General features: G+C 48.4%; 1 protein-coding gene across 1 annotated transcript; it reads left to right on the top strand.

Annotated features, from left to right (window-relative positions):
* The first annotated feature begins 55,004 nt into the window (after window positions 1-55,004).
* On the top strand, window positions 55,005-55,487 carry LOC147979135 (uncharacterized). Its single transcript, XM_087515056.1, has one exon. It carries the CDS (start codon window positions 55,005-55,007, stop codon window positions 55,485-55,487), a length of 483 nt encoding a protein of 160 aa, XP_087371182.1.
* The last annotated feature ends 16,602 nt before the right edge of the window (window positions 55,488-72,089 follow it).

Here is a 72,089-nt window from a genome sequence, read left to right as displayed (position 1 = left end):
AAACCCTAGATGTCTAGCCTATGTGATTTGTCTTAGCCTCTATGGACAAAACCCTCCGGTTTATATAGACACCGGACCGGTCTAGGGTTGTACAGAGAAAGGAAATAATGCATCTGAATGCTAAGCTTGCCATCCATGCAAAGGAGAGTCCCACCCGGACACGGGGAAAGGTCTTCTACCATGTATCTTCACGGCCCTCCAATCTGGCCCATACCAAATTGTGCGGACGCCCTGGACTCCCTCACGCGCTGCCTGGAATTTTCGACTCTTGCAACCTTGCTCCGGCAATGCCGCCTTCCCTTTCGGCCCTCAGGGAGCTTCTTACACGCCAAAGGGGACCTCTTGAGCATCATGCCTCAGGAGCTCTTACCATAGCTCGGGCCGCTCACCTCCTGGAATTGACCATGGAATCGCGACCTAGCATACCAGCGACGGCTGAAGCCCGCCTGGGGACTAGGACCTGCTGACGTAGAGCACGAAACTACCACGAGAACGAAAAGGAGGAGCAATGCCAGAGCAAGACATACAAGTGCAAGCTCATACCAGGAATAATAAACATCAAATCAAAGGCATTACAAGATATTTTGCATGCCCCCGCGAGGGTTTGTCTTGATTACTCGCATGGAATAAAAGAAGAAAAACTTCAAGGAGCCCTAGCTATGGGCAACACCGTCGACGCCATCATCAACAGTGGGCCACGTGAGGCCGACACCAACCCCATCGAGATCATCGTCGACGTCGAGATCTCGGAGGCACGTAGTTGTCTTCGCTTGACTCCGGAGACTCGTTAGGCTCCGGAGAGTCGCTGGACTCCCGGGAGTCATCACTACTGCTGGAGGAGCTGTCAGCAGGACCGGAAGTAGGCTCAGCGCCCGCTGCCGCGCCATGCTGGCGGCTTCCCCCGGGGCAGCACTCCAGGCGGCGGCCTTCCTCGTCGAAGACCTTGAAGAATTGCATCGAGGCGCCATGTGGGCCCCATCCATGCGGCAGGCGCGAGCAACCTCGCCCCATCCTCGGGTCATGAAAAGATGCCGCTCGGAGGGACGGCCTCGACCTCCGCGCCCATGGCTAGGCTGCAACACCCGGCGTGCTGCAGCCACAACTCTAGCGCCCCCCCTCGGTGGCATCTCCTTAGTGAAGAACCGCGGGAATCAGATCCAAGTGTGTGGCGGCATTTCCACCCATATCACGAACTCACGCGAGGAGCCTCAGCCTGGTTTCGCGAGCCAGCCGGCCGCGCAGCCTCAGCATGGCCACCATGGTCATAGCCTGCATGGCGCTGGGCACTGCCACCCCGTTTGGGGCCCTGCGCATGGGCGTACAGAGGGAGCGGGAAGCTAGGCATTGGCTGCTCATACCAGGGCTGCGTCACCTCCTGTCTCTCCCCGGCATCGCGAGGGCGGCTGAAACTTTTCTTCGGCAGGAGCAGTCCAGGCTCCTCCCGAGGGGCCTTTCCCTTTTCTGCCACAGAGAACCTCCTGATCGGCGCCGTGGGAGCTACAACAAGATAGAGAGACAAGAAATAAGAAGAAGAAGCGGACTGTGAGAACACAGAGATGAGCAAGGGGGCTCCGCGCCTCCCCTCATTTATAGCCGGAAGGAGGCCAACAGCCAGCCTCCACGATCGCACGTAATGATGGTTTTCTCTACATGCAGCAGGGTCTCGTCAAGTCGAACGGTTGCCGAGGCAGCATGGGGAATCAGAGACGCCCACGACCCATTAATCTCCACGCGTCAACCGAGGCCGCAGACGGTTAGGGCCGGCGGTGCTCCGTGCTTGCCCTTTGGCTTCGCAGTGAAGTCGAGCTCGAGCGCGCCTTGGGCGCGGGGGCTTCTGTTGGCGACCTGGGAACGTGGGTACCCAGACTTGCCTGCATGTAGCCCACAGCGTGGCCCCGTCGATGGCCCGGTATGGCCCAGCTTCAACATCAACTACCCCAGACCCTTGCGAGGGGCCAAGCCTCTCAAGGCATACGACACCAAAGACCTCCCTGCGGGGCGGCCTCACCAGGCTGGCTCCCGAGGAGCGGAGATATCTATGCAAGATGCACCTCGCGAGGTTCACATGTCGTGAGCCATGACTACCAATGCCAGGCGGGCGCTAGCGGGCGCAGTGTACCAATTTCCTCTTTGGTGCTAAGGAGGCAAGCACAGGTGTGGGGTCCCGAGGAATCAAGCAAAGGTTTCCATATCGGTGCAACAAGAACTAGACCGCCAAGACGGCAGGATGGAGGTCATCGCGGAGCCCACCGCGGTGTCACCACCAGAAGCTTTTACAGGCGAAGACTACTTTTGTCAGGATAACTTGTACTAGTTGGCCCCCTTCGAATTTGGCCGTTGTGGGATCCCTTCCCGCCTATATTTGGGAAGAGGACCAAGGCCCCTATAAATAGGACATAGCCACCACCATAGAGGGGAGGATCAATTCCACCCTGACCAGCTCACCAGCTCATCGAGCGCAGGAACACCTCACCTCCTGAGGCTGTAAGACCACTGTACTAGTTCATCCTCAGCCCCTCGAAGCAATCTACCACAAATCTAGAGTACGGTATTACACCGCAGTGTGGCCTGAACTAGGATAAATAGTTGTGTTTCTTGTCCCTTGGGTTCGTCGAGCTAGGCCTTGGAATCGTTGAGCTGGCAGACTGGGGAGGAGGAGTTCTTCACACGCACCCTAGAGTTCAAACCTCTCAAGGGTCTGCGGCACCCAGAATTCGACAGGATTTTTCAATTGCGAATAGTTATTTAGAAAACACCATGGGCAATGACCTCAGGCAATGCACACAGTTTCTAGGAATAAACCATGTTGGATCAATGAAGAATCACACACAACTTCCTCTTGAAAATTGTTTGCATTAGGCCACCTTGCGCAAACATTTACCACATAAAAAGTGTGTGTGATGGACAGGCTATGCCACACAGTTTCTTCTATGCACCGTGCGTGATGCATTCAATAACACAAATGGTAAAATTGTTAATATCTTCTGCAATGGCAACGCTATCACAAACGATTTAATGGGGAAAATTGTGTGTGATGTACATGCGAACGAAACGTTTTCCTCGGTGTGACTGTGTGGGCTGTATATACTAACGGAAATGTACTTCCTAGATTGACTGTGTGGGATGTACATACTAACGAAAACATATTCCTTGGATTGGCTGTGTGGGATGTACATACGAACGGAAACGTTTAGCCGGGACTGACTGTGTGGGATGTAATTATGACTATAAACAATTTGGCATGTATAATTGTATTTTTTTAGGATTTCTTTTCCTGTGCCCCTGGTTCCTTAGATTTACTCATTCATCCCCACACTCTTAACCTTTGCTCACTTTTCCCCACTCCCTTGTCCGAAACCCTCATAAATGGTCACAACGGAGGATGCCGCCGGGTCAAACCATTAACCGTTAACTCTGATGAGTGGGGCCGCGCTGGACTCTGTCACCCGTTGGAATTAACAAGTGGGGTCACATTGAGACATGTTAGATGAGCTTGTCTGAGGGATACCCTTGTCTGAACCTCGAGCCACTACAACACCACGTCGCTCTGCCCCCTCCACCTTCGTCATGCCCTCCAACTACTAACCCCTTTTCGCATCCGCTGCCGTCGTGCCCTCCGGCAGATCTACCCCCACACCCCCCTCAGGATTAAGCAGCAATGTCAGGGGAGCAGGTTCTCAAGCCCATCGACCGTGGACAGGATTGGGTGAAATCGGCAGCGGATAAATCATGGATTACACCTGGGTAAGTGTCGTTTCCCCTTTAACTGATTTGTTGATTCATAAATTCGGCCCTATTTGACAGCTAATCGTGTGAATTGATCAAATTTCGCTGAATTGTTCCCAGCCTAACTGTAACTTTTCCTTATTTGAATCGAATAGGATTGATCCTGTGCTTACTTCTCGACTGGTGGTTAGGATGGAAGTCAGTTTGCTGTGTGATAGAAACCCACATATGATTACTGGATTTTTCTATCCAAAGGTGGTAGAAACAAGTATGTTGTTCAAAGATTTGCTCGCGGCGCTCCAAAATTCTTCATATGGGTGGAGCCCTACCGATGCTATTGAACTAAAAATTTTCAGCAATACCGAGCAAAAATTTCTCCCACTAACTTGCGATGAGCATCTTGGGTTGCTCTTCACTTTGAATACTGAAAGACGCTTCGGTAAAATTCTTATTGAGGTGCTTCAGCCACCCAATGAACGTAACAAGGGGAAGGTTGTTCAGAAATCTTCTGTCTCTGCTAATAGTGAGCGCCCCGGCACTCCTTGTAGGTCAAAACCAAGCAAAGCTAGTTGTTCTGAAAATCAAAATATGTCAGCTGCCACTTCTTGTGCCGCTTCTCCTGTCGCTGCTGCAACCAATGTAGAGCAAGATGCAGAGCCAGACGAAGAGGTGCCTCGAAATTATGATGAGGATGAGAATATGTTCCCTGATCTTGTAGATACTGTTAGTAAACGAGCAATGGAAGATGAATATCAGCAGGAACCTATCAGCCTTGCTAGATTTGATGACACTGCCGATGAAGAGAGGCATGAGAGCATCGACAGCCTAGTTTTAGATGAATATGATGGTGAGGACATGCCAACAATTGAGTGGAACATGGAAGATCCCCAGCTAGCTGTCGGCACCATATTCCAGTCGATGGTAGACCATCGTAATTCAGTGACTACATATTGCATTCTCACTAAAAATACATATGTGATTGATAGGATTGAGCCAACAAGGTTCAATGTTCATTGCCCATATGATAGGTATAGATGGAGGTTGCATGCATCACATATGTTGAGGAGCAAGTTCATTCAGGTTTGTGTATTTCTGTTTATACCGATTCATTTTATTTTCAGATAATTGTGTAATGTTTTCTAACAATATTTTGTTTGGGTCCCATTTTGTTTTAGATAAAAAGAACCCACACCAGCACACTTGTACACCTAGAGGGAGAGGAGGGGAGGATAAACAAAGCTAGCAAAGACTAGGTGGGTGGCAGATGCAATTTTGGATTGGTTGAGAGAAACACCAACACTTGGTCCAACAGGACTCCATGGGAAGCTATTTGAGAAGTACCAGATTGATATACCTTACATGAGGATTTTCTATGCTAAGGAAATGGCTCTTTACATGATTAATGGTCCTTGGAATGAGAGCTTTCAATTGCTCTACACATTTAAATCCTAAGTGGAAGCTGCTAGTCTAGGGAGTGTTGTAGAGATTGACAAGCATACCGTTACATACAAAATAAAAGGGAAGTCATTTCAGAAGGAGTGCTTCAGGAGGGCTTTTGTTTGTTCCAATGCTTGTTGGCAGGGGTTTCTTGATGGTTGCAGGCCCTATTTCGCTATTGATGTAAGTGCTTTAAATGGAAGGTGGAGAGGACAACTAGTGGCAGGTTTTGTAGTTGATGGACACAACTAGCTATTCACAGTTGCACTTGGCATGGTGGAGGCAGAGTTGGAGGAAAGTTGGGTCTGGTTTCTGCAATAGTTCCGCAACCTTACAGGTACACCCCCAGGTTTAGCTATACACATAAATGCTTCCAGGGGTTTGGAGAGTCCAGTGGAAATTGTATTCCCTAGAGTGGAGCATAGGGAATGTATGCGACACCTAGCGCAGAATTTCACAAACAAATTCAAAGGTAAAGTTTATGATGAGAACTTACGGCCAGCATCATACACATGCAGTGAGAGGAACCATGAGCATCATTCGAGAGTGTTGTATGTTCACAATCCTCTGGTGAAGGAGTACCTAGAATCCTAGATGCACATCATGGAAAGTTGTGGTCAAGGTGCAAATTCAATGAAATCTGCGAAGTAGACTATGTGACTAGTAACTTGGTAGAGTGTTCCCATGCAAAGATCAAGTCATTGAAAGGGCTTCTAATATGGCAAATATTTGACAAGATTTGGCAGATGATCGTGATAAAGATGGCTCTCTGCAAAATAATTGTAGAAGCAGAATATGTTGGACACCTTATGCTCCCATCTCGTATTAAGTCATTGCATGCCAAGGCAAGAGGACTAAATATGAAATGCATTCGAGCGGCGACACACGAGGCTGAGGTAACATATACTGACAGTAAAAGCAGGCAATGGAGATATCCAGTTAACCTAGCAACTAGGGAATGCAGCTGTAGGCAATGGCAGCTCCATGGGAAGCCATGCATACATGACCTACATATGATGACTGTTATAGGTGGTGAAGATGGTGAAGTTGATCAATACATCTCTGAATATTTTTTGTTGCCAAATTCAGGGCTGCTTATGCTTCCAATGTGCCTGCACTCTTGGGAAAATGCCAATGGAGCATAGTAGATCCAGGGTTCAAACTAAATTTTCATGTGCTGACTAGACCACCAGGAAGAGCAAGGAAGAACAGGATCCGAAGAGGTGAAGAGGGTCGTGTAAAAAGACAGTGTAAGTGCAAAAAATGTGGAACCCTAGGGCACATTGCTAGGCTATCTACCAATACAATGGATGCTTCATTTGGAGAATAGGAGCAATGGGCTGCAACAAATGCAGAGGAGAATGCAGCATTAGAGCAGATTGAAGCTAATACAGAGGAGAAAGAAGCAGCAAAGAAAATTGCAACTAATTTAGAGGAGAATGAAGTCACTGAATTAGCATTGCAAGCAACATGGTATGTGTGCAACAACCTTCCCTTTTTGTGCATTTATTCTCTTTTTACGATGGGTTATAATCTTTTTTCTGTTTGACCTAGCTCTGGCAAAGGAGACAAAATGCCAAGAGAGAAAGAATTAGAATATGAAGCCATGGCTTATGAACGTTTTGAACCCCATCAACTGGTCAGTGAAAGTTCTCCGTCAGCACGTGGAAAGCCACCACTCGAAGTGAAGATCAGAAGGAAGAAGAAAAAGGTGGATATCCCACCTAGGGAAACTAGGAGGAAGGTTGTTAAGCCGTCTCGGAACACAAGGAGTAAGGCAAAGATGTGGACTTCGAACGTTGAATGCAAGTTGTAAACTTTGAACTTTAAGGATTTGTACTAAGGTTTCTGTCAACAACTGTGAAAACTTGTAAGGTTTAATAATCTTATTCGTACTTTGATGTGAAATTTGAGGCAAAATTTAAATTTGAACCAACGCTTAAACTTCGATCTGTGGTGTGATGTTGCTATGTTTGTTGAACTATTATAAACATTAGGTGGCCAATCCGATCTCTTTTGAGTGGTAAAACTTATAGTCATGGGAAATGTGCTCCAAATGTGCTCCGAAGCTAGGGTAAACTGCCCCATTTGTAATCAAGTATTTTTTGGACCTACTCCAAATGAGCCAAATATTTTTTATTAACACCTATTCAGTTTATATAGTGTAGATTCGAAGTCTCGCTATTTATTAAATTAATCTTCATATTTATACATTTTTTTGAAAATAACATGATTTAATAGAAAACCTTTAAAAGCACGTTTAAAATATGAACAATGAAAACTATGTTCAGATCCTTCGTGTTCACTTTGAAATGAAGCTTTTGTGATTTTTTGATTTTTATTATTTTTCAAAAAACCTACCTCCTTTCCTTGAACTCTCTGCAACGTTGTACGTGATAGCTCATATGTGTGAAGCTTTTTCGTGAAAATGTCCATAAAACAAGTTTATGATTTTTTGTTTGTAACAAGTCACATAAGACAACATTGTGCGCAGGTTATATATTTTTTTGACTTTTTTTAAATTAATGGTGCTCATTTAACCATGATCGTGCCAGCTAGTTTTTTTAAAATGACCGTCGACCAAGTTTAGTATTTTTCCTTGTTAGTGTGTCTTATAAAACGACGATTCACGAAGGTTTCATATTTTTTGGATTTTTTTAAATTAGTTATGCTTAGTTCAATATTGGTCAAACACTAGATAACCCCGTTGACCAACTCAAAACCCCTCTAAACCTCGTGTGGTTTCGACTAACCCTAGCTTCGAACATGAGCCGTCCGATCATACCCTAGCGCCAAGCGACAACCTTCAGATATGGTCTTCTAGAAAGAATTATGAGCCCATGCTGCATGCAGGCTCCGCGCCATTCGATCACAAGGACGGCTCCGCATTGTTGGATCCTTGGGCGATCCGCGAGAGGCAATCCGCGAGACGTTGGTTGTGCTTGCCCAGCATTACCTCCCCTGTCTTCTTCTTCTTATACGGCGACTAGAGGAGCCACTCGTCTGCTCCTTCTTCTCCGGCGACTAGATATGTCGAGCTCCACTTCAGCCTCCCGCCACTCGTGGCCCTAGTATGGTCCAGTGCCCATGGAGCGATGCCCCGACCGCCCATGCACCGCACCACTGAAAAGGTTGACTTTGAGGGAGGACAAGAATGGCAACTTTGGGCGCGAGTTCGTGAAGTGCGAGGGAAAGCCAGACGGGCAGGTTAGATCTCATGATTTTTCTTTAACCCTTTCTTTTTCTCTTTGCTTCTAATTCTTTTTCATTGGATCTGAGGTTTAGGGCTCATGATTTCGTTTCAGATCATGAAGAAATGCACACATTTTGAATGGATGGATGACTACGTTCGGAGGCTTCAACGGGAGGGCTTGCTTCAATTCAACGGGGTCGCAACCCAGGAGGTCAATCTGCTGTCCGCCAATCACAATTTGGTCTCTAAAAGTGCTGCTCCGATAGTTTGGGATGCAGATCTGAAGGGGGAATTAAAGAAGATGAACAAGAACTTGAGGTGGATGATTCACTTGAACAAGGAGGCAAATCTGATAGCTTCAGAATTTTATTTTTGTATAGTTGCTCTAGGATTTGCTTACTTGCTGGTCATCACTCATTAGAGATGTTATTTGTGTCGTGTCATGTGATCTACTATTTGCTTAAGGATTTGCGGATCATGTGCTCTCTGTGTTGCTTAATTTGTGGATTGTGTGCTCTCTGTGTTTCTTAAACTATGTCTCTATCTCCATCTCTAAATCTCTGTAGGTGTTAGTTTTTGACACCTTTAGTTCTGTTAGACAACACCAAGGGCAAGAGGAAAAAACATAGTTATTGGGACCAAAATGAAACATTGGGCCGACGCATTGCATTGACTGCCAAAGGCCCATAATGATTAAAGAGGCCTAGAAAAATAGTGCATGTGCTAGCTCTGTTTTTCCGCTGGTTTTTTGCTTGATTGTTTTGTTTGCACCTATAGAGATTGAGTGCACGTTGGTTACATTACAAGAATGTGTTACATCGTTTGAAATTACACAACAATTGATATTGCCACCAACAAGTCAACGATTACTGTTTTGTTTCATGCAATATTGCCACCAACAAGTAAACAATGGGCTACCCTTCAAAAAATATTTTCATCCTGCCAAATGGCCACAAACTATTCAAAAATTAGCTTATTTTTGTTCATACAATATAGGTATCCCACAATATATACGGGCACCAACAATTCAAAAAAATTATCCTCTTTTTCTTCTTATTTTCAACATCAACATGGCTCATTTTTCCAGCTTTAATTTCCTTTTGACACCTCAACTAGTCCATTAGCAGCCCGTGCCAAAACATGGAACCAATAAAACCTATAATATAAGGACCAAAATTATTTACATCATGCCAAATGGCCACAACCTATTCAAAAATTAGCTTGTTTTGTTCATACAATATATGGAATAGGGCCACCAACAATTAAAAAATAGCTTTTCTCCTTCTTTTCAACATCAACATGGCTCATTTTTCGAGCATTAGTTTCCTTTTTGACACTTCAACTAGTCCATTAGCCGCCTGTGCCAAAAATTGACCCTAAAATATAAGGGCCAAAATACAAATATTACACGACATGAATATAACAAGACAAATGGGCTACCCTCCAACCATTTTCACAAGCCTAACCCCAAAACTTGTTGGTTTTCATTGAGGGATACCCTTTCATTGATTGACTTAGCAGAAGGAGAGGTTACAAAAATGGATATGTTGGAAGAGAGTTTACATGTAGCCGTCTAGGGCTCGGCTACGGCACCATATCCATCTAGCGATATCTCACATCAAATAAGGGTAGAACCACTGACATATAAAACTAGCAAGCAAAACACAGATAACCAATGACATATCAAATAAGGGTAGCAAGCATAACATAGTTCTTAGGGGATAGGGTTCCCAACATGATATAACACGACAGAGATAAAAAGTTCATGGTACAACCAATGACATAATTAAGATAGAAATATATAAAAAGCCCTAACACCCTAGGGCAAGACAAATTTCATGGGACCGGGACTTCACCACCATCTTCACTACGTCTCCTCTTCACTGCTCCTCCTTCATGTCGTCCTCGCCGATGTAATAGGGGAGGTTGTGCATACCTTTGCGGGTGGGGCAGATGTTGTTGAAGTCCATGAAGATGTTGTAGGTGGTGAATCCAATGAACTCGCACCAAAACAACTTTCCGAGGAGGTAGTACGCATTAAATCTGTTGGTGAAGTTGACGATGAGCCCTATCGATGGAGTGGTGGAGTTTGGACGCACTTCCTCCAGTCGGAACATCACTGGCGAGCCCGCCAAGAGGTGGACGAAGCCCGCACCAAGGAACCACTTGGCAAACTTCTTTGCACCCCTCCAGCGTGAGAACGCCCAGACACGTTGCGTCATCTCCATGACGACGCCGATGGGATACCGCCTCTTCAGCAAGGTCGATGGGAGCTCGAAGGTGTGGCTGTTGTACTGCATCCTCGCCTCACTTTGAGAGTGCTCTTGGTTTGGGTGAAGAAGAGAAGGGGCAGCGCAAATGGATGTGTGGAGAATAGGTGGAGGGGTGGGTGGTTTAAATAAGGGGAAGGGAAGGGGAGTGGCACCGGCCGCGCTCTGGATTTGCTACGTTCAAACGAGTCGCATCGATCGATCTACCACTTTAATTGACAATAGGTTTTAATTGCCACGCTGAATATATGCGAGTGGATCAAAAAGTCTAAAACAATGTTCTACATCGAGGAGACAAGCGTGCGAGAAGAGAAGAACCAATGGCAGCAACCGTCCCTGCGTCTGTGGCGGCTCGCGTGCAGAAAGAGGCTCGGTCAGCGCATCGTGGCGGCGGGCATCGGCGCATGCAGGCAGGCTAGGTACGTGCACGCATAGCAGGCTAGCTGGACATGTCATGCATGCGCAACAGGCTTCTGTTGTGGCGGCACGCGTAGGGCCCAACAGTCTAGCCACAGCCCAACAGGCGAACATTGGCACTGTCCCATGCGGCCCCAATTGTGAGGTCCAATGGGCGACACAGTCCAACACGGGACCGGTCGTCAGAGTTAATGGTCAAAGCACTGACCCGACGCATCCACCATTTCTGACCATTTCTGAGGGTTTCAGACAAGAGAGCGGGGAAAAGTGAGCAAACGTTAAGAGCATGGGGATGAATGAGTATGGCTAAGAAACCAGGGGCACAGATGTAAAAATCCCTTTTTAATGCAATTGCACATATAATAGTATTTGATCGCTCACCCGTCGCACACGACCTCATTTTGCCGAGCGTGTGTGGCCGGAGGGCCTACCCCTGAAGGTTTCTGGGTTGTGTGGGAAGGACCCTCGTATCGCACACACTCACTTGGCGACGGTTACAAACACCATTGCGGAAAGGGGTTAAAAACCGTTTGTATAGCACCTCGTTGTACCAGTGAATAAAAATATAGCTCCAAGTAAAATTATCGATAGTTGGTAGAAGAAAGAGGGGATGTCTTCCGGGGCATCCCCGAGCTTAGTTGCTTGGGAGTCCTTGAATATTACCTTGGGGTGCCTCGGGCATCCCCAATCTTAGCCTCTTGCCACTCCTTATTCCTTCATCCATCATGATCTCACCTAAACCTTGAAAATTTCAATCACACAAAACTCAACAAAACATTCTTGAGATTCGTTAGTATAACAAAGCAAATCACTACTTTAAGTACTGTTGCAAACCCCTTCATATTTTGTGTTTGCATTATACCTACTGGATTATAACTTCTCCATGGCTTATACCCCCTGATACAATCCATACTTTCATCAAAACAAGCAAAACAATGCATCAAAAACAGAATCTGTCAAAAACAGAACACTCAGTAGCAATCCGAACATTGAGCATACTTTTGTAACTCCGACAATTCTGAATAATTAGGACAATGTGGGAAATTTGTATATAAATCATGTGTAAAAAATTAGAAATTTATCACGCTCCAGCAAATTTTTCACACTTCTGCTACTAGAGGAAAAAGTTCTGTGTCAACGCAAATGATTTACTTGGCATAAACACTAATTAAAGTATAAAAACACAATCATAACAGTAGTGTAATTGTGTGCACACAAGAAAACAGAAAAAGATTGGGTTGTCTCCCAACAAGCTCTTTCTTTATAGCCATTAAGATAGGCTTGGAAAATTATTGATGCTCACATAAAAGACAAGAATTGAAGCACAAAGAGAGCATCATAAAATATATGACAAACACACTTAAGTATAACATACTTCCTATGCATAGGCATTTTATAGGGGAAAAATTATCAAGACAATAAATATCTACCATATGCAAGGAAGAAGAAAGAAATGATAACCCATAAGTATATGGGATCGTTTGTATCCTTTTTCGATAATAAGAGTGTCGGACCCTATAAGGAGCTAAAGGTAGAACAAATATTCCCTCAAGATCTATCAACCATCGATACAACTCTATGCACACTTGACGATTGATTTACCTAAAACAAGTATGAAACTCTTTTGTAGGTGTGATGCTAGAACTACTTTGCAATAATAAAACTAGGAGTAATTTGCGAGATAATAAAATTTAGTTGTTTAGTAGAGAGTTTTTTGTTACACAAGAAAGTTATTTGTCCCTAGGCGACCGATAACTAGACTGGTAATCATTATTGCAATTTTATGTGAGGGAGAGGCATGAGCTAACATACTTTTCGTACTTGGATCTATGCACTTATGATTGTAACTCTAGCAAGCATCCTCAACTACCAAAGTTCATTAAGGTAGAACCCAACCATAGCATTAAGTATCAAGTCCTCTTTATCCCATACGAAACAACCCCCTTACACGAGCGTAAGTTTCTATCACTCTAGCCACCCACCATAAGAGAACCATGAACGTATTGCAACACCCTACAGCTAGGATCCCTCATGTTTTTGTGACACAAAGGGCACCATAGGACAACACCAGATAAAATATACAACTCAAACCAATCATGATCATCAATCAACCCATAGGACAAACAGATCTACTCAAACATCATAGGATAACCACATATCATTGGATAATAATATATAGTGTTGAGCACCATGTTTAAGTAGAGAATTACAGTGGGAATAGATAGGTTACACCACAGCATAGAGGGGGAGAAAGTTGGTGTTGACGGTAGCAAGATTGTTGATGTAGATCGTTGTCATGGTAGTAAGATGTGTTGCCAGGATCCTAGGCACAAATGTTGGTAAGACCTTGATGAGTATGGAAATTCTCAAGTTCTTGAGAGCACACTCAATCACTAGGTTATATCCTCGATATCAATTGGGATGTGCCTCCCGGTTGCCGAGTTGTTCTATAACCATAGGTTCCTTTCTGAACTGAGTATGCCATTTCCCCGAACCCCTTCAAACGATCATCGTGAATTGCTCGATCTCCAAGGAGATCGTTTCCTGTGGAATATCCTTTCGTCGTCATTGAGTTAAGTGAAGATCTCGAGAGCAAGGATATCAAGATCAACATGAAGCAAGGAATCAACGTCCCTATGAAGTGCAGATGGATCGTGAAGGTTGTAATAGTTCGAGTTCCCTCTTCCTTTTACACTACGCTCGAATCTCGGGACGAGATTCTTGTTTAGTGGGGGTGAGTTGTCACAGCCCTAGATTATTGCTTGTATTAGTTGCATCATAGAGCACTCATGCATCAAGTCCAAATTTCTGAAACTTGGAATTGAGGAAAGTGGACGCCCCAAAAACTTAAATAAAAGAAGGGCAAAGAACACTCGAAATCTCATTCTTTGTTTCCAAGATGTCATTTTGCAATGTTTGAGAATTTTGGCAAGAGCTATATATCAAACCAGAATTTAGGAACATTTTTAAGGATTTATTTTGGGGACTCTGAATTTAAATCATTAGCTATTTGAATTTGAGTTATATTCTTATAACTAGAATATAATTTCAAATATCTTTGAAACATTTTACGTGCATTTGGAGATGTCCATTCTGCAACATAAAATTATTGTCACTTTTTGAAATTGTTTTGAATTTTGAACATTGGCAGAATATTAAACAACAGAAAACATAACAGAAAAATAAAACAGAGCAACCTTACCTGGCACTCACCTCGGCAGCCCACCTGGCCAGTCCACTTGGCGGCCCAGCCCACCAGGGGCACCGCTGTCTTCAACCTTTGCCAATAGGCAGAGGCGAAGTAGCACGCGCGCATGCGGAGGCCTCCACCTCCTGCTTCGCGGTGGCAGCCTCCCCGACATCCTCGCGACGCCACGGAGACGCCCCGAGACCCCTCTCTCCTCTCCCTCACTCGCTGCTCTCCCTCCCCTCCCCTGGATCCCTCTCTCTCACCACCGAGCGAGCTCGCCGATGCCGATCGCCGTACCCGCAGCCACCGCCACCGCCTCGCCTCTCCGAGTTGCCCACGAGCTCCGCCTCATCTGCCTCTTCCTCCTTGATGATCTGCCCGGCCTCGGACGCGCTGCTTCATCGCCCCTGCAGACTCGCCGTGAGCCCGTGTCCTTTCCCCTCTACTCTTGTGCCCACGCTCGTCCCCTAGCTCCGTTCCCACCGCGGCCGAAAGCTTCTCGCCGCCGGCCATGGCGTAGCTGTGGCCACAGCCGTGCAAGCTCCCCACGGAGCGCGTCACCGTGCTCAGCACATCACCTGGTGGCCGTAGCACCCGACTGTTTGCTCCGTCGTGCACCACAGCCCCATTCCCAACTTTGCCCGAACTCCGGCCATGGCCGCGAGCTCGCTTCCGGCGAGCTCGAGCCACCCTATGGCCCCCTACTGCCTCTGTTGGATGCGCGGGAGGAAGGGCTTCAGCCTGGTGCCCTAAGCGACTCGAACCGTTGCTGAAGCAGCGTTTCCGGCGAGCGCCCGCCGCGGTTTTGGTCGCTGGCGGCTAATCTCCGGCCGTGCTGACGTGGCGAGGTTATTTAGGCGTTAACCACCTCCTAATCAAACCGCTAGAGTCAATGACAGCCGGCCCCACTGACTAACTAATCGACTAACAAGAATAGATTAAGGTTAATCTAATTGCAATGGGCCCACGCGTCAGCTTTGACTATGCTGACGTGTACATTGACCCGGAGCCACTGGTCAGCCTCTATCCCTTCCCTATTACACTGACGTGCGGGTCCCACTTGTCATGTTTGACCTGGACCACCTCTGTTGACTTTTCGATGTCACACCGACGTCATGCTTATGCAGTAAATGTTTTCTTGAAATAAATCAGAAATGATTTATAAATTTTAGAAAATACCCCAAACTTCTAAAATTCATAGAAATTCAATCGTAACTCCAAATGAAAAGATTTATATATGAAAAATGATCAGAAAAATCCAATCTATCCATCTGTACCATTTTCGTGCATGTTAGAACAACTTATAGCTACTGTTTAGGACAAATCAAATGTATGGCATTTAAATAACCATATGTGGAGTTTGAATTTGAACCTAGTGTTCAAACCAACTGCATTTAACTTGTTGCTAGTTGCATTAGCTCAATCAACAGCATATTGCCATGTCATGATCATGCATTATATTGTTGCATCGCATTGATTGTGTTCTTCCTTGCTTGCCGGTAATTGTCCCCTCTCAGTAGACGATGTTCCGACGATGTGATCGATGACACTGATGAAGAAATATACTATCTTCAGAAGTGCCAGGCAAGCAAAACCCCCTTGTTCATTCCGATACAATCCCACTCTCTCGCTCCTGCTCTCTTATACTGCATTAGGACAACAGCGATTCAACTGTTACATACTGCGGTAGTTGAACCCCTTTCCTCTGCATGACCTGCCATTGCCACAGTAAATAGATGTAACCCTCTAGCATGAGTAGGAGTTGTTTGAGCCCTGATGTGCCTACTCATTCATGCTTGTTTGTCATGCCTGCTATTGCTTAGAGTTGTGTCAGGTCTGATTCATCGAGGATGAATTGGAAAGTTGTGAACATGTCCTAATGTTGAGAGCTAAGTGTGTGAACTCGATTTGGTAAAGGTAGCGATGAGAGGCCATGTAGGAGTACATGGTGGGTTGTCTCATTGCAGCCGTCCTTAGGAACTGAGTTCTGTGTTTTTGATCCATGAACAGTTACTACCACATATTGGGCTCCGGGTGCTCCAAGCTCTCTTGACTTATTAATCAACCTGATCTCTGTCCAGGAGTTGCAACTAGTTTCTGGTGTTTGTAGGTAGTGTTAGTAGTCTACCAAGTAGCACCCGGTACAGGTGGGCTTGGGAAAGACTAGGCAAAGTGGCACGGTGTACCAAGTGGCACCCGGATGGTGGGCTTGGGAACCCTGCTCACATTGTTTGGGGCCGTGAGCGACACCCCGGCCGGATCTCCTTGCGGATGGAACCCGAATAGGCGACAAACCTGGACTAGAGACTTGTTGGTTAGTCAGGTCATGGCCGACTCTCTTGCCAGGCTTCCACTTGAAGGTTGCCGAGATACACGATGTGTACATGGTGGTAAGTGGCGAGAGCGTGTGTGAAGAAGTACACCCCTGCAGGATTATCATTATCTATTCGAATAGCCGGATTCCTCGGATATGGAAAGTTGGACCCCTTTCATAGTTCATAGACAAGTGAAAGTGGATACTCTAAAACTCGCAGGATAAGTGTGAGTGTTATGGATGGTGTTCTCGCAGGGAGACGGGAGCGGATCCATAGTGGTGTATTGGTATGGTGAATTTGTGGACTCGTGTGCGCCACCTCAAAAGAGTTACTTGCAATCGTTGTTCAGGTTAGCCACTGAGTCAAAGCTGGCTTGCTGTAGTTAAACTCCACCACCCCCTTTGTTGATACCGATGCATATGTAGTTAGTTCTGATGTAAGTCTTGCTGGGTACATTTGTACTCACGTTTGCTTATTTTATGTTTTGCAGAGAGACTTCAGTCTCCCTAGTAGTTCCACATGGACTTCAACGTTTAGCTTGTTACCTCAGCTACGATCTTGTACCCTTGGGAGGGTCTTGTAGATAGTCAGGCTTCTGAGCCTTCTTCAATTGTATTTGTCTGTACTCAGACAAGTTAAGCTTCCGCATGTGCTTGTTGCTTGTATGATCTGTATGTTGGGTCATGGGACCCATGTTTGTAATATCTCGCTCCTCAGAGCCTAATGAATAAATACTTGAGTCGTAGAGTTATGTTGTGATGCCATGTTGTATTTACACATATCGAGCATATTGTGTGTATGATTGAAATGCTTGGTATGTGTGGGATCCGACAATCTAGTTGTTTATCCTTGGCAGCCTCTCTTATGGGGAAATGTAGTCTAGTGCTTCCATGGGACATAGTAGTCCGCTACAGCCCGGTTCACCGGAGTCCTGCTAGCCCAGCACTACTGCTCGGGACACTTGACTGGCCGGCATGTGTTTCAGTTCGTTCATGTGTCTGTCCCTTCAGGGAAATGTCATGCAGTGACATCTGGAGTCCTGCCTAGCCTCCTACAGCACGGGTTCCCGGAGTCCTGCTAGCCCAGTGCTACAGCCCGGATTCACACGCTGCTAACCGACATGCTCGATGTGCTTCATGTATGCCTGTCCCCATAGGTTGGTGCCGCTTTGGGTTCACGACTAGCCATGTCAGCCCGGGTTCTCTGTCATATAGATGCTAGCGACACTATCATATACGTGAGCCAAAAGGCGCAAACGGTCCCGGGCCATGGTAAGGCGACACCCGTGGGAATACCGTGCGTGAGGCCGCAAAGTGATATGAGGTGTTACCGACTAGATCGATGTGACTTGGAATCGGGGTCCTGACAGCTTTGGTATCAGAGCCTGACTGCCTGTAGGATTACCAAGCCAAACTAGTCAAAGTCGAGTCTAGAAATGCTTTAGTTATATAAGGGAATTGATTGTGGATGGGAACGTAAGGCTCTTTTTACTCCTTTACCTTATGCCCTTCTGATATGAGTCATCCTCTTCTCTTCTACGGGGATTAAGAACTAGGCTTCTCGTCTATCTATCTGGATCACGTGTTACTAATTCGTAGACTTAGAGGATTGTTGGATTTAAGCCTCAGCTCAGTTTCTACTACTTCTATGTGTTGACAGTTGATCTCGGAACCTTGATATTGTGATTCTGAGTGGTTATGCCATCATTTCTGTAGAATGTCCCAAATCTTTTTGAGCATTTACAACCGTTATGCTGTCCGAGCCATCCCAGGTTTCTAAAATAGTCTGATGCGTTTGCAAATCCCTTCTTTTCGTTTCTGATGTCCCTTTGAGCTAGTTCAACCACACTAATCGGTGAGTTGAGGTATTTTATTGCCTCGACATATATGTTGGAGTTACTATTACGACCCTAGGTGTCTTAGGAGATTACCTAGTAAACTAGGCATGTTTTGTGTTCCCGGTGTGATGATTCTGGCCACCATTCTCAAAAGCATCCCATGATGCCATTTAGTAGTAGGTATTCTATTCCTGGGTTCTTGAACCTGAGATTCACCCTACTTACTTCATGTTGATATTGTTTGCTAGTTCCTTTAGGATATTAGTAACCTTGTGATAGTCCTCGAGGTCTGTGGTATATCATTCTTCCTAATACCATGAACCATCCTTGGCGGAAGTTCGTTGAACCAAAAGATCACAATAAGAGTGTTCTTGACGAGTTCTCGATTCTATGATGTGACTCTGCCAGTTCTACCTTCTTTGCATGGGTTATCCGGAAGAAATATGTTGAACTTGGTTCGACATACTAATCTATGCATCCACAACTCAAAAAGATATATGTTCCTTTGAGTTGTCCCTCTTTAGTTGTTTTCTGACCTTCGTCTATCAATTGATAGTCAAGAGTATGCGTGCCTTCATTCATCAATGCCTAAAATTCTTGTGGCCCGTCAGGCCATTCTATTTTGGAATGACTAGGAGAAACAAACTCCAGTACCTTATCCATTTCTAGGATTGGGACAAAGCAGTTGTAATCCGCAGATCAAAATGCCAATCTAGCTTTTGCTCTGTTCTACCTTGGAGTGTCACCTTCTTTCTTATCAAGAATGTCATGAGAATTGCACCACCTCTTATGAATTCTTGATTTAGTGATACTTCTTGCCGTCATTGTTCATTCCTCGGTTCTGTGTTATTGTAACCGGAATGCCGACAAGTGAATCGTGATGTGTGAAATCAATACTCCTAGCAACTTCGTTGCTTGGTAGTTAATAGACAGTACTCTCATTCTTAGCATGCTGGTTATTGAATCATCATCCTAAGATTTATCATGCTACCTAGTCCTTATTTCCGGTGCACTCTTCGATCAATGAGTCAGGATTATTCAATCCCTTGCTTATTTGATCATATCGTCTTGCTCTAAAAAGCAAGATTGTTGTCAAGCTTAATAACATATCGGTGGTTCGTGATGTTCCGAATATCCTCTCAGAAGTATTACCAGGTTTTTACCTGACCGCTATGTTGAGCTTGTGATCAAGTTGGTTTCCTATAAACCACCCCTTCTCCAAGAATCTGTGTTGGATACCCCTGAGCTAGTAGGTTGAGCTAAACAATAACCTGGAGAGTTGGAAGGTGAAAGCTTGTCCGACTTAGTTCATTCCAAAGGTATATCTTTTGTGCGTGTGTGTTGAAGGAAGATGATATCTTCACCAATTGGTCCTCGTGATCAGTTGTTGGATCTATTGCCTTGTCAAAACTTTGACTTGAGTATGGGCTATCGTCAAGTCAAATCAGAACCAACGATGTTCGTAATGTTGTCTTACTCGTGGTTGATCCCTCGAGCATACACCACTACATCTTTTGGTCTGACCAATACTATCACCGTGTTCACATGATGGTGGAAGTCCAGTGATATGGAAATTCCGATGAGTTGCTGTTGAACCCATCAGCAACATTTTGTCTCCCCCATGACTCATGTTGAACATCAACTTGGTGTTGGAAACTTGTGTAAGCATTTCTTTGTGTTTCGTTCATGAAGCATATGTTTGGATGAAAGTAGTGACTTGCTCTAATTCATGTGCATCTGATGTAAGTTGCCGCCATGGATTCGAGAAAGTCAATGTTGCTTCCTCTGGAATCATCCCAAGTCAGTCATGCATATGTGCAAAGTATTCTGTGGTTTGTAGACTTGCAACCTTCATTCCATATGTATTCCCTAGCACCCCAAGCCACTGATTGATTTGTTCAAGGAAAAGGAGTTTGTTGTGTTAATTCTAGATCATGCACAAGACTCCGATATCCTGCATGATGGTTCCCAGTTAGAACTCGGTAGTGTTTTGTTGTAAGACTACTACGTGGTCATGCTTGTCTGGGACAACGTGTTCACATGTGTGTAGCAGAACCAGCTCATGTTTTGTAGCTTGCTATCGTAGTTCATTTCCCGAGAATCTCGCAACGTCATCTCGTCGATTTGTGTTGCAAACTTTCATTTTTCTTTCTAGACTTGATGAGTCTGGAATGTCCTGACCCCAACTAGATCTGAATCTCAGGCGGATATTATGGTTGGAACGTTTCCAAGAACTATACTAATGGTCTCTCAGTAACCGGTAAGTGGATGTCGTGGCCAACACACCCAGCCGGAAGACCTATTATTGTAGTATGTAGATTGAGAAAGTTGGCCACCTCCCGATAAGGATTTCGTAGGATTTACTTCCGTAGTTTTCCTTATGGATTCTTGTGCTCCCGAAGTCTGACCTTTACTTGATGGCCATGTTGAGCTTTTAAGCACGACAATGGTAGCTAGAACATCAAGGAGAACATTGGAAGAGGAGTGCTAAATGTCTCTCAGTCGATCATCCAGATTTCGTTCCCTTGGCCTCGCTAAGGTGAAATATGAGAAAGTGTTGTCTTCCTTTGCATCTGCGTTATCCATCACTATTCATCATGGTAGTAAGATGTGTTGCCAGGATCCTCGGCACAGATGTTGGTAAGACCATGATGAGTATGGAAATGCTCAAGTTCTTGAGAGCACACTCAGTCACTAGGTTATATCCTCGATATCAATTGGGATGTGCCTCCCGGTTGCCGAGTTGTTCTATAACCATAGTTGCCTTTCCGAACTGAGTATGCCATTTCCCCGAACCCCTTCAAACGATCATCGTGAATTGCTTGATCTCCGAGGAGATCGTTTCCTGTGGAATATCCTTTCGTCGTCATTGAGTTAAGTGAAGATCTCGAGAGCAAGGATATCAAGATCAACATGAAGCAAGGAATCAACGTTCCTATGAAGGGCAGATGGATCATGAAGGTTGTAATAGTTCGAGTCCCCTCTTCCTTTTACCCTACGCTCAAATCTCAGGACGAGATTCTTGTTTAGTGGGGGTGAGTTGTCACTGCCCTAGATTATTGCTTGTATTAGTTGCATCATAGAGCACTCATGCATCAAGTCCAAATTTCTGAAACTTGGAATTGAGGAAAGTGGAAGCCCCAAAAACTTAAATAAAAGAAGGGCAAAGAACCCTCAAAATCTCATTCTTTGTTTCCAAGATGTCCTTTTGCAATGTTTGAGAATTTTGGCAAGAGCTATATATCAAACCAGAATTTAGGAACATTTTTAAGCTTTATTTTGGGGACTCTGAATTTAAATCATTAGCTATTTGAATTTGAGTTATATTCTTATAACTAGAATATAATTTCAAATATCTTTGAAACATTTTATGTGCATTTGGATATGTCCATTCTGCAACATAAAATTATTGTCACTGTTTTGAAATTGTTTTGAATTTTGAACAGTGGCAGAATATTAAACAACAGAAAACATAACAGAAAAATAAAACAGAGCAACCTTACCTGGCATTCACCTGGGCAGCCCACCTAGCCAGTCCACTTGGCGGCCTAGCCCACCAGGGGCACCGCTGTCTTCAACCGCTGCCAGTAGGCAGAGGCGAAGTAGCACGCGCGCACGCGGAGGCCTCCACCTCCTGCTTCACGGTGGCAGCCTCCCCGACATCCTCGCGATGCCACGGAGACGCCCCGAGACCCCTCTCTCCTCTCCCTCACTCGCTGCTCTCCCTCCCCTCCCCTGGATCCCTCTCTCTCTCACCACCGAGCGAGCTCGCCGACGCCGATCGCCGTACCCACAGCCACCGCCACCGCGTCGACTCTCCGAGCTGTCCACGAGCTCCGCCTCATCTGCCTCTTCCTACTCGATGATCCGCCCGGCCTCGGACGCACTGCTTCATCGCCACCGTCGCCGGCCACCGAGGCACCTCGTCGGTCGATTTGCCACTACAAGTGCGCCCCCGAGCCCGCTGACCACCCCTGCAGACCCGCCGTGAGCCTGTCTTCCTTTCCCCTCTACTCTCGTGCCCACGCTCATCCCCTAGCTCCGTTCCCACCATGGCTGAAAGTTTCTCGCCACCGGCCATGGTGTAGCTATGGCCACAGCCGCGCAAGCTCACCACGGAGCGCGTCACCATGCTCAGCACATCACCTGGTGGCCGTAGCACCCGGTCGTTCACTCCACCATGCACCACAGCCCCATTCCCAACCTTGCCCAAACTCCGGCCACGGCCGCGAGCTCCGTTCCAGCGAGCTCGAGCCACCCTACGGCCCCCTGCTGCCTCCGTTGGATGGGCGGGAGGAAGGGCTTCAGCCTGGTGCCCTAAGCGAGTCGAACCGTTGCCGGAGCAGCGTTTCCGGTGAGCGCCCGCCGCGGTTTTGGTCGCCGGCGGCTAATCTCCGGCCGTGCTGACGTGGCGAGGTTATTTAGGCGTTAACCACCTCCTAATCAAATCCCTAGAGTCAATGACAGCCGGGCCCCACTGACTAACTAATCGACTAACAATAATAGATTAAGGTTAATCTAATTGCAACGGGCCCACGCGTCAGCTTTGACTATGTTGACGTGTACGTTGACCCGGACCCACTGTTCAGCCTCTGTCCCTGCCCTATTACACTGACGTGCGGCTCCCACTTGTCATGTTTGACCTAGACAACCTCTGTTGATTTGCTGATGTCACACCGACGTCATGCTTATGAAGTAAATGTTTTCTGGAATTAAAATAAATCAGAAATGATTTATAAATTTTAGAAAATACCCCAAACTTCTAAAATTCATAGAAATTCAACCGTAACTCCAAATGAAAAGATTTATATATTAAAAATGATCAAAAAAATCCAATCTATCCATCTGTACCATTTTTATGCATGTTAGAACAACTTATCGCTACTATTTAGGACAAATCAAATGTATGGCATTTAAATAACCATATGTGGAGTTTGAATTTGAACCTAGTGTTCAAACCAACTCCATTTAACTTGTTGCTAGTTGCATTAGCTCAATCAATAGCATATTGGCATGTCATGATCATGCATCGTATTGTTGCATCGCATTGATTGTGTTCTTCCTTGCTTGCCGGTAATTGTTCCCTCTCAGTAGACGATGTTCCGAAGATGTGATCGATGACACTGATGAAGAACTATACTATCTTTAGAAGTGGCAAGCAAGCAAAACCCCCTTGTTCATTCCGATACAATCCCACTCTCTCGCTCCTGCTCTCTTTTACCGCATTAGGACAACAACGATTCAACTGTTACATGCTGCGGTAGTTGAACCCATTTCCTCTGCATGACCTGTCATTGCCACAGTAAATAGATGAAACCCACTAGCATGAGTAGGAGTTGTTTGAGCCCTGATGTGCCTACTCATTCATGCTTGTTTTTCATGCCTGCTATTGCTTAGAGTTGTGTCAGGTCTGATTCATCGGGGATGAATTGGAAAGTTGTGAACATGTCCTACAGTTGAGAGCTAAGTGTGTGAACACGATTTGGTAAAGGTAGCGGTGAGAGGCCACGTAGGAGTACATGGTGGGTTGTCTCATTGCAGCTGTCCTTAGGAACTGAGTTCTATGTTTGTGATCCATGAACAGTTACTACCACACATTGGGCGCCGGGCACTCCAAGCTCTCTCGACTTATTAATCAACCTGATCTCTGTCCAGGAGTTGCAACTAGTTTCTGGTGTTTGTAGGTAGTGTAAGTAGTCTACCAAGTGGCACCCGGTACATGTGGGCTTGGGGCAGACTAGGAACAGTGGCATAGTGTACCAAGTGGCACCCGGATGGTGGGCTTGGGAACCCTGCTCACATTGTTTGGGGCTGTGAGTGACACCCCGTTCGGATCTCCTTGCGGATGGAACCCGAATAGGCGATAAACCTGGACTAGAGACTTGTTGGTTAGTCAGGCCGTGGCCGACTCCCTCGCCAGGCTTCCGCTTGAAGGTTGCCGAGATACACGATGTGTACATGGTGGTATGTGGCGAGAGCGTGTGTGAAGAAGTACAACCCTGCAGGGTTATCATTATCTATTTGAATAGCCGGATTCCTCGGATATGGAAACTTGGACCCCTTGCATAGTTCATAGACAAGTGAAAGTGGATACTCTAAAACTCGCAAGATAAGCGTGAGTGCTATGGATGGCGTTCTCGCAGGGAGACGGGAGCGGATCCATAGTGGTGTATTGGTATGGGGAATTTGTGGACTCGTGTGCGCCACCTCAAAAGAGTTACTTGAGGTCGTAGTTCAGGTTAGCCACTGAGTCAATGCTGGCTTGCTGCAGTTAAACTCCACCACCCCCTTTGTTGATACCGATGCATATGTAGTTAGTTCTGATGTAAGTCTTGCTGGGTACATCTGTACTCACATTTGCTTATTTTATGTTTTGTAGAGAGACTTTAGTCTCGCTAGTAGTTCCACGTGGACTTCGACGTTTAGCTTGTTACCTCAGCTATGATCTTGTACCCTTGGGAGGGTCTTGTAGATAGTCAGGCTTCTGAGCCTTCTTCAATTGTAGTTGATTGTACTCAGACAAGTTAAGCTTCCGCATGTGCTTGTTGCTTGTATGCTCTGTATGTTGGGTCATGGGACCCATGTTTGTAATATCTCGCTCCTCGGAGCCTAATGAATAAATACTTGAGTCGTAGAGTTATGTTGTGATGCCATGTTGTATTTACACATATTGAGCATATTGTGTGTATGATTGAAATGCTTGGTATGTGTGGGATCCGACAATCTAGTTGTTTATCCTTGGCAGCCTCTCTTATGGGGAAATGTAGTCTAGTTCTTCCATGGGACATAGTAGTCCGCTACAGCCCGGTTCACCGGAGTCCTGCTAGCCCAGCACTACTGCTCAGGACACTTGACTGGCCGGCATGTGTTTCACTTTGTTCTTGTGTCTGTCCCTTCGGGGATATGTCACACGGTGACATCTGGAGTCCTGCCTAGCCTTCTATAGCCCGGGTTCCCGGAGTCCTGTTAGCCCACTGCTACAGCCCGGATTCACACACTGCTGACCGACATGCTCGATGTGATTCATGTATGCCTGTCCCCATAGGTTGGTCCCACTTTGGGTTCATGACTAGCCATGTCGGCCCGGGTTCTCTGTCATATAGATGCTAGCGACAATATCATATACGTGAGCCAAAAGGCGCAAACGGTCCCGGGCCATGGTAAGGCGACACCCGTGGGAATACCGTGCGTGAGGCCGCAAAGTGATATGAGGTGTTACCAGCTAGCTCGATGTGACTTTGAATCGGGGTCCTGGCAACGCGCCGAAGTCGACCGGGATGATGTCATCCTCGACAAATAGCCGAAGTCTTCTTCATTCAAGCAGGCGGACGAAATGGTCAAATTTCAAGTACACCCAATGGACCTAGCTAAAACAGCGTACATGGGGGCAAACCTCGGTCCAGAGATTGCCGAGGCTCTATACAATTTCCTCATGGAAAACTGGGACATATTTGCCTGGCACCCTTCCGACATGTCGGGGATACCCCACAGGCTCGCAGAACACAGCCTAAACATACTAAAGGCCAACAAGCCTGTCAAACAAACACTTCAGCGTTTCTCTGAACCCAAGTGTCAAGCAATGGGTGAGGAACTAGCTAAACTACTAGAGTATGGGTTCATCCGAGATATAAAACACCCTAACTTGCTGGCCAATTTGGTCATGGTACCAAAGAAGGTAGATCCTGACATTTGTGTGTCAACTTCAAAGACCTCAATAAAACCTACCCCAAGGACCCCTTCCCCCTACCACGGATTGACCAGATTGTAGATGCCACAACAGGCCACAATTCGCTGTGCTACCTGGATGCTTATTCAGGATATCATCAAATAAAGATGAAAGAAACTGGCCAGGCAACAACATCATTCATCACACCTTATGGGCCGTTCTACTTTAACATGGCTCCCTTGGGACTAAATAATGTCGGTGCCACATACCAACGCATGATTCAAACATGCTGTAGGATCGAAAGTATGTCTAGAGGGGGGGTGATTAGACTACTTGACCAAATAAAAACTTAACCTTTTCCCAATTTTAGTTCTTGGCAGATTTTAGCTATTTTGGGACAAGTCAAGCAATCATCACATAATTCAAGCAAGCATGCAAAGAGTATATTGGCAGCGGAAAGTAAAGCATGCAACTTACAAGAATGTAAAGAGAAGGGTTTGGAGAATTCAAACACTGTTGGAGACACGGATGTTTTTCCCGTGGTTCGGATAGGTGGTGCTATCCTACATCCACGTTGATGGAGACTTCAACCCACGAAGGGTAACGGTTGTGTGAGTCCACACAGGGCTCCACCCAAGGGCAACGGTTGCGCGAGTCCACACAGGGCTCCACCCATGAAGGGTCCACGAAGAAGCAACCACCCACAAAGGGTCCACGAAGAAGCAACCTTGTCTATCCCACCATGGCCATCGCCCACGAAGGACTTGCCTCACTAGCGGTAGATCTTCACGAAGTAGGTGATCTCCTTGCCCTTACAAACTCCTTGGTTCAACTCCACAATCTTGTCGGAGGCTCCCAAGTGACACCTAGCCAATCTAGGAGACTCCACTCTCCAAGAAGTAACAAATGGTGTGTAGGTAATGAACTCCTTGCTCTTGTGCTTCAAATGATAGTCTCCCCAGCACTCAACTCTCTCTCATAGGATTTGGATTTGGTGGAAAGAAGATTTGAGTGGAAAGCAACTTGGGAAGGCTAGAGATCAAGATTCATATGGTAGGAATGGAATGTCTTGGTCTCAACACATGAGTAGGTGGTTCTCTCTCAGAACATATGAGTTGGAATGATGTGTGTGTTCTGATGGCTCTCTCACTGAATGAGAAAGAGGTGGAGGGGTATATATAGCCTCCACACAAAATCCAACCGTTACACACAATTTACCAATCTCGGTGGGATCGAATCAGAAAACTCGGTCTGACCGAAATAGTAAACCTAGTGACCGTTAGGAATTTCGGTGGGACTGACATGCAACTCGGTAGGACCGATTCGGTTAGGGTTTGGGCATAACGTAATCTCGGTGAGACCGATTACACAAACTCGGTGAGACCGAATTTGGTAATTAGCTAACCAGAGAGTTGGTCAGGCAAACTCGGTGGGACCGATTTTCTCTTTCGGTGAGACCGAGTGGAACTCGGTGAGACCGAAAAGTTACAAAGGGGAATCACTGAGTTTACATTGGAATCTCGGTGGGACCGATTCGCTCTTTCGGTGGGACCGAAAAGTTACGAAAGGGAAACAGAGAGTTTGCAACCCCATCTCGGTGGGACCGAGATCCTTATCGGTAGAACCGAATTGCTAGGGTTTGGCAGTGGCTAATGACAAGTGAAACTCGGTGGCGCCGGATAGGAAGAATCGGTAGGACCGAGTTTGGCTTAGAGTTTAGGTCATATGTGGATATGGGAAAGTAGTTGAGGGTTTTGGAGCATATCACTAAGCACATGAAGAAAGAGGCTCATTAAGCAACACCTCATCCCTCCTTAATAGTATTGGCTTTTCCTATGGACTCAATGTGATCTTAGATCACTAAAATATAAAATGAAGAGTCTTGAGCTTTTGAGCTTGAGCCAATCCATTGTTCTTAGCATTTTGAGGGTTCCACTTTCACATCCATGCCATGCCAATCATTGAGCTTTCCTGAAATAATTATCTTGGAATAGGATTAGCTCAATGAGCTATATGTTGTTATGAATTACCAAAACCACCTAGGGATAGTTGCACTTTCAATCTCCCCCTTTTTGGTAATTGATGACAACATATAGATCAAAGCTTCGACAAAAGATAATAAGCATGAAATATATCGTCGCTTTGAGAAGTATGTGATAAGTAAGAGCTCCCCCTAAATTTGTGCATATTTAAAATTTTCTTTGGACTGCAAATGCACAAAGAATTAGAATTATGGGTTACTCTTCCATGTCACATACATCTTGGTGGAGCGCTCAAAAATGATAAGATTGAAATACATGCACTCATCACCAAGAATAGTGAATGGTCACAAACGGTAGATAGAATGATAATATTTAAGCAAGCATTAAGCAAACATTAAGTGTAGCTTATGATCAAACACATGATCATCGATGTCTCAAAGGCATAAGGACGTAGTATCTCACACACAGGCAAACAAAGTTCGAAAAACCACCAAATAAAGCAAGAGAGAAAAGCAACACTCTCTCTCTCGAAGCCTATGATCTATACATCTTCTCCCCCTTTGGCAACAAGTTACCAAAAAGTTCCTAGAAAATGCATAGCACTATATCGACGCTCAGGCTTGATCTTCAAGTGGTGGTGGAGTCCGGAGGACTCCAAGGACGAAGCCTTCGGTAGACGTGGTCGGAGTCGAGGCTGAAGTGGATGCTGGAGCTGGTGGAACTGAGGCTGTGGCTAGTGCAGACGTTGTAGCTCTGGTGTCAGCAACTGGCAGTGCAGACGACCTCGGACCTCGTGGCACCCTCGCAAAAGCATCAGTCGTGGTCCTGCCTCTCCTCTCATTCATGTCCTCCTGGAGCTGCTCCACGGCAGTCTGTATCTCTGTTACCTTGATGTCCAAGTCATAGAATCTCTGTTCCATGATCCTCTCTAAGCTCGCCTGGTTCTGAGTCAGGGTGGCTATACTCTGCTCAATCCGCAGGGTGGACGCAATCAAGTAACTGAGCTGCTCTTGTTTGGTTTTCAGGAAGTAATCAGATGCCTCCGCTTGAGTAGGCATCCTGGCAGCTTTCTCCTTGTTCGCCTTCTCCTTCTGAGCTTGTGCATGGACAGATGATGGTTCATTCTCAGTCATAACAACTTCATTGTTCTCAAAATCTGGACGGATGGGCAGGTGTTCCATATCCAACAAATATACGCCCGTGCCCATCTTGGAGTTGATGAGCTCCTGAATCTGAGGGGCATATCCACAGCTCCTCTTCTGATCTGCCGCAGTCCTTTTGATTGTTTCCACTAGGAGGCTCATGACTTTGAATTTTTGAGGCACGTCAAAGACATGAAGCAAATTGATCGCGTGACCTCTGATCATCTTGTGATCTCCAGACTTGGGCAGAAGTGTGTGCCTAAGGATCCAGTTGATCGTAGGCAATCCTGATAGCAGATAATGCACTGAGCCAAACTTGAATGTGTCAAGTGCTTCATTCGGAATCTCCTTGTACATGTTGGACATGGAGTTGTGGTCCATCTTTTTCTTGGAATAAATGTCCAAGTCATCTGCTTGCTCCTCTGGGGCATTGATTAGCTTCGCCCATTCCTCAACAGTAGAGTGGTACCTCGTACCCTCATACATCCATGTAATCCTCCCATCTGTATAAAAGTGAGCTTTGGAGTAGAACTGCATGATGAGTTCCTCGTTCCACTTTGTGAGCTTCTGCCCAACAAAGTCCTCTACTCCACACGCCTTGAAGTTGTCCTGAACTCCTGGATAGTACTCTTCATTGTCCTTGATATAGGTCCAGTCGACCCATCTCATGTCACATACAATTAGCTTCTTGTCAAGTAGCACTGTCTCATAGAAATCCTGTTGCTCCTTGGTATGAAACCTGTAGTCCACTGCAGTCCTTCTCCTAGAAGCATATGGATGTGCTTCTCTCCACTTCCTGAGCCCTGAGTCTCTCCTGAGCTTCATATCCTCAGCCACAGGATGAGCATCGTTGTGGTCTGGGATCTTGGGCTTGAGCTTCCGAAGGACACTCTCTTCCTCTTCCTCAGCAACAGTCTCAGGCACTGCGGCCTTGTTCTTCTCAGTGGCTGGGATGCTTCTTGTGTTTCTCTTTGGTGCACTCTTAGGCTTAGATGCAGCCTTAGGTGCTTCCTTGGGCTTGGATGCAGCTCCCCCTGACCTTATGGCATCTCCCATAAGTTTGGCTGCCTTGGGCGCTGGTGCAGCTGCCTCTTCTTCCTCCTCCTCTTCTACCATGATGGAGGCCTTCCGAAGCACTCTAGCCACAGTCTTCTTCACTCTTTATTTCCTCTTCTTGCCCTCAGCTACAACGGGCTCAATGGGAGCAGGCTTCTCAGTTGAGGCTCTAGCCTTTGACATGGGCTGCCTGCCTGCTGGCCTTTTGATTTTCAGGCCTGGCTTTGAGCCTTGAGCTGGCTCAACTCTCGTGGAAGTGGCCTCTTCCTCTGCCACATAGTCCTCATCTTCAGAATCTGAGGTTTTCTTCTTCCTTTGTCTCGTGGCAGCTTTAGGCAGGTTGCTGGGTGTGCTCCTGCTGCCATCATCTGAGGAACTTGAGGGGCTAGTGCCCTCACTCAGCTGCACTTGCTGCTCTGACAAGTTTTGGCTGTCACTCTGGTCTGACATGCTGCAAACTGACTGCTGACCCTGTGAATAGATTATAGAGGAGATAGAGTGGATGAGCATCACAAAATGCAGAGATTTTTGCAAAAAGAATGATCCAAAAACTTAGTTTTAGTTTCCCACTGAAATCATCTCGGATCTACCGATTTTCAAACTCGGTGATACCGAAGCAGTTTTGGAACCTAAACTAGTGAACTCGGTAGGACCGAGTCACAGTTCGGTGGCACCGAAACTGCTAGGGTTTCACTGAGTTCAAAAATCGGTCACACCGATAGTAATTCTCGGTCAGGCCGAGTTTTACTTGTGCAATGGCATAAGCCAAATCGGTGGGACCGAGTTTTTCAACTCGGTGGGTCCGAGATGGTTTCGGCGGAAACCTAAACCTAGAATTTTCGTATCAAACCTAATCTATGAGCGTTTTGACTGGATAGAAGTTTCTCAATCGTGGCAAGAATCAATACGATCACGACGTGCTAGGAATCAGATTGAGGAATAGCACAGAGATCAAGTCCATACCCTAGTTCGGCGGGGACTTGCTACGGCGGCAACGGCAGGGCAGAATTCCCATTGACGGCGACGGAGACCAGCGATTGGAGGCTGCTGGCGGCAAGAAGACGATCCGGAGACCTCGAGGGCAGAGCAGGCTATCGCGCGGGCGAAGGGGTTCGGAGAAATTTCCAAATTTTGCCCGTGACTATATATAGCCTGACCCTGTCGGTGTGACCGAGTGGAACAACTCGGTGGCACCGAGATTCATAACTGCATGCAGTTACAGAAACTCGGTGAGACCGAAAGGTTCAAATCGGTTGCACCGAGATCGAAAACCTAGATCAACTTAATGATCTCAGTAGGACCGAAAGTGGAGTATCGGTCAGACCGAGAATCATAAAGAGGTTTTGGAAGTTTAAGTCTATGACGAATCGGGGACGTCGAGCGCTCCTCACACAGAGTGGTTCGAATCTGACTTGATAAAATTTTGTGATGCAGCATGAATAGAGTTTGAGACGAGAAAAGCATAGATAGCTAGAGGAGGTTCTTAGGCATTCTTGTCCATCCACTTGGCAAAAGAAGATAAAGCCAAACAATCAAAACAACAAGTGGATGTCCTCGAATGAGTAAAATATGCAATCAGCATGCTCACACAAAAAGATGGCAAATGAAATATGTGGCAAGGCATGCACAACCAATTCTAGCATCTATCAAGCAATTTGCAATGACTAGGTCATCTATATATGAGTATATTGACTTAGGAGTCAAGTGAGAACATTTGATCGTAGGTCATACTCATCGTTTAAGCTCAAGTGGGGTTACCACTTTTACATAAAGCATTGTTTTGTTCACATCTTTAGAGTTGCTTTAGCTCAAGTCTTAGAGTAAAGCTCCCCCTAGATGTGATATCCCCCCTAAGAGGGATGAACTAACCTTGGGTTTTGTCGATGATGACTTCATGTAGATATTGAAGATGTGGATGCTCAATGTTGATGTAGATCTCTTGGAGCTATCCATTTGAGTGAATTGCACTTTCAATTACCTACATGGGTTAGTCCCACAAGGAACAAACAAGGATATCCATAGACATAGAGTGATGCACACAAAAGATGATGTCCATGAAAACTTTTAGGTTACCTTGTCCCTTGTCTTACCAACAAGAGGGTTTGTGACTCTTTGAACTAGTGCAAGATGTGGAAGTTGATTGCACTTGTTCTTGCCAAAATGATAAGAGTGAAGTATGTTGGCGGAGTCACCCTCAAGAACTCTCTAGTTCTTCTTCTTTTGGATCCACATCATCTTGATGGGAATCCTTGGAGTTGTAGTCGTACTTGATGAAGTGGAACTTGAAGTAGTCTTGGGAATCCACTTGACTAAGGTCTTAGGAGCTTCTTCAAATGCATCAATTTCCTCTTGAAGCTTGTCCTTGCCTTTTTGCTCGTAGTCTCGTGGTGGAAGATCATCTTGAGCTTGTGTCCCATTGAAAGAAGTATACTTCTCTTGTTGAGGGACAAACTTCGTCTTGGGGTATTGATCTTCTTCCCATTCAACTCCATTGGCATTGAACTTTCGTTCAAAACCAACACCTTGATTCTTTCGGTGCATTCCTTGCTTGTGCACAATTTCCTCGAATTGCTTACTCCCGGCAAGGCTTTTGTACACTCCTTTCTCTATAATTCCCTTCAATAAGCTATTTTCTTGCTCAAGTGTAACTTGGCTAAGAGAATCATTAGTGGAATCAAGAGAACTACTAGAAGCAACAATATTGGATTTAGCATGATCATTGTTACTACTAGAGGAAGAATCTTTCTTGTTAGACTTGACTTGAGGCATGTAAGTGGATAAGAGTAAACGCTTGGCAATGTAAGAAGAACTTTTCTTGCGGAGATCATCATTGATTGCCTTTAAGAACTCATGCTCTTGCTCAAGATTGAGCTTTTCAAAGCGTAGTTTCTCATGAGCTCTTAAAAGTTCTCGATGATCTTCGAAGATAGTGTCATGAGCTAACTTTAGAGTTTTTAGTTCTTTAGTTAGAGCCTCAATCTTCTCCTTATCATTGTCATTCGTTTTATCTTGATTAGCATGATTAATTGGTCTTTCATCATAGTATTCATCACTAGAGTTGTCACCAAGCAAATCATCACCTAACAAGTCATCTTCATCACTATTGAAATCAACATACTCGGGGTGTGTTACCTTAGGACCTTTGGCCATGAAGCATCTTCCAATTCCTTCATTTGGTGAGTCAAATATGTCGTAGGAGTTGGTTGACACAAGTGCTAGACCGGCAACACCTTCATCTTGAGTATCTTCGGAGTCGGAGTGATAACTTCTCTCGGAGTGACTGTCGGAGTCGGAGCCGGATACCCATTCACCAACATGAGCTTGATGTCTTCGTCTTGTGTAGCTCCTTGATGATTTTTCCTTCCTTTCCGAATCCTTGCTTCTCCGTGAGTATCTTCGTTCATAACGATCATCTTTACTCCTTCTCTCTCTCGGTGGTGATCCTTTGCTTCTTCTTTTTGGAGAATCTTCTCTTCTTTTGTAGGGAGCCGTACACTCATTGGAGTAGTGTCCGGGTGTTCCACAATTGTAACAGTTTCGCTCTCGACTAGAAGATCTTTTGTCATTGTAGGACCTTGACTTGGAGCTTCTATCTTTGCTTCTACTCTTGTAGAACTTGTTGAAGTTCTTCACCATTAAGCTCAATTCTTCATTGAAGTCTTGTTTCTCACTTGATGATGTAGGGGCTTCACATGAGGATTTATAGGCACGACTTGATTTGTTATGAAGTTCCTCTTTATCCTTAAGTGACATCTCATGAGCAACAATTCTTCCAATCACCTCCGTTGGCTTGAGATCTTTGTAATTGGGCATCATTTGGATCAATGTGCACACGGTATCATATTTTCCATCCAAGGCTCTTAGGATCTTCTTGATGATGAATTTATCGGTCATCTCTTCACTTCCTAAGCCGGCAATCTCATTTGTGATGAGAGCAAGCCTAGAGTACATTTCAGCGACACCTTCACCATCCTTCATCTTGAACTTGTCAAGTTGGCTTTGAAGCACATCCAACCTGGATTCCTTGACGGAGTCGATACCTTCGTGCATATCAATCAAAGTGTCCCAAATTTCCTTTGCATTCTTAAGGCGGCTGATTTTGTTGAATTCTTCGGGGCACAATCCGTTAAAGAGAATATCACAAGCTTGAGCATTGTATTGCAACATCTTCAACTCATCAGCGGTAGCTTCACGGTTTGGTTCTCTCCCATCAAAGAAGTCACCTTGCAAACCAACACACACAATAGCCCAAACAGCGGGGTTATGTCCAAGAATATGCATTTTCATTTTATGCTTCCAACTAGCAAAATTAGTACCATCAAAGTAAGGACCTCTACGGTGATAATTTCCCTTGCTAGACGCCATACTCTCCTAGGTTGTGAAACCAAGGCTATGACCACCAAAAGCTATGGAGGTCAAGCAAATGGAGACCAAAGCTCTGATACCACTTGTAGGATCGAAAGTATGTCTAGAGGGGGGTGATTAGACTACTTGACCAAATAAAAACTTAACATTTTCCCAGTTTTAGTTCTTGGCAGATTTTAGCTATTTTGGGACAAGTCAAGCAATCATCACATAATTCAAGCAAGCATGCAAAGAGTATATTGGCAGCGGAAAGTAAAGCATGCAACTTGCAAAAATGTAAAGGGAAGGGTTTGGAGAATTCAAACACTATTGGAGACACGGATGTTTTTCCTGTGGTTCGGATAGGTGGTGCTATCCTACATCCACGTTGATGGAGACTTCAACCCACGAAGCGTAACGGTGGCGCGAGTCCACACAGGGCTCCTTGCCCTTACAAACTCCTTGGTTCAACTCCACAATCTTGTCGAAGGCTCCCAAGTGACACCTAGCCAATCTAGGAGACACCACTCTCCAAGAAGTAACAAATGGTGTGCAGGTAATGAACTCCTTGCTCTTGTGCTTCAAATGATAGTCTCCCCAGCACTCAACTCTCTCTCATAGGATTTGGATTTGGTGGAAAGAAGATTTGAGTGGAAAGCAACTTGGGAAGGCTAGAGATCAAGATTCATATGGTAGGAATGGAATGTCTTGGTCTCAACACATGAGTAGGTGGTTCTCTCTCAGAACATATGAGTTGGAATGATGTGTGTGTTCTGATGGCTCTCTCACTGAATGAGAAAGAGGTGGAGGGGTATATATAGCCTCCACACAAAATCCAACCGTTACACACAATTTACCAATCTCGGTGGGACCGAATCAGAAAACTCGGTCTGACCGAAATAGTAAACCTAGTGACCGTTAGGAATTTCGGTGGGACTGACATGCAACTCGGTAGGACCGATTCGGTTAGGGTTTGGGCATAACGTAATCTCGGTGAGACCGATTACACAAACTCAGTGAGACCGAATTTGGTAATTAGCTAACCAGAGAGTTGGTCAGGCAAACTCGGTGGGGACCGATTTGCTCTTTCGGTGAGACTGAGTGGAACTCGGTGAGACCGAAAAGTTACAAAGGGGAAACACTGAGTTTACATTGCAATCTCGGTGGGACCGATTCGCTCTTTCGGTGGGACCGAAAAGTTACGAAAGGGAAACAGAGAGTTTGCAACCCCATCTCGGTGGGACCGAGATCCTTATCGGTAGAACCGAATTGCTAGGGTTTGGCAGTGGCTAATGACAAGTGAAACTCGATCGCGCCGGATAGGAAGAATCGGTAGGACCGAGTTTGGCTTAGAGTTTAGGTCATATGTGGATATGGGAAAGTAGTTGAGGGTTTTGGAGCATATCACTAAGCACATGAAGCAAGAGGCTCATTAAGCAACACCTCATCCCTCCTTAATAGTATTGGCTTTTCATATGGACTCAATGTGATCTTGGATCACTAAAATATAAAATGAAGAGTCTTGAGCTTTTGAGCTTGAGCCAATCCATTGTTCTTAGCATTTTGACGGTTCCACTTTCACATCCGTGCCATGCCAATCATTGAGCTTTCCTGAAATAATTATCTTGGAATAGGATTAGCTCAATGAGCTATATGTTGTTATGAATTACCAAAACCACCTAGGGATAGTTGCACTTTCAATCTCCCCCTTTTTGGTAATTGATGACAACATATAGATCAAAGCTTCGACAAAAGATAATAAGCATGAAATATATCGTCGCTTTGAGAAGTATGTGATAAGTAAGAGCTCCCCCTAAATTTGTGCATAATTAAAATTTGCTTTGGACTACAAATGCACAAAGAATTAGAATTATGGGTTACTCTTCCATGTCACATACATCTTGGTGGAGCGCTCAAAAATGATAAGATTGAAATACATGCACTCATCACCAAGAATAGTGAATGATCACAAACGGTAGATAGAATGATAATATTTAAGCAAGCATTAAGCAAACATTAAGTGTAGCTTATGATCAAACACATGATCATCGATGTCTCACAGGCATAAGGACGTAGTATCTCACACACAGGCAAACAAAGTTCGAAAAACCACCAAATAAAGCAAGAGAGAAAAGCAACACTCTCTCTCTCGAAGCCTATGATCTATACATCTTCTCCCCCTTTGGCAACAAGTTACCAAAAAGTTCCTAGAAAATGCATAGCACTAGATCGACGCTCAGGCTTGATCTTCAAGTGGTGGTGGAGTCCGGAGCACTCCAAGGACGAAGCCTTCGGTAGACGTGGTCGGAGTCGAGGCTGAAGTGGATGCTGGAGCTGGTGGAACTGAGGCTATGGCTGGTGCAGACGTTGTAGCTCTGGTGTCAGCAACTGGCAGTGCAGACGACCTCGGACCTCGTGGCACCCTCGCAAAAGCATCAGTCATGGTCCTGCCTCTCCTCTCATTCATGTCCTCCTGGAGCTGCTCCACGGCAGTCTGTATCTCTGTTACCTTGATGTCCAAGTCATAGAATCTCTGTTCCATGATCCTCTCTAAGCTCGCCTGGTTCTGAGTCAGGGTGGCTATACTCTGCTCAATCCGCAGGGTGGACGCAATCAAGTAACTGAGCTGCTCTTGTTTGGTTTTCAGGAAGTAATCAGATGCCTCTGCTTGAGTAGGCATCCTGGCAGCTTTCTCCTTCTTCGCCTTCTCCTTCTGAGCTTGTGCATGGACAGATGATGGTTCATTCTCAGTCATAACAACTTCATTGTTCTCAAAATCTGGACGGATGGGCAGGTGTTCCTTATCCAACAAATATACGCCCGTGCCCATCTTGGAGTTGATGAGCTCCTGAATCTGAGGGGCATATCCACAGCTCCTCTTCTGATCTGCCGTAGTCCTTTTGATTGTTTCCACTATGAGGCTCATGACTTTGAATTTTTGAGGCACGTCAAAGACATGAAGCAAATTGATCGCGTGACCTCTGATCATCTTGTGATCTCCAGACTTGGGCAGAAGGGTGTGCCTAAGGATCCAGTTGATCGTAGGCAATCCTGATAGCAGATAATGCACTGAGCCAAACTTGAATGTGTCAAGTGCTTCATTCGGAATCTCCTTGTACATGTTGGACATGGAGTTGTGGTCCATCTTTTTCTTGGAATAAATGTCCAAGTCATCTACTTGCTCCTCTGGGGCATTGATTAGCTTTGCCCATTCCTCAACAGTAGAGTGGTACCTCGTACCCTCATACATCCATGTAATCCTCCCATCTGGATAAAAGTGAGCTTTGGAGTAGAACTGCATGATGAGTTCCTCGTTCCACTTTGTGAGCTTCTGCCCAACAAAGTCCTCTACTCCACACGCCTTGAAGTTGTCCTGAACTCCTGGGTAGTACTCTTCATTGTCCTTGATATAGGTCCAGTCGACCCATCTCATGTCACATACAATTAGCTTCTTGTCAAGTAGCACTGTCTCATAGAAATGCTGTTGCTCCTTGGTATGAAACCTGTAGTCCACTGTAGTCCTTCTCCTAGAAGCATATGGATCTGCTTCTCTCCACTTCCTGAGCCCTGAGTCTCTCCTGAGCTTCATATCCTCAGCCACAGGATGAGCATCGTTGTGGTCTGGGATGTTGGGCTTGAGCTTCCGAAGGACACTCTCTTCCTCTTCCTCAGCAACAGTCTCAGGCACTGGGGCCTTGTTCTTCTCAGTGGCTGGGATGCTTCTTATGTTTCTCTTTGGTGCACTCTTAGGCTTAGATGCAGCCTTAGGTGCTTCCTTGGGCTTGGATGCAGCTCCCCCTGACCTTATGGCATCTCCCATAAGTTTGGCTTCCTTGGGCGCTGGTGCAGCTGCCTCTTCTTCCTCCTCCTCTTCTACCATGATGGAGGCCTTCTGAAGCACTCTAGCCACAGTCTTCTTCACTCTTTCTTTCCTCTTCTTGCCCTCAGCTGCAACGGGCTCAATGGGAGCAGGCTTCTCAGTTGAGGCTCTAGCCTTTGACATGGGCTGCCTGCCTGCTGGCCTTTTGATTTTCAGGCCTGGCTTTGAGCCTTGAGCTGGCTCAACTCTCTTGGAAGTGGCCTCTTCCTCTGCCACATAGTCCTCATCTTCAGAATCTGAGGTTTTCTTCTTCCTTTGTCTCATGGAAGCTTTAGGCAGGTTGCTGGGTGTGCTCCTGCTGCCATCATCTTAGGAACTTGAGGGGCTAGTACCCTCACTCAGCTGCACTTGCTGCTCTGACAAGTTTTGGCTGTCACTCTGGTCTGACATGCTGCAAACTGACTGCTGACCCTGTGAATAGATTGTAGAGGAGATAGAGTGGATGAGCATCACAAAATGCAGAGATTTTTGCAAAAAGAATGATCCAAAAACTTAGTTTTAGTTTCCCACTGAAATCATCTCGGATCTACCGATTTTCAAACTCGGTGATACCGAAGCAGTTTTGGAACCTAAACTAGTGAACTCGGTAGGACCGAGTCACAGTTCGGTGGCACCGAGACTGCTAGGGTTTCACTGAGTTCAAAAATCGGTCACACCGATAGTAATTCTCGGTCAGACCGAGTTTTACTTGTGCAATGGCATAAGCCAAATCGGTGGGACCGAGTTTTTCAACTCGGTGGGTCCGAGATGGTTTCGGTGGAAACCTAAACCTAGAATTTTCGTATCAAACCTAATCTATGAGCGTTTTGACTGGATAGAAGTTTCTAAATCGTGGCAAGAATCAATACGATCACAACGTGCTAGGAATCAGATTGAGGAATAGCACAGAGATCAAGTCCATACCCTAGTTCGGCGGGGACTTGCTACGGCGGCAACGGCAGGGCAGAATTCCCGTTGACGGCGACGGAGACCAGCGACTGGAGACTGCTGGCGGCGAGAAGACGATCCGGAGACCTCGAGGGCAGAGCAGGCTATCGCGCGGGCGAAGGGGTTCGGAGAAATTTCCAAATTTTGCCCGTGACTATATATAGCCCGACCCTGTTGGTGTGACCGAGTGGAACAACTCGGTGGCACCGAGATTCATAACTGCATGCAGTTACTGAAACTCGGTGAGACCGAAAGGTTCAAATTGGTTGCACCGAGATCGAAAACCTAGATCAACTTAATGATCTCGGTAGGACCGAAAGTGGAGTATCGGTCAGACCGAGAATCATAAAGAGGTTTTGGAAGTTTATGTCTATGACGAATCGGGGACTCCGAGCGCTCCTCACACAGAGTGGTTCGAATCTGACTTGATAAAATTTTGTGATGCAGCATGAATAGAGTTTGAGACGAGAAAAGCATAGATAGCTAGAGGAGGTTCTTAGGCATTCTTGTCCATCCACTTGGCAAAAGAAGATAAAGCCAAACAATCAAAACAACAAGTGGATGTCCTCGAATGAGTAAAATATGCAATCACCATGCTCACACAATAAGATGGCAAATGAAATATGTGGCAAGGCATGCACAACCAATTCTAGCATCTATCAAGCAATTTGCGATGACTAGGTCATCTATATATGAGTATATTGACTTAGGAGTCAAGTGAGAACACTTGATCGTAGGTCATACTCATCGTTTAAGCTCAAGTGGGGTTACCACTTTTACATAAAGCATTGTTTTGTTCACATCTTTAGAGTTGCTTTAGCTCAAGTCTTAGAGTAAAGCTCCCCCTAGATGTGATATCCCCCCTAAGAGGAATGAACTAACCTTGGGTTTTGTCGATGATGACTTCATGTAGATATTGAAGATGTGGATGCTCAATGTTGATGTAGATCTCTTGGAGCTATCCATTTGAGTGAATTGCACTTTCAATTACCTACATGGGTTAGTCCCACAAGGAACAAACAAGGATATCCATAGACATAGAGTGATGCACACAAAAGATGATGTCCATGAAAACTTTTAGGTTACCTTGTCCCTTGTCTTACCAACAAGAGGGTTTGTGACTCCTTGAACTAGTGCAAGATGTGGAAGTTGATTGCACTTGTTCTTGCCAAAATGATAAGAGTGAAGTATGTTGGCGGAGTCACCCTCAAGAACTCTCTAGTTCTTCTTCTTTTGGATCCACATCATCTTGATGGGAATCCTTGGAGTTGTAGTCGTACTTGATGAAGTGGAACTTGAAGTAGTCTTGGGAATCCACTTGACTAAGGTCTTAGGAGCTTCTTCAAATGCATCAATTTCCTCTTGAAGCTTGTCCTTGCCTTTTTGCTCGTAGTCTCGTGGTGGAAGATCATCTTGAGCTTGTGTCCCATTGAAAGAAGTATACTTCTCTTGTTGAGGGACAAACTTAGTCTTGGGGTATTGATCTTCTTCCCATTCAACTCCATTGGCATTGAACTTTCGTTCAAAACCAACACCTTGATTCTTCCGGTGCATTCCTTGCTTGCGCACAATTTCCTCGAATTGCTTACTCCCGGCAAGGCTTTTGTACACTCCTTTCTCTATAATTCCCTTCAATAAGCTATTTTCTTGCTCAAGTGTAACTTGGCTAAGAGAATCATTAGTGGAATCAAGAGAACTACTAGAAGCAACAATATTGGATTTAGCATGATCATTGTTACTACTAGAGGAAGAATCTTTCTTGTTAGACTTGACTTGAGGCATGTAAGTGGATAAGAGTAAACACTTGGCAATGTAAGAAGAACTTTTCTTGCGGAGATCATCATTGATTGCCTTTAAGAACTCATGCTCTTGCTCAAGATTGAGCTTTTCAAAGCATAGTTTCTCATGAGCTCTTAAAAGTTCTCGATGATCTTCGAAGATAGTGTCATGAGCTAACTTTAGAGTTTTTAGTTCTTTAGTTAGAGCCTCAATCTTCTCCTTATCATTGTCATTCGTTTTATCTTGATTAGCATGATTAATTGGTCTTTCATCATAGTATTCATCACTAGAGTTGTCACCAAGCAAATCATCACCTAACAAGTCATCTTCATCACTATTGAAATCAACATACTCGGGGTGTGTTACCTTAGGACCTTTGGCCATGAAGCATCTTCCAATTCCTTCATTTGGTGAGTCAAATATGTCGTAGGAGTTGGTTGACACAAGTGCTAGACCGGCAACACCTTCATCTTGAGTATCTTCGGAGTCGGAGTGATAACTTCTCTCGGAGTGACTGTCGGAGTCGGAGCCGGATACCCATTCACCAACATGAGCTTGATGTCTTCGTCTTGTGTAGCTCCTTGATGATTTTTCCTTCCTTTCCGAATCCTTGCTTCTCCGTGAGTATCTTCGTTCATAACGATCATCTTTACTCCTTCTCTCTCTCGGTGGTGATCCTTTGCTTCTTCTTTTTGGAGAATCTTCTCTTCTTTTGTAGGGAGCCGTACACTCATTGGAGTAGTGTCCGGGTCTTCCACAATTGTAACAGTTTCGCTCTCGACTAGAAGATCTTTTGTCATTGTAGGACCTTGACTTGGAGCTTCTATCTTTGCTTCTACTCTTGTAGAACTTGTTGAAGTTCTTCACCATTAAGCTCAATTCTTCATTGAAGTCTTGTTTCTCACTTGATGATGTAGGGGCTTCACATGAGGCTTTATAGGCACCACTTGATTTGTTGTGAAGTTCCTCTTTATCCTTAAGTGACATCTCATGAGCAACAATTCTTCCAATCACCTCCGTTGGCTTGAGATCTTTGTAACTGGGCATCATTTGGATCAATGTGCACACGGTATCATATTTTCCATCCAAGGCTCTTAGGATCTTCTTGATGATGAATTTATCGGTCATCTCTTCACTTCCTAAGCCGGCAATCTCATTTGTGATGAGAGCAAGCCTAGAGTACATTTCAGCGACACCTTCACCATCCTTCATCTTGAACTTGTCAAGTTGGCTTTGAAGCACATCCAACTTGGATTCCTTGACGGAGTCGGTACCTTCGTGCATATCAATCAAAGTGTCCCAAATTTCCTTTGCATTCTCAAGGCGGCTGATTTTGTTGAATTCTTCGGGGCACAATCCGTTAAAGAGAATATCACAAGCTTGAGCATTGTATTGCAACATCTTCAACTCATCAGCGGTAGCTTCACGGTTTGGTTCTCTCCCATCAAAGAAGTCACCTTGCAAACCAACACACACAATAGCCCAAACTGCGGGGTTATGTCCAAGAATATGCATTTTCATTCTATGCTTCCAACTAGCAAAATTAGTACCATCAAAGTAAGGACCTCTACGGTGATAATTTCCCTTGCTAGACGCCATACTCTCCTAGGTTGTGAAACCAAGGCTATGACCACCAAAAGCTATGGAGGTCAAGAAAATGGAGACCAAAGCTCTGATACCACTTGTAGGATCGAAAGTATGTCTAGAGGGGGGTGATTAGACTACTTGACCAAATAAAAACTTAACCTTTTCCCAGTTTTAGTTCTTGGCAGATTTTAGCTATTTTGGGACAAGTCAAGCAATCATCACATAATTCAAGCAAGCATGCAAAGAGTATATTGGCAGCGGAAAGTAAAGCATGCAACTTGCAAAAATGTAAAGGGAAGGGTTTGGAGAATTCAAACACTATTGGAGACACGGATGTTTTTCCTGTGGTTCGGATAGGTGGTGCTATCCTACATCCACGTTGATGGAGACTTCAACCCACGAAGGGTAACGGTGGCGCGAGTCCACACAGGGCTCCACCCAAGGGCAACGGTTGCGCGAGTCCACACAGGGCTCCACCCACGAAGGGTCCACGAAGAAGCAACCACCCACAAAGGGTCCACTAAGAAGCAACCTTGTCTATCCCACCATGGCCATCGCCAACGAAGGACTTGCCTCACTAGCGGTAGATCTTCACGAAGTAGGCGATCTCCTTGCCCTTACAAACTCCTTGGTTCAACTCCACAATCTTGTCGAAGGCTCCCAAGTGACACCTAGCCAATCTAGGAGACACCACTCTCCAAGAAGTAACAAATGGTGTGCAGGTAATGAACTCCTTGCTCTTGTGCTTCAAATGATAGTCTCCCCAGCACTCAACTCTCTCTCATAGGATTTGGATTTGGTGGAAAGAATATTTGAGTGGAAAGCAACTTGGGAAGGCTAGAGATCAAGATTCATATGGTAGGAATGGAATGTCTTGGTTTCAACACATGAGTAGGTGGTTCTCTCTCAGAACATATGAGTTGGAATGATGTGTGTGTTCTGATGGCTCTCTCACTGAATGAGAAAGAGGTGGAGGGGTATATATAGCCTCCACACAAAATCCAACCGTTACACACAATTTACCAATCTCGGTGGGACCGAATCAGAAAACTCGGTCTGACCGAAATAGTAAACCTAGTGACCGTTAGGAATTTCGGTGGGACTGACATGCAACTCGGTAGGACCGATTCGGTTAGGGTTTGGGCATAACGTAATCTCGGTGAGACCGATTACACAAACTCGGTGAGACTGAATTTGGTAATTAGCTAACCAGAGAGTTGGTCAGGCAAACTCGGTGGGACCGATTTGCTCTTTCGGTGAGACTGAGTGGAACTCGGTGAGACCGAAAAGTTACAAAGGGGAAACACTGAGTTTACATTGCAATCTCGGTGGGACCGATTCGCTCTTTCGGTGGGACCGAAAAGTTACGAAAGGGAAACAGAGAGTTTGCAACCCCATCTCGGTGGGACCGAGATCCTTATCGGTAGAACCGAATTGCTAGGGTTTGGCAGTGGCTAATGACAAGTGAAACTCGGTCGCGCCGGATAGGAAGAATCGGTAGGACCGAGTTTGGCTTAGAGTTTAGGTCATATGTGGATATGGGAAAGTAGTTGAGGGTTTTGGAGCATATCACTAAGCACATGAAGCAAGAGGCTCATTAAGCAACACCTCATCCCTCCTTAATAGTATTGGCTTTTCCTATGGACTCAATGTGATCTTGGATCACTAAAATATAAAATGAAGAGTCTTGAGCTTTTGAGCTTGAGCCAATCCATTGTTCTTAGCATTTTGAGGGTTCCACTTTCACATCCATGCCATGCCAATCATTGAGCTTTCCTGAAATAATTATCTTGGAATAGTATTAGCTCAATGAGCTATATGTTGTTATGAATTACCAAAACCACCTAGGGATAGTTGCACTTTCACATGCCTAGAGAAACACATCAGGGAGACGGTCGAGGCCTGGATAGACGATGTGGTTGTTAAAACCAAATACGTTGGACAGTTGGTCGACAACCTCCGCGATACATTCTCTAGCCTACGAGAATATCAAATTAAACTCAATCCAGAGAAATGCATCTTTGGAGTCCCGGCTAGAAAACTCCTCGGCTTCATCGTGTCGAGCCGAGGAATTGAGGCCAATCCACCAGAAATACGAGCCTTGGACCACTTGGAGGTACCAATAGAGCTCAAACACATACAAAAAACTTGAAGGATGCGTGGCGGCCTTATGTCGCTTCATATCAAGACTCGGGGAGAAGGCCTTGCCTCTATACAGGCTATTAAAACAAACAAAGACATTTAAATGGACCAAGGAAGCCGCAACAGCTCTTGAAGACATCAAAACTCTCCTCGCCACCAATCCCATCCTAGTGGCACTAGGTGTATGTGAGCCGGTGATATTATACATCTCAGCCACAAACCAGGTGGTCAGTGCAGTACTCTCGGTCAAACGGGACATGGAGAATCACAAATTCTAGCTCCATAAGAGTATATATTATGTCTCCGAAGTCCTAACCCCATGCAAGACACGCTACCCTCACTACCAAAAAATAGCATATGCCGTCTTCATGGCCACACGAAAACTTCGGCACTACTTTTAAGTGTGCTTGGTGACTGTGTAATCCAACGTCCCATTAAGTGACACAATTAACAACAGGGGTGCAACAGGGCATATAGCCAATTGGGCAATAGAGCTCTTACCCTTTGAAATCACATATCGACCGCGCCGAGGTATTAAACCTCAGGTGATGGCCGACTTCGTGGCCGAATGGACGGAAGTTGAACTCCCTCGAGAGTACAACACCTACTCGCATTGGACCATCTACTTTTTTGGTTCCAAAATGCTTGCTCGCCTAGGGGCTGGCATTATAATCACGTAACCTACGGGGGACAACATTGGATATGTGCTGCAAATCATGTATATGGATTCCAATAACGCGGCCGAATACGAAGCCCTCTTGCATGGACTACGGATAGCAGTCTCCATGGGTGTCAAATGCCTGGAGGTCTGAGGTGATTCCAACCTCGCCACATCACAAGTCAATGGCGAATTTGACGCCAAGGACCCAAAGATGACAGCATACTGGAATGACGTCCTGAAGATCTCAGCCAGGTTTGAGGGGCTGGAATTTCACCACATACCACATGATAGCAACCAGGGTGCAGATATACTCGCCCGCATGGGCGCAAAACAGGATAAGGTCACAATACCTTCCTCAAACGGCTCTTCAAGCCATCTGTGGTCTGGGAAGATGACAAACAAATGCCGAAGTCAAGCGACGTCAGGCAAAACACCTCGCCCAAAGAAGATGATGAACAGGATATAATCGGCGGCTCGGCTATCCAAGAAACAACTTTGTCACATGAAGTCATGGAAGTCATTGCAGCGTGGACCGAGTCTCTCCTCGCATACCTGCTCCATAAAGAGCTCCCCGATGATCAAGCTGACGCACGACGGCTCGTAAGGCAATCTAAAGCCTATAAGGTACACGAAGGAGAGCTCTACAAGATGAGCACTACGTGCATCCTCCAACGATGCATAAACAAGGAGGAAGGCGGACTTTTACTTCAGGAAATACACTGTAGGATGAGAGGACATCACGCTGCTGCTCGGTCCTTGGTCAGCAAGGCCTTTCGAGCTGGTTTCTACTGGCTGACCGCAGGCGCCGATGCCTCGACGTTGGTACAGTGTTGCCCAGGCTGTCAAGTATTTGCCAAACAAAGCCACATGCCCCCTATGGTCCTCCACACTATTCCCATTACATGGCCTTTTGCGGTCTAGGGACTAGATATGGTCAGACCACTCAAGGGCGGATCAAACAAAAACAAATACTTACTTGTCATGGTGGAAAAATTCACCAAGTGGATGGAAGCAAAGCCGATCACCTTGGCCGAAGTTGTCCAAGTAATTGGGTTCATCTCTAGGGTAGTACACCGTTACGATATTCCCCATAGTCTCATCACAAACAATGGGACAAACTTCACGGCCAAAGGGGTAAAATCATGGTGTGCAAAAATGGGCATCAAAATCTCGACTACGCATTTGCATACCACCCACAGTCAAACTTGCAAGTGGAGCGGTCCAATCGACTAATCCTTAGTGGCATCAAGGCACAACTCGTGCGCTCCCTCAAAAAAGCTGACTATAAGTGGGTAGATGAACTCGATTTCGTCCTATGGAGGTTGCGCACCACACTGAACAGATCGACCGGATACACCCCGTTTTGATGGTGTACAGAGCTGAGGCAATACTCCCTTGCGACATCATACATGATGCACCTCGGGTATGCATGTATGAAGAGCTAGAGGCTGAGCTTGATCAGCAAGACACCCTGGATGCTCTCAAAGAAGTGTGCAATGTCGCTCGGGCAAGATTAGTTATCCATCAATAGCAGGCCCAACGCTACCACAGTAGAAAGGTCCGTGCATAGGACTTCAACGTCGGGGACCACGTCATGAGGCTACATCCAGAAAAGCAGAAGCACAAACTTTCCCCTAGATGGGATGGTCCATTCATTATTGATCAAGTGCTAATCGGAGTAGCTTATCGAATTTGAGATCCAGATGACGGTCGTCTAGAGCCCAACCCCTGGAATGCGGCGCTACTCCAACGTTTCTATAGTTGAGCCCCCAAACACTGCTTATGTATATAAATTACCACTTTTTCTTGTTTTTATGTATTTTACACCTCAAAACATTCTCAAATGATCTCGAGGGATAATATAGCATGTTCTTTTCAAAACATGTGTTGTTCCACCTCTTATGCACTATTGTCTGTCAAGACAATATATGCACCGATTTGATTTAATATTTGGCCAAGCTGGGTTGCCCGACTCCTGTTCTTGCCCCTTACATTCCTGATATTTTAGCTAAGGGGCAAAGGGAGCACCGCTATGATTGTTACTCCCGGGTCAGCCGGCGCAATACCCCAGACAAACAAAGCCGAAAGCTAGCATTCTTAAAATAGAAATCGGTCGACCATGACATAGGGTTAACATGGAAGGGTCTTTCAAATCCTGACCAGGGGCTTTACCTCTGAGGTCACCCGTCTTCGGACCGATGTGCTCCACACAGTCACCCGAGGAAAGGAATTGTTGGAAGAACTATTTTCCTCGGAAGATGTTTCTTATGTTAAATAGTAATATAACATAACTTTCCGCCACCCTCTTGTCTTTCGAGCCGTAGAGCCGGATTGCCTTGTCACCTGAAGCACCTGGTCAGATTGCTTCAGCTAGTAGTATGGGACACTCCTCGGCCATCAGTCGAGGAGGTGGAAGTCGATGGCTGGCTGACAGAGTTCGAACGCGCGGTCTAAATATTGACAAGTACTGTGATACATAAAGTCATACACAATTATTACACGTGGTCTAGTCGATCTATTAAGGTGTCCAGAGTGCAATCCTTATGCAAAAACCGAGCAGCAGGCATCACACTCTCGTACATGCGGCTAGTGGGTATTTCCTCCCCATCTGGCCCCATGGGCCCTGCCTCGGCTAGTTCCATCGTCTTCTGATCTGTATAATGGGTCTTCACCATGGCCCAGGCTTCCCTTGCGCCTTCTTGACAAGCCGACACTTTCCAAGCCTAGTCCTGCGCCAAGCTCTTTTCAGCTATTCGGCTAGGACAACTATCTCTTCGGGAACCTGCACCACTTCGAACCATAAAGCCTGGAAAACATCCTTCATAGATTTCCATGCACTCTCACGCACCACGGACAGATGAGCCACCATGTCTTCGGACACTGGACCTCGGGCGTCAGGAGGTAAAATGGGCAGAGAAACTACCAAAGGGACAAAAGTCAGCCTCCTAATCACATCGGCTAAATTACATTCTGAACAGATTCTTCGATTCAGCAGCCGCCAATTGAGTTTTAAGCTCTTAATCTCCTAGGCCTGTCAGGCGTTCTTAGCCCTGAGTGCATTGATGCCAACCACTCTTTGAGTAACCACATGTTGGCTTTCTTGACATTGCAACTCCACATATATAAATTTCTCGCGGGCCTGCTTAAGGTCTCTTTCAGGATGACCTAGGGCTTCCGCTGCTACAATGGATTATAGCGTCATGACTATCTCATTACCCCATCACACTAATATACGCCATAAATAGCACTTACCATGCGCCTCTCTGCTGAACTTCTTCACCTGCTCCACCTCGGCCAAGGCGGCATCCAGTATCCCTTTGTTTGGGTAAGAGCCTCGGCCAATTGATCATTCTTCAACCAAGCCTCCTATCATAGGCAACAGACACTGATTAATATTCAAGCCTTGCTATGGTTCCATTCGCCCATACCATGCCTTAGGGGGCTGCTACTATAACTGGTAGTATCATTTATCTTCAAACAAATGAGGAAATATGCGAAACCCTGAAGCAGCATGAATTCGTGTGAATCCTTACCATTAAACCTCGTGACAAGACATCCAACGACTGATCTGTTAGGTAATCTTGTCCTAGTCATAGCAAGAGTTAGAGTCTTGTGTAGCATCATTAGTACATGTAAGAAAGCTTGTGATCAACGTCGCCGTGTGATTAGATTAGGAGTTGAGTACTAGTCCAGGTTGAGTCCGGGTTAGACTAGAGTACTAATCGTGTTAGGTTAGGACACAAGGTTGAGTCGGTCTGCTAGACCTTGGGTCGCTGCATATATATACGCAGCAGGTCTAGACCTTTTGTAACCGAGGAAAACAGAAAATCAATAAAGAGAAGAGAGACATGACACGTGCCTTTGGCAAAAATTATCGTGTGCGCGTCTCTGTCTTAATTTGATGTGATTGATCCTGTGGGTGAATTCCAACACTAGGTATCAGAGCTAGGTCGATTTGAAGCCGCGCTTGCCCCGGGGTCGCGACCCGATTAGCGCCTCGGGGTGGGCGATATGGTCGCTGGGTGGTGCAGCGACGATGAAGAGCGGGCGATGATGTTGCTGGGTGATGCAGCGACAAGGAGGATCTGGCGATCGTCGTTCGGCGGAGCGACAAGGAGTGAGACGACAGGCTGTCGTCAGGAAGGCGGTGGAAGAAGATCGTTGACGTGAGCCGTGGTGCCGAGGTACGGTGCCGGGATGAGTCGTCAAGATCGTCGTCCGGGGGAGTCGGATGAGTCAAGGAGTCGTGCGTGTTTGCACTACCAGTCGTCGTTGCGTCAGTGAGTCGTCGGTCAGTTGGTCGTCGTCGTGTCAGTCGTCGTCATTTCCACGTGCTCGTCTATATGAGGAAGCGTTGAAGATGAAGCGTGCCCAGGTCATCTACGAGTCTCGACGAGAGGATCAAGTTCAACTATGTGGGTGCAGTAAACCAGTGAAGGTGAGTCTCTTCAATGAGGCCATGTCTCTACATGAGGCTGGAGTGGGCGGTGTAGTCCACAGGGTGGTGAGATCCACAAGGAGCCGGCATGTATCTTGCTAGGGTGGATGGCGAAGTCCACCGGGTGGTGTTTTCCACAGGTTACTAGCGAGGCTGGCAAGTCCAAGGCATATTTGAGGTGGTCCGTAAATTCGCCAAGTTGAAATTGGAGGGGAGATTGTTGCGATCAATGAAGCCTAGCAATTTCACTTGTCGTGGTGCGAGTGGATGAGTCGACAAGGGGTGATCTACAACGGCTCAAGACTGGAGAAGCACAAAAGACAAAGAGTCAAGATTAGGGCGAGATTGTTAGGTAATCTTGTCCTAGTCATAGCAAGAGTTAGAGTCTTGTGTAGCATCGTTAGTACATGTAAGAAAGCTTGTGATCAACGTCGCCATGTGATTAAATTAGGAGTTGAGTACTAGTCCAGGTTGAGTCCGGGTTAGACTAGAGTACTAACCGTGTTAGGTTAGGACACAAGGTTGAGTCAGTCTGCTAGACCTTGGGTCGCTGCATATATATACGCAGCAGGTCTAGACCTTTTGTAACCGAGGAAAATAGAAAATCAATAAAGAGAAGAGAGGCACGACACGTGCCTTTGGCAAAAATTATCGTGTGCGCGTCTCTGTCTTAATTTGATGTGATTGATCCTGTGGGCGAATTCCAACAATTGTAGATCACCCCTTGTCGACTCATCCACTCGCACCACGACAAGTGAAATTGCTAGGCTTCATTGATCGCAACATGATCAAAGGCACCTCGGATCACCCCAAGGTATGTGTCTACCGCGCTAAGGGCATTGAACTCTTGATTCGAGAAATCCAAATTTCTCAAAGAGGGTTTCCGTCGACGATAATTAGTGGCATGTTGGATCTCAGACAGAGTAGCCAAGCTGGTCGCAAGTCCTCGAGCTGAGGGACCTCATGGGTAATCCCTGCGGAGGTATGTGGTTCCGTCTCCCTGCGCTAAGCCATTCATCCCTCGACCCTCACACTTGTTTCCATGAAGGAAGGCGAGGGCTGCATGCGAATGATCGAAGAAGTTAAAATCTGAGTACCTTTACACAAGAAGCGATCAAAGAATTATCTAGTAATTGAGGGGGCACTTTCGCCTGCCCGTGTGACCTCGGCTTGCGCTTCCTGCACCTCCCGCGGGGGTCTGTCTTGTGGAGTCATTTCTCTGTGTGGGTGTTTTGAATACCACCCCTTTGGAGGAGAAGTCAGACGGCTAGGGGCTGGAGGACTAGCAACTTGCTTTCTATTAGAGGAAGGGGTGTTACCGATGAAGTTGGCCTCGTCCCTGGTGCATCGGGGGTAATGGACACTCTTGAGCCTTCGAGGCTCTCCAAGAAAAACTTTCTCCCTTCATAAATAAGGGCTAAATCTTCGTCCTCGTTAAAGAGGGGGTCCTCTGCCCAAAAGTGCAACTCCAGCTCAGGTGTCGTGCTGCTTATGCCCTCAAGCCAACGCCTCCATCTCTGTCCAGGAGCCAATAAATGGCGAATCAGATATTAAAACAACAGTTTTGCTAAAGCACATCTAGATGTGCCATAAGTATTGCACATCTAAGTCATATGTCGTTGATCTTACATTGAGATTCGTGTGAATATTTTCTTTCTCTTTTTTCTTTTTCTCTTTATGCTTGATTCACTCACTTAGATGTGCAATTAGAGCACATCTAGATGTGCACTAGACACACCCTTAAAATAACTCGGGTAGACAAGGAGTTCGGAAAACACTTACAATGTCAGCGGGATTGTAATAGGACAGTCCATCGCGGAATTGTCACCAGGCAAATTCCTCCGCCATCCCTTGATAGGTGTCCGCTAGCGCTGCTCCAAAGGCTTCCTGGTCATAAAACCTCTCCCAAATGGTTCGTGAGGAGCCGTCGGTCCCATTGTCGGCGTCCTAGGAACGGCAGTACCCAGAGTTTGCTTGCCTGCGGCCTAGGGTGTGGCCCCACCAGCGGCCTGGTATGGCCCATCTTCATCAACCAATGCTCAAGACCCTCGCGAGGGACCAAGCCTCGCGAGGCGGACGACACAAGACCTCCTTAGGGGCAGCCTCACTAGGCTGGCTCGCGAGGAGCGGAGAGATCAAGGCTAGGGGCACCTCATGAGGTTTCCGTGACGTTAGCCATGAAGACCAAGGACAGGCGGGCGCCAGCGGGCGCAGAGTGCCAGTTTCCTCTTTGGTGCTAAAGAGGCAGGCGCAGGCGAGGAACCCCGAGGCGTCAGGCAAGGTTTCCATATCGGTGCAACAAGACCAAGACCAGCAGGACGGCAAGACGGAGGTCATCATGGAGCCCACGATGGCGTCACCACCAAAGCCTTTGGTAGGTGAAGACCACCTTTTTTCAGGATAACTTGTACTCGTTGTCCCCCTTCAAATTGGCCATTGTGAGATCCCTTCCTGCCTAATATTTGGGGAGAGGACTCAGGCTTCAATAAATAGGGTTAGCAACCACCATAGGAGAGGACGGATCATTCAGATCATCCCCAACCACGCAAGCTCATCGAGCTCAAGAACACCCCTCCTCAGGAGGCTGCTCTTCCCTTGTACTTGTTCATCCCCATCCTATAAGACAATCCACCACACCACACTGGAGTAGGGTCTTACACCGCAACGGTGGCCTGAACCAGTATAAACTCTTGTGTCCCTTGTTCCTCGGGTTCGGCGAGCTAGGCTTTGAGATCGTCGCGAGAGTGTGAGCTAGGGGGAGAGAGATCTTTGTGCGCACCCTAGTGTTCGAACCTCAAGGGTTTTCCGCAATCCGTAATCTGACATTTGGCGCGCCAAGTAGGGGTGCGCCAATGTTCCATCCCTCCATTGGCTCCGCATCTCCGTCCAGTCCCCATGGCCAGCGCGGCTCTTCCGACTAGATCAACGAGTGACCCCGGCGCCGCCAGGGGGCTCAGGGCCTTCACCCCTGCCCTGCGGCGGGTGCAGTGGCCGCACAAGTTCAAGCCGGAGATGTCGCCCCACTCCAACGGCATGATACGTCTCCAACATATATATAATTTATGAAGTACTCATGCTATTATATTATCGATGTTAGATGTTTTATATGCATTTATATGCTATTTTATATGATTTTTGGGACTAACCTATTAGCCTAGAGCCCAGTGCCAGTTTTTTCCTTGTTTTTGAGTTTTACATAAAAGGAATACCAGATGGAGTCCAATTGACGTGCCAATTTTTGTTGATTTTTTATGGACCAAAAGAAGCCCTTGGAGCTAAAGAGTTGGGCCAGAAGAGTCCCGGGTTGTCCACGAGGGTGGGGGCACGCCCACCCCCCCTGGGCGTGGGCCACTGCCTCGTGGACGACTCGGAGACTCCCCTAACGTGAAACCAACGCCAAAAATTCCTATAAATACAGAAACCCCCAGAAGATAATCTAGATCAGAAGTTTCGCCACCGTAAGCCTCTGTAGCCACGAGAAATCAATCTAGGACCTCTTTGGCACCCTGCCGGAGGGGGCCATCTTCACCGGAGGCCATGGAGGAGGATCCTGGAGGGGCCATCATCGCCATGAAGGCCAAGGACCAGAGGGAGAACCTCTCCCCATGTAGGGGGAGGCCATGGAGGAGGAAGCACGAGGGGGAGAACCTATCCTCCTCTCTCTCAGTGGCACCAGAGTGCCATCCGGAGGGGAATCATCACCGCGGTGGATGTCTTCATCACCATGACCATCATCATCATCCTCATCCCTTTCACACGGTCCACTCTCCCGCACCCCGCTGTAATGCCTACTTGAACATGGTGCTTTATGCCACATATTATGATCCAATGATGTGTTGCCATCCTCTAATGTTTTGAGTAGATATCCTTTGTCTTCGGTTGATTGATGATTTAGATTGGTACGAGTTGTGTGTTTTATTTTGGTGCTGTCCTATGGTGCCCTCCGTGTCGCGCAAGCTTGAGGGATTCCCGTTGTAGGGTGTTGCAATACGTTCATGATTCGCTTATAGTGGGTTGGTGAGTGACTGAAACACAAACCCGAGTAAGGGGGTTGTTGTGTATGGGAATAAAGAGGACTTGATGCTTTAATGCTATGGTTGGGTTTTACCTTAATGATCTTTAGTGGTTGCGGATGCGTGCTAGGGTTCCAATCATAAGTCCATATGATCCAAGAAGAGGAAGTATGTTATCTTATGCCTCTCCCTCATATGAAATTGCAATGACGACTATCGGTCTTGTTAACAATTGCCTAGGACAATTCCGCACACCGACCCATCATTATTCCACACTCGCTATTTATAATATTTAGTAATATATTCTAACTTTATGATAACAACACCTACTTTTATATTTTATCTCTCCGATATCATACAAAGTTATCCTCTTCATACCAACAATTTAGTTTTATTTCTTGTTGCTAGTTGGAAGAAAACGTTCGGTGTACGTAGAGTCGTATCAGTGGCAGATAGGGCTTGAGAGAATATTGATCTTACCTTTAGCTCCTTGTGGGTTCGACACTCCATACTTATCACTTCCACGTTTGAACATTGCTACGATGATTCCCTACACTTGGGGATTATCACGGCGCGGCGGATCCGTCGACCTTCCTGCTGGCATACGAGGAGGTCATCTTGGAAGCTGGAGGCGACGACAAGGTCATGGCCAACTAGTTCCCCATGGCCCTCACTGGTGTGCCACGCGCCTGGCTGCTCAACCTGCCAGGATCCTTTGTGGCCTCTTGGGAGGATCTACGCGGCCTTTTTGTCGCACGCTTCGCAGCATCAGCGCGTGTCGCCATCGCGGCCCTCCTCGGTGGCTCGCAAGCGCCACCCTCGGACTGCCACACCAAGCAGTTCTTCCGCCAGATCAGCACCGCCTCTGTGTAGTGGGGAGCCCCACTAGGATGGGCGGCTCCCAAGGCCGACCTCACCTTCGACTTAGGGGATCACCCCGCTACCACGACTAGCTCGGGTGCACTCCCAATGCTCTACACCCCCACCATCTGCAACGTCGCCATGACCAAGACCCTCATCGACGGTGGAGCACGCTTCAATGTGCTCTCCGTGGAAGCTTTCGGCTTGCTTCACGTGCCGTATGGCCATCTCCGCCCCACCAAGCCTTTCTCCGGAGTCGGCAGCGGGCCCACCAGCCCCTTGGGGCAGATACGCCTCCCAGTCACCTTCGGTACCCGGGACAACTACCGCACCGAGCTCATCAACTTCGACATCGCCTGCATTGGCCTCCCGTACAATTCCATCCACGGGTACCCTCCTTGGGCTCAGTTCATGGCAGCGACCCATCTGGCCTACAACCTCATGAAGATGTCGGGCAGCAGCGGCGTCCTCACCGTGGTCGAAGACACGAAGGAAGCTCTGGCGGCTCTCAAGCTTACCTTCAGGGCCGTAGCAGCAGCACGCCCGACTGGCGAAGCCACCCAGGGGCAAAGGAGGCTGCGCTGGCAAAGAAGAAATTGTTCACTCAAGACCAGGCCGAAATGAAGGAAGTGCCGGTCGAGGATGATGGATCCTCGGGGGCCACCTTCACCATAGGCGACGACGTCGACCCGGGTCAAGAGGAGGCATTAGTGAAGTTCTTGAGCGCGAACAAGGAGGTATTCGCCTAGGAACCCAAGCAGCTTGTAGGGGTCCCAAGGGGGTAATCAAGCATCACTTAAGGGTGTGCCCCAATGTGCGCCCTGTGAAGAAGAAGGTGCGGCGATAGTCCACGGAGAAGCAGTCCTTCATCGTTCAGGAAACTCGCAAGTTGGAGGCATCAGGTGTCATTCATGAGGTCTAGTACCAGGAGTGGCTGGCGAACCCTGTCGTTGTGCCAAAGAAAGGCGGGAAGGAACGCATGTGTGTCAATTTCACCAACCTCACCAAGGCCTGTCCCCAAGACCCATTCCCGCTTCCGCGTATCGACTGAGTGCGACCTACTGTGCTTCCTGGACACATTCTCGGGCTACCACCAGATCAAGATGGCAGTGGAGGATGTGGAGAAGACCGCCTTCCTGACCCCGTGTGGGGTGTACTGCTACACCTACATGCCGTTCAGACTGCGCAACGCTGGGGCGACCTTCCAGCGACTGGTGCACATCGCCCTGGGTCAGTAGCTTGGTAGAAACAGTGAAGCCTACGTCGACGACATCATTGTAAAATCTCGGGAGGCGAGAACCCTGATTCAGGACCTGGAGGAGACCTTCGCTAGCCTGCGCCAGGTGGATTTGCGGCTCAACCGGAGAAGTGCGTGTTCGGTGTCCCCTCCGGCAAGCTACAGGGTCTCTTCGTTTCTCACAGAGGGATCGAAGCTAATCGCAAGAAGGTCAAGGCAATAGAACACATGAGCCCACCACAAACTCTCAGGGAAATGCAGAAACTTGCAGGCCGCGTGACCTTGCTGGGGCGCTTCATCCCCAAGCTGGGGGAGCGCTCTCTGCCATTCTTCGAGCTGATGAAGAAGAAAGGCATGTTTCAATGGACCCTAGGGGTAGATCTGGCGTTTCAAGACCTCAAGAGATAGGTAACTAGCCCACCGATGATGGTGGCACCTCGCCCCCTCGAGCCTCTCGTGCTATATCTGGCCGCTATGCCTCACTCTGCCAGCGCGGCATTGGTGGTGATTCGGGAGGAGCTCCGAGCCAAGAACCCGCAATGCAATACCACGCCCCCAACTGGAATGGTGTAGTCACAAGACAGTGCCTCTAAGTCCAAGACAATGCACACAGACGATCACACCCCACAAGACGGCGTTCAAGGGCCCACGGAGGCCCGGATGGGTGACCAGGCTCCTAAGGCCCCCCCACCTCAGGAGGCACCACAACCTCCGTAGGGCACAGGCTCCATTGACACTCCCGCGAGAGCACCTAGTATACTTTGTCAGCACTGTGTTACGGGACGCGAGAGCATGGTACCCAATGCCGCAGAATCTCTTATTCACTCTCCTGGTGGCCTCATGCAAGCTACGCCATTATTTCCAATGCCACCCAATTAAGGTCGTCTCAGCCTACCCCCTAGAGAGGTTGCTTCGAAGCCCCAATGCCGCGAGGAGAGTCACTGAATGGAACATTGAACTGCAAGCATTTCAGTTGGAGTTTAGCACGACCAGCATTATCATGGGGGATATGCTTGCCGACTTCGTTGCGGAATGGCCCAACGCTCCGGAGCCCGAAGCGGGTGAGAGCCGATCCCTCTCGCCGGGAAATGAAGCACCAGATGGCTGGGTCATGTACTTCGATGGTGCTTTCGCACTCACAAGGAACAGGGGTTGGCACTGTGCTCATCTTGCCCACCCAAGAAAAGCTATATAATGTCGTGCAGCTCTGCTTCCAGCGGGGTGAGAAGGTCTCCAACAATATCACGGAGTACGAGGGGTTGATCACTGGCCTCAAGGCTGCCACAGCCTTGGGGGTGAAGCGTCTCACCATGAAGGGTGACTCGCAGCTCCTTGTCAACTTCTCCAACAAGGTGAAAGAACAAACGGATGAGCATATGGAGGCATACCTCGAGGAAGTGTGCAAGATGGAGAAGCAATTCCTAGGCCTAGAGCTACAGCATGTGCCACGCGGCACCAACAAGGAGACTGACGAAATCGCCAAGAAGGCGTCGAGGCGGCTACCCCAAGAACCTGGTGTCTTCAAAGAGCGACTCTTCAGGCCTTCGGCGACCCCTGCGGCCGTGGAGACTACATCACCTCGAGAAGAACTCCCTCAGCCACCAGCCTCGGGAGCCCCCGCCTGCGGCCAGACCTCAGGAGCAAGTCTTCTCCTGGCGCTCGAGCCTCAGGAGGGGTGTTGGACCAAGGAATTCAAGGCATATCTGGTGCATGGGACACTACCGGAGAAGGAGGAGGATGTGGAGCGTGTGGCCCGGCAGGCTACGGCATACTGCATCCAGGATGGTAAGCTATACAAAAAATGACCAAATGATGTTTCCTTGTGATGCATCTCTAGGGAGCAGGGGAACGAGATGCTGGCTGACATACATGGTGGAGACTGCGGGCATCACTCATCGTCGCCTACCCTGGTTGGCAAGGCGTTCCGTGGCAGGTTCTACTAGCCCACGATACTCAACGACGCGACCGAGCTGGTAAGGTCCTGCGAGGCCTGCCAGTTCCATGCCAAGCAAATCCATCTGCCGGCTCAGGGCCTCCAGACTATCCCGCTTTCGTGGCCCTTCGCGGTCTGGGGGCTGGACATCCTGGATCCGTTCATACGAGCGCTTGGGGGCTACCGCTACCTCTACGTCGCCATCGACAAGTTCACCAAATGGGCAGAGGTTGAAGCCGTCCGCACCATCCCAGCATGGTCAGCAGTTAAGTCCATCAAGGGCCTCGTAACCCGGCTCGGGGTCCCTAACCGCATCATCACCGACAACGGCTCGAAGTTCCCTAGAAAATCTCTTCAAGACCTATTGTGCTAACCTTGGAACGCAAATTTGCTACGCTTCGGTGGCACACCCCAGGAGCAATGCCCAAGATGAGCGCGCCAATGCCGAGGTCCTGAGAGGCCTCAAGACCCGGACCTTCAAGAATAATCTCGAATCCTGCAACCGAGGCTGGCACGATGAGCTCCAGTCTATGATGTGGTCCATTCGCACCACCGCCACCAAGCCAACAGGCGAGACCCCGTTCTTGCTTGTCTACGGAGCAGAAGCGGTTCTCCCTCACGAGGTCAAGCATCGCTCGGCGCGGGTCCTGGTGTTTGATGAGACACAACAGGACGCCATGCGGGGGATGGACCTCGTGCAGGGGGAGGAACGCCGCCATGAAGCCTCACTCCAAACGGCAAGATACCAGCAGGCGCTGTGATGGTACCATTGTCGCAGCGTTCGCTCCAGGACGCTTGAGGTGGGCAATCTCGTCCTGAGGCGGGTGCTCTCCAGGGAAGGGCTGCATAAGCTCTCACCCATGTGGGAGGGCCCGTTTAGGATTGCCCGCATCTCCAGGCCCGGCGCCGCATGCCTGGAGACGCAAGAAGGGGTCCCCATCCAGAACGCCTGGAACATCCAGCACCTCCAGAAGTTCTACCAATGAAGCAAGGCGAAGTGCCTGTGAAGGTCTCCACTCGTGACACTCTCACGTAATAATGAGTGGGGCTGTACATGCCCCAGAGTCTTTGGAGTGCCGCCCTCGGGCCTCAGGGGCTCCCTCCCACGTCCTAGTGGCAGCACTTAGCTCCGCGCTGGTGAGAAGACTAGACTAGGTGCCGGACGCGGCTGTTCATTTGCTTTCTGTAGTTGGCTTGCCTCTTTTCCCTTAATGAAATTTTGAGTTCCAGCGTTTCTCGATGGCTTGCCCCTTATTTCTGGTTCTTCCCTCATTCCTTTGTTTTTCTCTAGGGAGGGCAATAATTGCCTGACGCTCTCCCTCGCACGCCCCACGAGGGGTGCTGGACAGGCAGTATGCACGTGCACACTCCCCTGGTCTCCGCGAGGCGTTCTCGTCTTAGTTTTTGATCAGCGCACCCCCCCTTAGTCCGTGCCCCATGGGTACCGCGACACGGTGCGTTTGGCCATAACTAGCCCATACCTAAGGCCTCGCGCGGGAAGGGCTAAAGATTTCTTAACAAGTTTTTGTAGTTTCGTGATGCAGCTTCGCGATGTTACCCGAATTGACACTGGGGTAGCCCCACCAGGTGCCCAGAGACGCGCGCCCTCATGACGTCAGAGCTACCCCGGATGCATTGAGCTAAGTTACCCCTCTACACTCGTATAAGGCATAGATCTCACAACACAACCCAGAAACAATAAACGCACCATAAAAACAACATAAGCACCATGGTTCATTACACACCCTCGCAGGGCCCTGAATTCGTTTCTGACAATGTAGGGTAAGGGGAGAGAGAGGAGAAGCAAAAGCTGCTCCTGCGACGCGGCTGCTCACAAGGGTCGGCCCCCGAACTCAGCCAGAGCCCTCCTCACGCTTCACCGGGGCGCGATGACGGGATGACCCCCTACCATCCTCGAAGCAGGCCAGACGGCGTGGCGGCTGGTCGTAGCCGCCGCTGCTGGAGCTTTCGCCGAAGGAGGAGCTGGCTTAGCCGGGCGAACCACGGTCGCCGCCGAGGGCAAGGTCACCCTCATGCTCGTCACGGCCATCGCCAACGCCAAGCACCTCGCCACCATCGTCGTCGTCTTTGGTGCAGCATCTGGCGCGGCGACCGTCTTCCCCGAACACCATCACGAAGAGGGTCGCTGCGCCGCCGTACTTGAAGTGGAGGGTGCACCGCCTGCCTAGGCCGTGCGCGCGGGCGAACGTCTGCCAGCCGCCGGCCAGGGCTAGGTTGCCCGTAGCGGACACCTCCACCACGACCCACGAAGCCTTGCTGCAGCAACCGTCGGCCTGCAGCCAGAGGACGCCGGGACCTAAGGCCGGCAGTTCACCGGCGAAGCAGCTTGGAAGTTGAAGCCAAGTGCCGGACGGGTTCGCCGACCACATGACCAACTCCGGCAGCACCTCCACTGAGTGGAAGCACGGCCGGGGAGGCCGGGCGACCATGGCGCGCCTCCCCTCATCGATGGGGCTTCCCCGACCTAGGCGGCTCCCGCCACACGAAGGAGCGCCATCGCGGCCGCCAAGGACAACATTGGACCCCGAGGGAGTCCGCCCACGCCCATGAGGGACCGCAGCGGGGGTCGTGGCATTCTTGTGCAGGCGACCGCGCCCCCCGCCCCTTAGGCGGTGGCGAGCCGGGCCCCTCCTGGCGAGCTTTCCCCTTCTCGGCGGCCGAGAACCTCTTCATTGGCGCCATGGGTGTCGCGACAAGGAAGAAGAATAAGAAGCGGCAGCAGTGGAGGAAGAGATGGGTGACAGGAGCTCCGCCCCCTCCCCATTTATAGCCAGGAGGAGGCCAAGCGCCGGCCTTCATGATCTAAGGTAATAATGACCTTTTTCTGTATGCAACAGGACTCGTCAAGTCGGGCAGTTGTCGAGGTGGCGTGGGGAAGCGGAGATGCCCACGCCCCGTCAATTGCCACGCATCAATCAAGGCCGCAGGCTGTTAGAGCCCGTGGCACTCTGCACTTGCCCCTTGCCTTCACCGCGAAGCTAAGTACAAGCGCACCTTGGGCCCGGGGGCTACTATCGGTGTTCTAGAAACGGGGGTACCCAGACTTGCTTGCCTACGGCCCATGGTGTGGCCCCACTAGTGGCCTGGTATGGCCCATCTTCATCAACCAACACTCAAGACCCTCACGAGGGGCCAAGCCTCACGAGGTGGATAACACAAGACCTCCTTATGGGCAGCCTCGCTAGGCTGGCTGGCGAGGAGCAAAGAGATCAAGGCTAGGGGCACCTCATGAGGTTTCTGTGACGTGAGCCATGATGACCAAGGCCAGGCGGGCGCCAGCAGGCGCATAGTGCCAGTTTCCTCTTTGGTGCTAAAGAGGCAGGCGCAGGTGAGGAGTCCCGAGGCGTCAGGCGAAGGTTTCCATATCGGTTCAACGAGACCAAGACCAGCAGGACGGCAAGATGGAGGTCATCACGGAGCCCACGACGGCATCACCACCAGAGCCTTTGGCATGCGAAGAACACCTTTTGTCAGGATAACTTGTACTCGTTGTCCCCCTTCAAATTGGCCGTTGTGGGATCCCTTCCCACCTAATATTTGGGGAGAGGACCCGGGCCTCTATAAATAGGGTTAGCCACCACCATAACAGAGGACAGATCATTCAGATCATCACAAAGCATGCAAGCTCATCGAGCTCAAGAACACCTCTCCTCAGGAGGCTGTTCTTCCCTTGGACTTGTTCATCCCCAGCCTACAAGGCAATCCACCACACCACACTGGAGTAGGGTGTTACACCGCAACGGTTGCCCGAACCAGTATAAATTCTTGTGTCCCTTGTTCCTCAGGTTGGGCGAGCTAGGCTTTGAGATCGTTGCGGGAGTGTGAGCTAGGGGGAGAGAGATCTTCGTGCGCACCCCAATGTTCAAACCTCATGGATTTGCTGGAACCCGTAATCCGACATCGTCCAACTCACACGATATATGAGGATGCTGCCAAAATGGTTGGACTCTTCAGTTTATCGTTGTGGCCATTACATCAATTACGGTAAGGCCAGTGCTTGTCAACTGCGTCACTTGAGCTGCCAGCCTGGTTACCTCGGCAACTATGGCTTGGGCCTGTGGCCTCCAGCTATAACGCCTCTTCGGGGGCTTGATAGAGAAGAAGGTAGTCTGGGCCGAACTGTCTCTAGGAGGGGAATGTCGTCTATTTAAAACCACTCGGTCGACCACACATCGGTATCTTTCGGAGGTGTGCCTGGCGGGTATTTGGTCCCCTCAATTCGACAAACTTCGACCGCCCCGACCTCATATAACTTCTAGGCAGGGGAGCAAGGCATTATGCAGAAATACCTTCACCACAACCTGGAGTGTGCCTTGCATCCGAGGTGCATCTCTCAAAGGGCAACGTAGCCCGCGATATGTAAAATTGAGTTGGGGTGAGGTGATGAAGCTGCAACTCGTAGAACTCTAGCAGACCCCATAGGAAGGGTTGAATAGAAAACCCTAAGCCACACAGTAAGAAGGAGATGAAGCATAACCTCTCGCCCTCTTGAGGAGACGGGTGATTCTCTACGTGCACTTGACCTTCCATGGATGTCAATCCTGCACGGGTTGCCGTCAGATCTGAATTGGGCAGATCCCAATGAAGGTGCAAGATAGCACAACTACCCCAATCGCCTCTAACAGGGCCGTGAGGGCGCCTCGAAGAGCCTGCGTCACTCACCATAAAAACTCTCGGGAGTGGACTTGAGAGAAGGGGAGCAATAGCATGATTTGCTGAGAAAAGAAGGGTTGGAGCCATGTAGTGAATTTGCATGACCTGCCCGTGAATAAAAAGGGGGAGGAGGCCGATGCTTCGATGTTTCTCCATAAAGCAACTCACTTCCCCGTAAAAGTTTAGTTACCAAGCTCAAGAAACCAGTGGCACGTGTGGCAGAGCTAGATCCACCTGGCAGAACTGATAATTTCCGAAGACTACTTGGAGAGGAACTCGCCTATCGAGCCGAAGACTCCGGAAGCGAAGTCCAGCCGCGTCGCCCTAGGCATCGAAGGCCCGTTCAGGGGGTACTAACGGTCTCCTAGATTTGCGGGTACTAACCTAGTCGAACCATGCTCCTCTGATTGGGATGGTGGGCCTTGGTTCTTATTAAAGATGGACTCCGGGGGCTGCATGACTAGATGTGATCAAAAATATGTGTGCTGAAGACCTGTCATATACTCCAAGACTTCTCTTGCCGCCTAATGCCTAGATACAGACCTTGTAATCCTAGAAACCCTACCTGGCATGTATATAAGCAATAGGGCGTCGTTAAGCTATCGGGTTCTGGTTTGGATCCCATAACCCGTTAACAGCCTCGACCAATGTGGATTTTCCACGTGTAAAATTCTCATTCGTCGGATAATGCATGTGTCAGCTAATCGTTGGGATAGATGTTATTCCAACAATGGACGGAAGACGCCTATGATATGTCGACACGTGGCACAGCCCAACAGTGGCCCATTTTAGGTAAAAATGTCGGCCCAGATAAAGGCCCGCCATGTTTTTTCAGACACTACTGGGCTAGCCCATTACCAGCGTGCCATGTTTTGGGTCAATGTCGGATCAAGGGTTCCGGCAAAACCCTTAAGGTTCGAACTCTAGGGTGCACGCGACGTTCTTTCCCTCCTGCCGATCTACGCCCTAGCTCTCTAAGATCTTGCGGAAGAACTCGACGAACTAGCAATGCAAAGGCACAAGATTTATACTGGTTGGGGCCACCGTTGTGGTGTAATACCCTACTCTAGTGTGGTGGTGATGGATTGCCTCTTGGGATGATGATGAATAGTACAAGGGGAAGAACAACCTCCTGAGGTTGAGGTGTTCTTGTGCTTGGTGAACTTGTGTCGTTCCTGGATCTGGCCTCTAGCTACGATGGTGGCTAGCTCTATTTATAGAGACCCTGGTCCTGTCCCCAAATACTGAGCGGGAAGGGAGCCAACAATGGCGGTCCTGAGGTTAAGGGGGCAGCTAGTACAAGCTATCCTGACAAAAGCGGTCTTCGCCTACGAAAGGGCTCTGGTGATGACGCCGTTTTGGGCTAAACGGTGACCTCCGTCCTGCTGGCCTGTTGGTCTTGGTCTCGTTGCACTAATATGGAAACCTTTGACTGATGCCTCGGTACTCCGCACCTGCGCTGGCCTCCTTAGCACCAAAGAGGAAACAAGGACGCTGCACGCGCTGGCGCCCGCTTGGCGCCTGCCTGGTGTCGATCGTCATGGCTGACGTCATGAGAGCCTCGCGAGGTTCGCCCCGCCTTAATCTCTCCGCTCCTCGCGAGGCAGCCTGGTGAGGCCGCTCCTGAGGAGGTCTTGTGTCATCCGCCTCGCAAGGGTCTTGAATGTCACGTTGATGATGATGGGCCATACAGGCCACCTAGCATAGCCACGCCGTGGGCCACAGGCAGGCAAGTCTGGGGACCCCCGTTCCCAAAACACCGACAGTAGCCCCCAGGCCCAAGGCGCGCTCGGGCTTGGCTTTGAGGCAAAGCCAAAGGTCAAGCGCGGAGTGCCACGGGCCCCAGAAGCATGCGACCTTGGTTGACACATGGCGGTTGATTGGACGTGGGCATCTCCGCTTCCCCATGCGGCCTTGGCAACTGCTCAACTTGACAAGTCCCTACGACATGCAAGGAAAATCATCATTACCTGTGATCGCGGGAGGCGCGTTTGGCCTTCTTCCGCTATAAATGGGGAGGGGGCGGAGCCCCCGTCGCCCATCTCTTCTTGGTTCACTTGCTTCTTCCTTCTTGCTCCACCGCTAGCAGCAATGGCGCCCATCCGAAGGTTCTCCGCTGGAGAGAAAGGAAAGGCCCCTCGCGATGATCCAGGGCTGCTTCCGCCGAAGAAGAGGCCGGTTCACCGTCGCGACGAAGCGGTGATGCAGGTGGTGACGAGGCCCTGGTGCGAGCGGCCTCCTCCATGGTATCCGCTACCCTTGTACGCCCAAGCCGAGGGCTCAGGAGGGCGGAGTGACGAGCGGCGCCGCCCGCGCCGCACCCGTGGTCGCCGCGCCATAGCGACATGCGCTGTCGGCCCTGGAATCCATGCTTCGGATTCCTCGTGCGAGCTCGTGCTATGGGCGCCGATGCCCCCAAGCTCTTGGATCAGCTTCCCGCGGTACTTCTTCGACATGATGCTGCCGAGGGGGCCTCTTGACCTCTGGCTACAGCATGTCGACTACAACGCTCCGGCGACCGGAGCAGAGAACGAAGCGGTCCCCACCGGCAAGATCTTCATGACCCACGACTGGGGCGAGGTTGTGCGGATTTGCCGTGTGGAAGGCGCCCTCGCGATCCACTTTGAGTATGATGGCGCCTCCACGCTCTTCTTCAAGGTCTTCGACGCGGAGCGCCGCCACTTGGAGTGTTGCCCTGGAGGGGAGCGCCAGGCTGACGCGTGCTCCGCTCGTGGCTACTCCAGCAGCAGCAGCCCCTGGGAGTCTTGTGATTCTCCTAAGCTTTATGAGACTCCGGAGACGAGCGATGATAGCTACGTGCCCCCGACCTCTCGCCGGGCTCGGAGCAGGGCCGTGGCGTCTAGCCGCCTCCGCTACTGATCTGGATGGGGTCAGCGCCGGCCTCCCGTGGCCCACTGTTGATGATGGCGTCCTCCACGGGAGGGTGTAGATAGGATTCCTCTTAGTTCTCATTTTTTGTTCCCTGCGAAGAATCATGAAGTACCCCGTGGGGGTGTGTAAAAGGTCTGTCATGTCTTTGTGTATATTTTCTTTGTTATGAAAATTTGCGAACGCATGTCCTGTTAAGGCTCGGTCTTCCCTTTACAAGCTCGCAATAGCTTGTTGCTCTACGCTGACAGGTCCTAGTCCGCAGGCAGGTTGCAGTCGTCGCTGGTATGCCAGGTCGCGTGCAATGGTCAAGGCCAGGAGGTGAGCGGCCCGAGGTCCAGTAAGAGCCCCTGAGGCGTGATGCTCAGGAGGTCCCCCTTAGCGCACAAGCAGCTATATATGGTAAGGCAGGAAAGGGATGCGACGTGGCCGCAACAGGGATGCGGCGAGCGTAACGCCTAGGTTCCAACAACTTAGTTGTTCCGAGCTCATGACTTATCTTGGCAGTTCGGGGTTGATTCACCGTGCTGGGCCAGACCTGTGTGCAATCATCCGCAACGTAGCTAGGTTAGGCCCGTACGGGTCCTCCCCCTTCCAAGGCTTTCCTTCGTGATCTACGTCCTCAGGTCCCAACCCTCGAGTGAGCTCAGCCAGCGCTGGTATGCCAGGTCGCGATGCCATGGTCAAGGCCAGGGGGTGAGGGCTGGAGAGCCAGTAAGAGCTCCTGAATCGCGATGCTCAGGAGCCCCCCTTTTAATGTGAAAGAGGATTACTCGGAAGAGGTGGGAGCTCGCGGTCCCGCCTGGTGCTATCCTCGTGATATTCCTGCAGGCCACATCCCAACAGACACAAGCGCCGCAACAACGGCGACAACGCCAAAGATACGGCAGTTAAAGCCGGATTAAGTGGCTCTAAAGCCGGTCAATGGAAAAAGGCATTCAAAAGAAGCATTCCGGGCCCATCCAGCTTGGACCGCATACTCAATCGTTCGTGTCAAATTCACTGCACCCCCGATAAACCAGCCGACCACACCAACAGAGAATGATGGGTGTTCAAACATGCCGGCAAGTTGAATGCCGAAAACAAGGAAAAGCGGATGCATAGTGACGACGAGGAGGAGTCCCGGTCGCCGAACACAGGAGGACAGAAGAAATTTCCTCCCCAAGTGAAAACGGTAAACATGATATATGCAACCCATATTCCCAAGCGGGAACGGAAGCGTGCACTGAGGGACGTCTATGCGATGGAGCTGGTCGCCCCAAAGTTCAATCCATGGTCTTCTTGTCCGATCACCTACGATCGTAGGGACCACCCCACCAGTATTCGTCATGGCGGTTCTGCCGCATTGGTCCTGGACCCCATCATTGACAGATTTCACCTCACTCGAGTCCTTATGGACGGTGGCAGTAGCCTGAACCTGCTCTATCAGGATACAGTGCGCAAAATGGGTATAGACCCCTCGAGGATCAAACCCACCCAAACCACCTTTAAAGGTGTCATTCCGGGTGTAGAGGCCTGTTGCACGGGCTCAATCACACCGGAAGTGGTCTTCGGATCTCCAGACTACTTCCAAAGCGAGGAGTTAATCTTCGATATCGTCCCCTTCTGCAGTGGCAATCACGCACTGCTCGGACGAACCGCATTTGCCAGATTCAATGCGGTACCGCATTATGCATACCTCAAGCTCAAAATGCCAGGACCTCGCGGGGTTATAACAGTTAATGGAAACACAGAACGCTCGCTTCGCACGGAGGAGCACACTGCAGCCCTCGCAGCAGAAGCGCAAAGCAACCTTATGAGGCAAACCGCCAATTCGGCGAAAAAGACCCCGGACACCTTTAAGCGAATCCGGAGTACCCTGCAAGAGGATCGCCAGGCACGATTAGAGCTCGCCTAGCAATCCGGCCTCCGTCCTAGTACCAGTCAAGCGGCAACATTTGCGCCGCGCGTACATAATTACACACTCAAGATACCATAGGCATAGACGGAGGCATGGCCATGGCACGGCCCACAATGGGGCTCAACCGCTTCAGGACCCGTATACCTTTAACATTTTCTTCCTTTCAGGCCCCTATTCTCTGAAGGCCCCCTCCGCGTCTGATTATCGGACCCGTCATGGGAAGGAAACACCAAGTAAGCAAGAAGCTTTGACGTCCAAGGAAATCCTCAGGTGGTCTCTGATAACGATCGATATACCTGTTTGCATACCCGCACACAGCTTGACCTTGGATAGGACATGTCAAATAGTCCTATTTTTTACTTATTGCACTACACGTATGCATACGCTTTCACGTATCATTTAAATAACAATGTACAACATTAGCTCATTATTGCATTCCTTTATCTTTTTTGACTGTCTGCTTATTTACGACAAATTGCACCCATACATTCTGATACGACAAGTGCGCAAGGCGCTTCAGTGTACCCCATAACACGGCATGAAAAGTCCGAACACTTTCGATAGTGCGGCACCCCAAACTTATAGCATTATATGCATCAGCTCCGAATCATGTCTTGGGTCAATAGTTGGGTTTTCCCGGCTCCCATGTTTTGATACCTTACGTTCCGCTATATCGGCTAAGGTAGCACTGGGAGAACTACTGCAATTGTGTCCCGGTTCTTCCGGACGAGCACCTCAGTAGAGATAGCTGAAAACTGACTGTCATGATGCCGCGAGAGCTGGTCGCTGTTCGAGAGGTCTCAAATCCTTAAAGATTTTTTCTGCTTCGGGCGAGGAGTCGGCCTTGTCCGATTTAGGCATACACAGCGCCCCATGTTCGGCCTTCCAAATACTAGGGGCTTCACGAAAATTTAAAATTGTAGACTTGTATGGCTAAGAGAGAGTGATAAAGCTTTATAGTTTGATTGCCTCGTTCGTTGTGCTGAACACCTCCCTCGAAGGACCCAAAACTGGGATAAAGAGTGGTCAGATTTATCCCGAACACCTCAGTACTGTTACACGGGGGCAGAAGCCGACGACTGGCCAACTCTCAAATTTTATAAATGGCCGCAGAAAAGGTAATACTTTAAATTAACAAGCGTTGCATAGCGCACATGAACTCGTTTCACATTACAGGATCACTTGAGTACATTCATTCAAATATTACATCCTTAGCACATTCCTCTGACATAAGGCGAGCACCCTTTAGGACACTGTCATAATACTTTTTGGGGTGGCGATGCTCCTTGCCCTCCGGCGGCCCCTCCTTCACCAGCTTTTCGGCGTCCAGCTTCGCCTAGTGCACCTTCGCCCAGGCAAAAGCCCTGCGCGCACCCTCAATGCAGACGGACCACTTTATCACATCAAACCATGGGCGAGCGTTCACAAGCCGCCTTACCAGGCCGAAATAGCTGCCAGGCAGGGGCTCGCTAGGCCACATCGGGACTACGAGGCCCTTCATGGCCAGTTCAACCGCGTTGTGAAGCTAGACCAGTTGCTTCAACTAGTCGCTCAAGGGCATCAGATGTTCGGTCCCAGTACACTGAGACCAAAACAACTTCTCTGTCGAGCTCCCTTCCTTGGCCCGGTAGAACTCCACGGCATCCAACACACTGCGGGGTAGATTTGCGAACACTTCTGGAGAGCTCCGAATTCGGGTAAGTAAAAGGAAAGTTTCCTTCACATGCTTGCTTTGCATAATGAATGCCTTACCCGCCGCTATCTTCTTCACCGCCTCAATTTCCTGGAGGGCCTTTTGGGCTTCGGCCTTGGCATTTTGTGCGTTCTCGAGGGCCTTTGCAAGCTCGGACCCTTGCGTCTTAGAGTCACGGTGCAAGGACTCATACTTCTTGACAAACTCCTGGAGCTCTTGCTGAACCTCGCCGAATCGGGCTTCTTGGTTCTTGCGCTCGGCGTGCTCCTTGGCCGCTTTGCCTTCAGCCTCGGATAGCGCCTTCTTCAGGGCTGCCACTTCGGTCGTGGCCCCTAGAAAAATTCATGACGATGTTGTGATCTAACAACCGCTTTCCTTTTTCTTTATCAATAAATAGACGAGGTATTACTTACCTTCATTCTCTTCGAGCTGCCTCTTGGTATGGCCGAGCTCTTCCTCGGACCGCTCAAGGTCCTGCTTCAATGTGAAGATCTCCGCCGTGCGAGAGGTAGGAACCAGCAGCGAAGCCTGCTTATTCACATAGATATATTCTGATTAGACTCCTATGATTATTATTCGATCCTCTATTCGGCCTTTCTTTCTGAACACCAAACAGAGCATCAGGGGCTACTATCTATGCTGTAACATTTTCTTGTAATTTGATTACTTACCTCAAAGCCTGTTAGGAGGCTGGCACAGGCTTCAGTCATTCCGCTTTTGGCGCACCGAACTTCTTGACCACCGCACTCATGATAGTGTCGTGCTCTTCGTCAATGGAAGCGCCACGAAGCGCTTGCAGCAAATTTTCCAATGCCTCTGGATGGACGGAGGCCATCGGCACAGACGGCTTGCCCCCCTTAGCGAGCGGTCGCCTGACAGAATCCAAAACCACTGGAGTTTCCGGCGCAGTATTCAGCGGGGGGCTAGACTTGCTGTCCACGGCATTAGAGCCCATGGGAGTCTTGCCCCTCGTGCGCCCAATGTCCGGAATGTCGCCTTAGGGCGCCTCTGGAACTGTCTCCCCTTGGTTCAGTACCCTTTGAGACAGCACCTCGACTTCGTCCGTCGGGCGGGGGGAAGAGGCGGTCGGGAGTGAATCGTTGTTCATGTCCGACAAGCCCAAAGACTCATCCGAAGAGGATACATCGATACAAGCTTTGGATGTGCTAAATGATCATGTTCGGCATGATAAGAAGCAATAAATTAAAACATACCAAGAACCATTATGGTATCCGGATACTTATGACTTCGCCAGGGTCTTGTCCCTGGGTAACCACTCCTCGTCGCTAAAAGCGGCAGCCGTGGAGCAGTCCAGAAGGAGAGTCCTTCCCTTCTTGGACCCTTCGGTCTCCCCTGACGGGGTGGCCTTCCTTTTCTTGTGTCCCCCGGCTGGGGGGGGAGAACTTTCCTCTTCCTCCTCCTCGTTTTCGTTGGAGGAGGTCGCCTCGGTATTATCGGACGATGAGTCCGATACGACCTTGCGCCGGAGACCTTTTCGGGTCCCCGTGGCCTTCTTCTCTGGTGCCTTATAGGGCGCCAGAACCAGCATCTCTGTTAAGAGAGCCCTTGCTGGATCTTCAGGCAGTGGGGCCGGACAATCGATCTACTCCGCTGTCACGACCTAGTCCTGTTAATAGCATGGAGACTTAGATACCCCACATGATTATACTGGGGAAAGAAACATCTTATGAGATATAAGGAGCTTACCGGTTTGGCAGGGCGCTTTGCGCTGAGTCCGCGATCCTCGGTAAGGGGAGGAGGTACCTCGGCGGACTTGAACATCACCTTCCAAACATACTTGTGCGTCATGTCGAAGAGCTCTCGCATCATTTGGTGCTTAGCCGGGTTGAACTGCCACATGTTGAATGCCCGTCTTTGACACGAGAGGATCCGGCAGTAGAGCATGACCTGGACCACGTTGACAAGCTTGATTTTCTTGCTTATCATGTTTTAACACAGTTCTGGAGTCCAGTCAGCTCCACCGATGAACCCCAGGATAGGCCCTTCTCTTTCTAGGAGGTGAGCCGCATGGGGATGCCGGATCGAAATTCGGGGCCGCCCCCCAGTTGGTGTCGTGCGGCTTGGTGATGTAGAACCACCCCGACTGCCACCCCTTCGCGGTCTCCACATAGGAGCCTTCGAGCCAGGTGACGTTGGGCATCTTGCCCACCATGGCGCCTCCGCACTCCGCTTGCTGGCCGACCACCACCTTCGGTTTAACGTCGAAGGTCTTAAGCCACAGGCCGAAGTGGGGCTTGATGCGGAGGAAGGCCTCGCACACGACGATAAACGCCGCGATGTTGAGGATGAAATTGGGGGCCAGATCGTGGAAGTCTAGCCCATAGTAAAACATGAGCCCGCAGACAAATGGGTGGAGGGGAAATCCCATCCCGCAGACGAAATGGGTAAGGAATACAACCCTTTCGTGGGGTTCGGGGGTAGGGACGATCTGCCCTGCGTCTGGGAGCCGGTGTGCGATATTTGCGGCTAGGTATCTGGCTTCCCAGAGCTTCGTAATGTTCTCCTCCGTAACAGAGGAGACCATCCACTTGCCTCCCGCTCCGGACATGTTTGGAGTGGTTTTGCGGAGAAAATGCGAACTTGGGCGTTGGAGCTCGAGTGCGCAAGAATGGATGGGTAGGAGAGAAGAAGGCGTGGGTAAAAAGGAGGAGTCCTTGTCCCTTTATAAGGGCGGAAGAACGTATGCGCCTCCCCACTTGCCTGGTAAACTCGCTTATTCCCCAAGCGCCATGATTGATGGCGCGGTTGGGTTACCCACACCCGTATTGATGAGAATCCCGTGATAAGGGGACACGATCTCTGCTTCGACAAGACATGCAAAAGAAAACCGCCTCGCAATATGTGCAGTAGCTGGTTGAGAAAAAATGATTCGAATAATA

Source organism: Triticum urartu, chromosome 3A (assembly GCF_056163025.1).
Source record: "Triticum urartu cultivar PI428250 chromosome 3A, HENAU_Tu73, whole genome shotgun sequence".
Classification (NCBI taxonomy): domain Eukaryota; kingdom Viridiplantae; phylum Streptophyta; class Magnoliopsida; order Poales; family Poaceae; genus Triticum; species Triticum urartu.
Note: the sequence above shows the minus strand (reverse complement) of the source record. Positions and strands in the feature narration are given on the sequence as shown.

Coding starts and splice junctions, on each gene's coding strand:
- LOC147979135 (XM_087515056.1), top strand. CDS start 55,005: ATGACCAAGACCCTCATCGACGGTGGAGCACGCTTCAATGTGCTCTCC.